The sequence below is a fragment of the Triticum urartu genome, chromosome 6A (genome assembly GCF_056163025.1).
Source record: "Triticum urartu cultivar PI428250 chromosome 6A, HENAU_Tu73, whole genome shotgun sequence".
Taxonomy (NCBI): Eukaryota; Viridiplantae; Streptophyta; class Magnoliopsida; order Poales; family Poaceae; genus Triticum; species Triticum urartu.
In genome coordinates, this window is record NC_141878.1 from 48,773,726 (window position 1) to 48,836,641 (window position 62,916).

Sequence of the window (62,916 nt, forward strand, 5' to 3'; positions counted from 1 at the left end):
AGGCAAATTAGGAAGACTAGCACCAGGAATTAGATCAATTCGGTGCTGAATATCCCTCATGGGTGGCAATTGTTGAGGCTCTCAGGTAGCCTAATTCTCCTTTCGAACTACGGAATTCGGGTTGGATATGGTGATAAGCCAAGCCTAAAACTACCATCGCTTAACCCGGTGAAGAAGAGCTTCCAATCGAATATGCTTAACAAACCCAGCCGTCGGGCTACGAGTGGGGATTTCTAGGGAGATTCAAGCTGTGGCTCCGCTAGCTTTAGTCGGCATAAGAACAAAGAACTAAATGGGTCTCCTTAGCCTTTTGTTAGCTTCGGTGGCCTGGAGTCTTCTACGGGGCATCTCTTCTTTATAGATGAGAAGTCGATTCAGAACACGCAAGAAAAGGGTTGATGGAACCATGCAAAGAGTGCTCATTAACTCACTAGCATCCCAATAAAATCATTCCAAAGTACTTCTCCATTTCGGAACAAGCTCTTGGTGAAAAAGACTGGCGTGTAGTCCGAAAAGCGCCTATGGAAGATCTACTATTTTCCTTCGCACCAAGTCAATCTCCATGCATATATTCTGCCAGTTCTCATTCAATCTCTTTTCATCCGGGAAGCTTCCCCGCAACTCCAACTACCGGAAACATTAGCTCGAACATTCGAGTTAGAGATGAAAAGGACCGCCCTTCAGCTAGAACCCTCCCTTAAAGAAATGAAATTGAGTCAGTGACCCTATGAGAGAGGAAGAGTTCCGTTGTGTCCAGTCATCGTCTATTCAACTCAAAGAACTTCTAGTTTGATTAGCATAAAGAAAGTGCCAGCTAGGCCAGCCATTAGTACCATAGCTTTCCCAAGAAGGATAGGAGATGGATCAGACTCTTCAGCGGGAAAGAATGCGATCAAAGGACCCTATGAATACTACTAGCCGTAGCTGTGGTTGTGGCCAAGAAGCAGGCAGGGAAGGAGATGTCCTTCTTTAAAGGAATTTCGTCAGGGATCTATTCCTTGAATCAATAAAGCAAAAGAAAAGTCTGGCAGTGCGAGAGGCCAATATGACTATCTATATCAGTTCTTCGCCTTGGTCTACTCCATCATGTAGTGAGTCGAGGTCTGTCCCTAAGGAGAAAGACGAAGCAAAACCCCAACGATTAGATTATAGGGTTGGACCCTATTTTTTCAAGAAGGAGCATGAAGGTGCCGAAAATAGGGCTTTTATCACGTTTGAGAGTTGTTCCCTCTTAGGGCTGAAAGTGGAAAGTCTTCGAGTATCGTCGTCCTTCTATTGATAGATTCAGGATTCGGATAGATTCAGAGAAGGCCAACTTATCTCGATCTGGTCATTCACCCGATATGGGAATACCTTTTAGGAAGGCAAGACTAGAAAAAAGTCCGATTGACTGAAGATGTGAAGAAATCGACTGCATTAGCCCTTCATAAGGGAATACCTGACTCAGTCAATTCTTTAGTTGACATCGAGACCAAGTCCCATTGACTCTCTTGGAGGAAGATCCGCCAAGGGGCGAAGCAGTCCAATTCAATGTTTTACTGTTACGCTAAGTCACTCTCCTGTTAGGAAATCGATCTAGCTGCTTATCCTATAGATAGAGAGTGTCGGCAATCACCTCCGCTATTTCAGCTGTTGTCGGCATAACAGCTTCGGTAGTATACCTACCTAAACAGATAATTCGTACCATGATTAGCAGACCCTTCTCAACTCTAGCGATTTCAAGCGGACCAGTCTCCAATTACCTTGCAAAGCGTTAGCGCTAGCCAGGTCAATAGTTCAAGTATCAATGAAAGTCTCTATTTCAGTAAAGTAGAAATGACAGCTGTTTAGGTAACAGAAGACAATGCCTGCTAGAGGTATGATTCCGATCTTTGCGCAAGCAATAATATATGCTATGGCACTTTTTTTTGCACAGCTCCTCTTTAATGCCAGTTGGTGTGAGGGAGTTCGCTGGGGATGTGAACTATTGAATCATGAGTAAAGATATCCATGCACAGTAAAGATCAATAGGTTGAAATCAGATAAAGGCAAATATGGCTTTGAGGAAGAATACGAACGGGATTCCACATTCATAGGCTATTAGGCAGGTTTGGATTCTCCTGGCAAAGGCAGATATTTCTATGCATTCCTCTGCCAAGTCCAGTTCCTCTCAGTCTCTCGATTGCATCGGCCAGGTCCTTCCGATAAAAGCTCATCCCTTCCTCCAAGAGCTATCCGTCTATTCGAAGGAATGAAAGCTCAACCGGAACAAACGCTAGATTCAAGTCCTTTGGTTGCCACCCACCACCAGTGGGAGAGGCAGAACAATGAATCAATTTCCTAGATCCAATGGTTTCTCGGGCGATCCCATTCCCATTTCCACCTATCGAAGCCCAACCAAGTGAGGCACTTCCACCGGATTCGTTCAAAGCTTTCCATCGGGTCAAACAAGTGACTCTCGTTCCTATGATTCACCCGGTACTCTCCACCTGTTGTGGATCCGAAGCTAGCCCACCTCATGTTCCCATCCATGGATCCAAGCTTTAAACTACTCATTCATCTTAGGCAAAGCACTAGTTGGAAGTGAAGAGGGACTATTAGCTAGCTTCTCTTGTTTCTTTACTTGTGGAATTCATCAGATGTAGCAGGAAATAATTACCAAGTGTGTACGCTCAATCCGTAGCTTGTTTTGGTTAGCTTTATCCTTGAAAGAATAAGCAGCTTCTTGTTTAGGGCGGGCTATCTTGACTCTTGAGCCTGAGAGGGAGAAGGCTTCCCGCGTGGACGGATTAGCAATCCCTAGTCTTCCATAACGCGTATTGGACTTATGTTTCCTCCTCCTCGAAGATGATGGATCTATGGTTACGACCATTCTTTATGGCTCTGTACCAATAGTACAGATTCGATTTAGGCTCTTTAAAGAATCACCCAACTGGTTTGATTTCTTTTTTGCAGTAATCAGAAAGTTCGCTCTTTTTCCAGACCTGTGGCCTTGGAGTTCATCCCCGTCCTCTGCCAGGTGAGAAGGAAGATGAGAGATACGTTCCTCGTCTTCCACTTTCTTCCAGGAAAGCCTTTCACCGAGCGAGCAGCTAAGCGAGTTCATCCGCATCTGTTGTCGTTCAAGTAGGTCTTTGGTTGTAGTAGTGTAGGCATAGGAGAAGACTGATTCCTAGCCTTTCTATTTACTAAGGTCAGGAAGGGGGTAAAGGGGGATCGGGGGAAGGTGAAAAGTTGAAGTTCATTCCTCCCTCTAATTCCATCTCAGCCTATCCGCCACAGAACAGGGGCGGGCTCTTTCTTCTTGTTCTTGCGTGACATCTCGGTAAGGCTTTAGATATATAGGAACTAGGGAAAAGAACCTCTTGCCGTCCTTGTCGATCGAAAAAAAGTAGTAAAATAGAAAAAAGGATTCAAATCTGCGTACTACTCCCTAGCTTCTTGAAACCACCAATCCATTACGATGCCAGCAAAGAAAACCAACGCTTAAGACGCTATTGGAGACTCGCGTAGCTATTATTCGAAGCTTATTAATTTATTTACTGCGTTCAAGGCATGACCGCGTGATAGGTGTCCTTTTCCCCCTACTCAAGAAGAAGAGTTACATGTGAGTTCCGATCGTGATATGACAAACAAATCTTACTTTTGCTTTCCCAAGCTGGCGCATAACCTCTGGACCGATAGGAAGATCGATGACCCGCATCCTACAACTTCAAAGAAGTATTTGTATCACACCCGAGCAATGGACCGGGGAAGGAGTTTCATTCATTTACGGAGTTTGGAAGCGAGGACGATCCAGGATCGACTGCTATCTGAAGAAGTGGAGTGGAATGGATCTGATTACCCATTGGCGTCTGCATTGACGCTTCTGACTAGCCCTACTCTGTGTCTTTTGCGTTTCCTTATTCATGTACTCATGTCTATTTCTATTTGTATGATACTTATATTGCAATCGATCTATCCCTTGGTCCTGCCAATCGAATTGTTAAGTATGTTTTTTCCCTTTCGAGAAATGGTGACAGTACCAAATGCCGAATTAGCGGCTGTACCGGGTCAGGACCATAAACACCACGAGCCGGTTAAGCAACAGAAGCTGTGGGCGAAAGCACACTCGTCATTCTCAGACCTGCGGTCAAGGTACGTGCGAACAAGTTCCCATTCTCTATGTTTCATGGCCTATCAATGAAAGTCGGTATCAGGCTGGCTCGCTTGGCGGGTCGTCTCCTTATATACCTAAATCCTCGTTTCACTCATCTGTAAAGGTCTACCCTTCGAAAGGTAGGTTGAGTTCCCCCGTATGTAGCCAGCCACACTCTACTCGCAGGTCAAATATTGGCGTAGACAACAGAGAATGTGCTAGGTAGGAAACCGAAGGAACTCTTACTATACGAGAATTTGCAATTCAATATGACAACCGATCAGAAGGGATTGGACGATCCCAATGCGTTGCCCTCCTTCGCAATACCGGAACTATCTGACCGAGCTCCATCAACACAGAAAGCGGAAGGGACAGCAGATACGGATAGACTGGATCCGGAAAGGGATTTCAGCCAGTCCTTGCCTATTGCTGGGCTGGTTGTTTTGTCACGGTCCGATTAGTAGAAGGTGAGTGAGTAAGACGAGGCCCCCGAAGCGTAATGTAGAGCTATACTGCTCTTGTTTTTCCTTCCTCCCTGCTTAGGAGAACTTTGTCTAGAACCCACTTTAGCTAGCTTTCAAGGATACCATTACAGATGAGTGAAGCGAGTATACCGTTTCCGGAGCTCCCGAGGTAGCGCGGTAGCGGAAGCCCTTTCTAGTTCAAGCAGTTCCAATTCCTATTCTGCTTCACCGCTTACACCACACTCTATTGGTTCGCCTTGTGGTGCCTTTCGATCAAGGTCTACTTTGGTTGATCCACTTTCTTCTACAGCGCGTTATCCGCATTGAAGTTAGCCAGGTTCCTACCGCTTCTTGATATTATGGATTTTGCAATCCCTGAACGCCAGTGCTTCTACAACCAACGGATACTATTTCACATAAATAATAAGTAGAAATGGACAAACGAGTGTGGCTACACAGAGTGAGGAAAAAAACATGGTGGTACCAGCATTGCGTATCACTCACTATGCTTTATGTAATATGGCTTAAGCAATGGTAAAATGGGAGTCCTGAGCAAAGCACATCTGATCGATATGAATGAAAGATACATCCGTCTTTTCTTCTCCTTCGAAGGTTAGGTATCCGCTCGTTAGTTCAGCGCCGCATAAATACTTACTTTAAAAGGGGCGACTCCCGCCTGTGCTTAAGTTGTTTCAAGCTTGTAAAGACTCGCGATCGGAAGATTGACCTGGTTTTCTTTCAGCTGAAACTCTACCTAATGGTTCAGATTCCCCGGGTCCATGGGTCCATGGCCGCTTAGCTTAGACAGCCTTGTTAGAGACATGAATGCGGGGTGAGGTTTCCAATTGATTTGTATTCACCGGGACCTCCCCTTATTGGATTTTCTCCACTTTTCTAGTTGCTGTGGAAAGAATGTTGAGCAAATGAGTTTAAGGGGTGGTTTTCTGTTTACTTTTTTTCAGCCTACGTCGTCTCTCTTCCAGAACCTCACAATCATCAGTGTCTGAAGTTTCATGATGAATATTGGTTTCACATTTTATTGCTTACGTGAGGAAATATCAATTTGGAACTCGAATTTGTATTTGAGTTATGATGAGGAGTGAGGTAGATTCGCATTGTTGAAGAAAGCGAAGAAAAAGGATGCTGCTATGGCTTGCTTGTGGCTCTTTCTTCTATTGGCTAGTCTCAGGCATGATAGTTTCAATTTCTTTTGGAAAGCAAGTGCGGCTCAGTCATAAGTGTTAGTAATAGCATGAAGTAAGTTGTCGGTAGCCGGCATTAGGTAAAAGGAAAAGCTTCTCAAAAGCATCCAGAAATATCATAGAATGGTGATCGAGATCACCTTCACGGGAATCATCCTTTGCAAATTGGGGGAAGGGAACCAATCAAGTCACCAAGAAGTTCCCGAAACTTGGTTTAGTATTAAGGTTCTTCTCTTCCAGCGTTTAGTATTCAAGTTCTTCTCTTCCAGCCCCCTGGCCCCTCTTTGATAAGGAAAGTTTTCATTTCTCAAATCAAAAATGACAAATATGGTTCGATGGCTCTTCTCTACTAACCACAAGGATATTGGGACTCTCTATTTCATCTTCGGTGCCATTGCAGGAGTGATGGGCACATGCTTCTCCGTACTGATTCGTATGGAATTAGCCCGACCCGGCGATCAAATTCTTGGTGGGAATCATCAACTTTATAATGTTTTAATAACGGCTCATGCTTTTTTAATGATCTTTTTTATGGTTATGCCGGCGATGATAGGTGGATTTGGTAATTGGTTTGTTCCGATTCTGATAGGTGCACCTGACATGGCATTTCCACGATTAAATAATATATCATTCTGGTTGTTGCCACCAAGTCTCTTGCTCCTATTAAGCTCAGCCTTAGTAGAAGTGGGCAGCGGCACTGGGTGGACAGTCTATCCGCCCTTAAGTGGTATTACCAGCCATTCTGGAGGAGCAGTTGATTTAGCAATTTTTAGTCTTCATCTATCAGGTATTTCATCAATTTTAGGTTCTATCTATTTTATAACAACTATCTTCAACATGCGTGGACCTGGAATGACTATGCATAGATTACCACTTTTTGTGTGGTCCGTTCTAGTGACAGCATTCCTACTTTTATTATCACTTCCGGTACTGGCGGGGGCAATTACAATGTTATTAACCGATCGAAACTTTAATACAACCTTTTTTGATCCTGCAGGAGGGGGAGACCCAATATTATACCAGCATCTCTTTTGGTTCTTCGGTCATCCAGAGGTGTATATTCTCATTCTGCCTGGATTTGGTATTATTAGTCATATCGTATCGACCTTTTCAAGAAAACCGGTCTTCGGGTATCTAGGCATGGTTTATGCCATGATAAGTATAGGTGTTCTTGGATTTCTAGTTTGGGCTCATCATATGTTTACTGTGGGCTTAGACGTTGATACGCGTGCCTACTTCACTGCAGCTACCATGATCATAGCTGTGCCCACAGGAATCAAAATCTTTAGTTGGATCGCTACCATGTGGGGAGGTTCGATACAATACAAAACACCCATGTTATTTGCTGTAGGGTTCATCTTTTTGTTCACCATAGGAGGGCTCACTGGAATAGTTCTAGCAAACTCTGGGCTAGACATTGCTCTACATGATACTTATTATGTGGTTGCACATTTCCATTATGTACTTTCTATGGGAGCCGTTTTTGCTTTATTTGCTGGATTTTACTATTGGGTGGGTAAAATCTTTGGTCGGACATATCCTGAAACTTTAGGCCAAATCCATTTTTGGATCACTTTTTTCGGGGTTAATCTGACCTTCTTTCCCATGCATTTCTTAGGGCTTTCGGGTATGCCACGTCGCATTCCAGATTATCCAGATGCTTACGCCGGATGGAATGCTCTGAGCAGTTTCGGTTCTTATATATCCGTAGTTGGGATTCGTCGTTTCTTCGTAGTTGTCGCAATCACTTCAAGCAGTGGAAAGAACCAAAAATGTGCGGAAAGTCCTTGGGCTGTTGAACAGAATCCAACCACACTAGAATGGTTGGTACAAAGCCCTCCGGCCTTTCATACTTTTGGAGAACTTCCTGCGGTAAAAGAGACAAAAAGCTAAAAAAAAACCTCTCCTAACTATGAAGGAAGTTTCATAGAGATAGGTGTGTGGAAATAAGTTCTTCATTTGAAGAGTTAGTTGGCTGGCCTACCGGCCCGCAGATTAGGTTGGCTTTTATCGCCAACTGAACTGCGTAACCAAAGAGATTCCTTCTTGGTGGAGATAGGTGGGTCCTGGTCCAACCTAAGTCAGTTCGAACCTGACGGGTCGTTCGTTCGTGTGGAGAATCTCTCTCCTTACTCAGGATTTCTTTATCTTCGAGGCGAGGCATATTCATATGTCGAATAAGGGGGAAGTGTCTCCATTTACGCTCATAGAACCCGGAAAAAAGAATATACCGTCGTTTAAGGACCAAGGATGCGATGTGAGAAGCGTAGGTCGGAGTAGCAGGAGTATGCGACAAGCAGTTGCATGTTTGATGTGGGTCTGTAACGAGATGAATTAGAACACTTGGAATCCTCACGGATATAGCTGCCACGAGGGCTCTTTCCCACTTAATAGATTCATTCCTTCGTTACGGCGGTTGAGGGTACCTGCCGTTCAGAGATGCTATCAGAGTAGGAAAGTTAGCCAAGTTATCCTGCCTAGTTTAGATAAAGCACCCCGATCATACCAGACGCAACCCGATCATTGTATACATAACATAGTGGAATTTGAGTAAATTCTCTCTGCCTTTCCCATTTCCAATTCAAAAACCACTAGGCATAGAAGGAAATCTTTCCCGGTAGAAGGTTCTCAGTAATCAGCAGTGGGAATAAGCCCTTCCAGTCTTTTTCGCCTAAGAAGGTTTTGGAGGAGGAACCTATGGGAACGGCAGTCCTGCATCGAGATTATTAGTTGCTTACCGCTGCACATTTTATCAAGATCAACCTGTGGGAATAGCCGTCCCTTCCTTACCAAAGAAAGAAAAAAGGAATGACGCGGTCTGGTTTACAAGTAAGAAAGAAATAGGATAAGGGTAAAGGTGACGTTTTAGCTCTTCGTTCCGCTCTTGGTTTACAGGCTTTGTTAACCGGACCGGAAAAGGGGGCATTTTCTGGGTAGGTTTCCCTATTAAGTCAGCACCGGATCAAGATTGGAGACCCACCACAAGCAGAGAACAAAAAGCCTAAGAGTGGTGACCAACCATCTGCAAAAGGAGTAACAGAGCAAAGCGGAGAAGAGAAGGAAGCTCTCAGGTTTAGTGATTCATACCTGTCCTGTCTTTTGTTTCCAGGGTTTCGATTTCCGGTCCAGAGCTAGTCTACTTATTTATTTTATACGGAAACGTAATTTTGCATATTATACGGAATTTGTCATACCAGGTTTTCCTAGAGTTGAGGAATTCTATCCATTCCAGGAAAAGCACTGGTTTGAGAAACTACACTACAGGAAAGTACTAAGGAATAGGAAGCTGCTACTTATACTTATTATTCTTGTCCAAAGATGCCAGGCCGAGACAGAAACCCAACTAGTGAAATAGAACGGATCTCTCTAATAAACTGGGGTTCTTCTCTTCGGGTTGCTGGTATCCTTATATGGATCCGTCTTGTCTCCTCGGCTCGATAAGCTAGCAAAGTCAGTTCGTTGGATTGGTCTGTCCGGTCTGTCAGTCAGGAAAGCACGTCAAGTCGGTTAATAGCTCTGGTCCGGTTTCTAACTCGGTGAATTGGTATGGTCTGGAGGCCCGGCAATAACAATAGCAGACAGGTCAGTTGTTCAAGTCCGTCTGGTTGATAGGTCAGCTCGGTATAGAATCTTGTCTGGTTTCTGAAGTCGGTAAAGTCCAATCAGTAGAGTGCCAGTTAAGTTCCTCAAGTAAGGATCTTTGATTCCTCCAATTCGGTAGGTAATCATAATAGTCTCGGCTCGGAATGCGAAGATGCTGCTAATCTGTTAAAGGGATCTAGATCGCATTTATTTGATATGCGTCCCTTCTTCAACCCCGGATGTGTACCTGACGCCAGGGAATAACGTAGTTCTAAAGTAGTGACTCGTGTCTTGGAGGTCGTCCATCCAAATGTTCCTCTTTGCCATTGCCCGCGTCTACTCCTATAACCGAATCGATGGCCTATAGCGCCATGCCATAATGAAATTCTTGATCATTTCTTTGTTCGTAACATGGCGTAGTGTATCACTGGGTGCCACAATCCCATTCAATTCTTGTCCATTCAATACCATGGATATATCGATTTCTATTTTCAGAAAGCTCCTATTTCGATTGATATCTCTAGCAAATATATGCGTAGCGTATGTCAAGATAAAGTGAATCAATCCGTATGACGGCAGGGAGCGGAGGCAGCTTCAACTCAAGTGAGGAGCAAGCTTACCTCGGGCGGGTAGATTGATCGGCTCCTTCATATCTCGGGATTTCGCTTAGGCCACCCAGGCCATACCATAGAAAAAAGATCTGGTTTCCTTTCCCTCATCAACCTGCCGCTGCCGTTCTTTTATTTCACGAAAGAATCTTTCCATCCGTATTGAGCAACTCAAATTCCTAGAAAGCCGTTGGTGCACCCACCCAGTGAGTAACTACTAATGCAGTGAGTAACTACTAATGTTACGAACAAAGAAACTTTCAAAAAGTGGACCCAACAAGCAAAGCAACGGATTGGGCTGCACTGCCTTTCGGCGTTTTAGTTAGGCGCATCCTCTTGCGGGATGAAAATCTGCCATAGCACGCTCCGCGCCTTTGAAGGAACATTTGCTCGATGATGGTCCTACCCTACGCGGGCTTACTAACGATGGCCAAGCACGCAGTCATTCCCGTTCTATTTGATAGGGGAAGCAAGCTAGTCAAAGAAGAAGGAAGCATGGGTATAGGTAAGTCTAGACATATTGACACGGGCGTATACTGAAATAGGCATAAGGCCGCTAACGCTAAGGAGACAGCACCGCTTCTTTGTTCGTAACTAGGACATGTATTGATGCTAGAGGCAGACTCCTGGCACTTATCACTCCTTAGATGAAGCAAGACAAGAGTGAGTCCGCTAAGGGACAAGTATGACTCAAAAAATGATGGCAGATTTTTATGGAAACGATTATATTTTAGTATATTGTATCATTGGGTTTGTCATTGTCGATAGCTATTCTTGTCGCCGTTAGGGCTGGCCGGATGATCCATCACATAAATGCTATTAATGTTGAAACACAAGTAACTGATATATCCAAAGATGTTCTTAAAGAACAAATCATTTATCAATTGGAAATACTCTATAAAGTCTATAGAGATACTACTGAGGGTGTGCACTTACCGGCAGGAGTCAATCTCCAAGAAGTAAGCACACATCTATTTTTTGTAGACGAGAGAGTGAGCCTTCTAAACAGTATCTACTGTGATCTTATTGCAAAGGGAACTGGAAGTGAATACTTTGGCCAAGTTATACAATTTCTTCTGGGATAGCTTGTTGTGGGGCTTTCCGAAGGGTCGTTCTGAGAGTGGTCTCTTTTCTTTAAGGTTGCATATATTGTCGGAGAAGGGAGGGATCCAGGCCAGGTCTAAAAGTGCCGAGTTGGGTTTGGGACAAGATCAGGAAATAGTGCATCTTATATAGTGGGTGCCAACTTGATTGCTGCTGGGATTGCTTGATAGGAAACTTTGATTGATATGAGCAGATGTGAATGAATTGAAATAGTCAATAGTGGTGATATGATCCCGGTATCTACACTCGGATCTACTTCTGCTACCGAGACTGCTGCTACTGTAAAAGCATCAGGAACGTGTCAATTCACTGAATAAAGTGCTCTTTCCATTGATTTATGGATGAAATCACGAAAAAGAGAAGGAACCACCGATTCTGCATCAAAAACAGGGGTTCTGGAGCCAGTTTCTCAAATCGTAAGTAGATCCAATCCAGGGCAGTTGATAAGTGAGGTTCTCCGGTCGAATGCAAATAAGCCAGAGCGTATCTCTTGTTTCGAGGAAGAAACAAACATCCTGGTCTCAATAGATCTTGATTCTATGCATGCGTCAGACACATCACGAGCCGGAACAAACGAGTGCTTTCAACTCACGAGCCGGAACAAACGAGTGCTTTCAACAATAAGCAATACCCGAGCTTCCTTCTACCAACCAGGATTCCGATACCAATTCCAATCTGGCACAGCACAAGGAAGTAGCGCACCAGAAGAACCAATACGAGAACCCTTCCTTCCAGCCAGAATCCGTCTTTCTTGTCCTTTGCATTCGAGGAATGGGATCTGCCTTGTGGAAACAAAAGCTATTTGTTCGAGTCAAGCAAGCGGACAGTCAGCTAAGAATACTGGAAGAGAACTCTCTAGCCCTGCACTTAAACTAGACTAGAAATCCGAAAAAACACTAGTTTTGGCCCATAGCGAAATAGAGTTTTTCTTCTCCGCGGACTCCCCATGCTTGGCGCCATAGGCTTTAGGACTTTTGGCACTAGGGAATCATACTTTGATCAGATCCGTGGACAGGCTCCCGAGGTCAAATCGGATTATGGACTTTTCCAGCTAAGTGAAAACGCACTTCACTACTAGCAAAGAAGTCAGCTCAGGGCAGGGCCGGTGGTAATCTCAGATAGGAACTTGCCGGGATCCTTCCATACCTGCCATCCACCACTACTACTGATCGTTTCCCAGAACGAGCCATACCTTTTCCCAGAATGAGAATACGGCTGAGGACGAATAGCGGCGCCTAGCTTTAGTTTCCACACGACACGATGGATCTATCACTCTCTTTAGCCAGGCCATTCTCTAGAGGAGAGTTCCGAGAATGAATTCCAATCTGGTACCAATCGTAGAAATCGTATTGTAGAGTTCTTCTCACGCCTAGCACAGCTACAAGCATTCCTCGAATGCAGAGACAAGACGGAGGATATCTGATCCCGCGGAACATCTGCTACCAACTACGGATTACCTTGTTTCCATGAAATCCATGTTTCTGGCACCTTGGCCCCCTCTACCTACGAAATTCTGATTCCTATTGCTTAAGAAAGTACAGCAGAAATAAAGTCTTTGGGTAGATGAGGTCACTGATTAGCCCGCTGAGCTGCTCTGTCCCCTCTACCGGGATGGGATGGTTTATGCGCTTGTCCCGATGAAGCTTAGGATCCGATAGAAACACGGGGTCAACTAAGGAAAAAAATGGGAACCTTTGCATGACGCGCCTTCCTCAGGATGTGCGCTCTCTTTTCAGGATTGAGAATGACGACACAGCCTGGAGGTCTTTCGTCTACTTCTTCTGTCCAGGCCTGTTTAGCATTCTAAGCAGCCGCCTTCCTATACGCATAAAGTGGAGTTATATTAGTACCTAACACCACAATATAAGTCTTATTCTAAGTAGGATCACCCACATTTATTTACTAAGATTTGCTTTATGAAAGTAAATGACACCAGGATGGTTTCAAAATATCTTTCTGATGATAATAATCAAGAAGGTAGCGTACTCACTCTTATAGTATAAGCTTGTACAAGTAAGCCGGTATTAAACTACTCTTATTAGGCAAGCTGGTAAAGACCTACTCTTAGGCATCGATAGTAGGTATTGTCAATTTCTTCTTTTTTTCAAATATCCTCAACCACATGGCCAGAGAAGGGAAGTAAGGAAGAGTATAAGTCTAAGATATAAGTAAAGGTGGGGCTAAGACCTCTAAGTCAAAGAGTGAGGGCGTTAGCGGGTAGTATTTTGGAATGCTGATGTATTTGATTGATAAACCATTGAGTCGTAAATGACCTATTTAGTTCCGGATGAAATATTGATTGACTTTCCATTATACCCTTCTTCCAGCGAAGTGCTTTAACTCTCTTACATCTACCCTCTCTTCCAATCAAGTATCTAGAGAAGGTAGCGAGCCTTTTGAGGTATGGCCTGATAGCGCCTTATAGTCTTGACCCGAATGCTTGAATTTCTGACCTCACTGGTCTCAAATAAATAGACTTTCCTATCCTCTTAAGGTTCTCTATGCCCTCAGACATTGATTGCTATACAGAATTTAGCATAAAGTATTTGAATATTGATTATTATTATGAGGCTGAGAGAGCAAGTAACTTAATGAAGCAAGACTTAGAAGAAAAGGAGAGAGATTCTCCACACGAACGAACGACTCGTCAGGTTCGAACTGACATAGGTGAATCGGACCAACACCTATCTTACACCAACAAGGAGTCGCTTTCTCTATGCCCGACTTACGAGCTCTTTGCTTATTATTTCTCGGGTGGGATGAAGGTCGAAATGTCTAGTTTGAATTGCTTATGCTTATATAGTTTGAATCGTCTAGCTTCATACCAAGGTTGTTCTACAAAAGAACCAAGTAAGAAAGTAAGCCCGTTCAATTGAAATAGCTTCCTCGCTTCGCAGTTCGATACCCACTGAAACTATGGATACGATAGACTCGGGAGGGGGAAAGGGTTACTTTATTTGGGCTGCTAAGTCTTTCTTGTTGATTCCGGAAATAAAGAGGACCTTCTTAATCCTTCGTGCTCCACACCCGCCTCACTGGACCTATCCATTCGAGCTCTCTCCTCTAATCCCAACTCGACACGGCTGGACGACGACGCCTGTTCACTTATAACGAAATCACACGTTAAGCCCGATGAATTCATCTACAATTTCTGGATTTGTCGGTTTGGCAAGGCAGAACCAGGGCCCTTCCATTAAGGTTATATTATAGTTTCGATAGGAGAGATGCAGACCAGATAGGAATGCAAGAATACTCTGTAAATTGTTTATTAATTGGTTTAGTCTGTGGAAGAGAAGTATCGATCTAGAGGATTGCCCCCCCAGACTGACCTAGTTGTCCTTGACTTGCTTCGGAAAGAAAAGACCTAGTACTTGTTTACCTTGACCATGGCTACTTTCCCGCCGCCTTTCCTTCTATACTTTTCCTATGTGCTATCCCAGGCATCCCTTGTCAAGCTACCTATCCCTACGAAAAAGCAAGCCTACTTACTACGTGTTTTCCTCTATTGGCAAATACGCATATACTGACCTACTCACGTGCATATCTTGCATAAATAAATCCCCTAAAAAAACAAACTAGCCCGTATCTTCCTAGTCCTTGTTGCCAGCCCTACTCGACTATTTAGAAAAAGCTACTACTTGAATGCATACTTTTACTATTCTTTAAAGAAAAAACACACACTATTTATGAGTTTATGCCCCACCAATAGAGCAAAAGAACGCTCAAATGAGGAACTAGAATATGAAAGTGCAAAATCTCCTACCGAACAAAGAAAGCACTATATCTAATTTCAAAAAGAAGGTAAAAATTCTTCAACCTAACTCAACACAACTATATTTCTACTGTATATGTATGTTTGTAACGTGCCACAAAACCATCTTAAGATTAGACAGTTATCAATCAGCAAACGCATTGACCACATGCAAAAAATAAAGACGGATCTCCTTCCTTTTATTCGGTGCTTTCCTTTTATAAGTCACTGCTATTCTTCCTTGACCCTTCTTACCTTTGCTAGATTTTGCATTCCCCTCATTACTATTCGGCTCAGTATTATCTTCACCTTTGGAATTGCTTCCACCAGAAGTAGACGACAAGTACCGTAGATGTCAGAATTTCGTATATAGCAAATTCAGGTAGTAAGTAATGGAACTGTAGCATGCAAAGGGACTGTACCATGGAAATGGAGAAGAAATCTCCATCAAGTTTTTCCATTTTATGCCATATGAATAAGAGATTCCTTTTAGTTAGAAAGCTCGCGTAGAAGTTTGCTATCAAAGACCTCGGTATTCTTTTCATCCGCGGTTTCCCACTTCTCTGTCTCTGGGTGAATGCCTCTACCAGAGGTTATGCGCCAGCTTGGGAAAGCCTTAAGTTATATCTTAATCTGTCTTGCAAGGTAGATTGGATCATGTCCGCGATAGAAGTTGCAGAGGAATGAAACGACGATTTCGGTATAGGAAGAGAAAGGGATTGTGCTTTCGACCGTGGCGAGATAGGATAGACTTGGGATTCTTTCTTGGCCCTTGATTGCCAACACTCTGGGGCTGAATTAATTAATGAAACTAATAGGAAGGATTGGGATGATGAACTGGTGATATTATTTCTTTCGCTGACTGACCAAGGTAATTAATTCCTTCCATTGGCCAGGCGGGTAAGCAAGGAGACGACGTTCTCATTAAAAAAAATGAAATATGCCATGCCGAATTCAAAAACAACTCCTTAAACTCCGTCGTTTACCGACATCCTCTCGGCTATCATACGTCCTCCGCTTATCTCTCTTAGGCATAGGCATCTCAACACATTCCTCCTTCCGAGTTGCTTGTCCGAACTTGGCTCTTTAGTAAAACGAAGGAGCTGCTAAGCTATTATTAGGTATCAATTTAGGAGCCTTTTTTCATTTCCAACTACATTATTGTGAGCATTCGGAACCCGTTCCTACGCGGTCATCAAATTGGCTGGCTTTGGACCCTCGATCGCAGCAATGAACTCAGCGTCCCACTTAACTTACTTTTGGTACTTTTGAATCTTGTCCCATCCCATAGCTTCACAAGTGAATCTACCTATGGATCCATAAAGTTGATCATTACTTTTCAAATTCTTATTTCATGTGTCCGCCATAGCGCTTATCTATCTCCTGGTCTGATTCATCTTTGGAATGTAACCGGACATATTACAAGGCGAAAAAACAGTGATTTCATCGATTCCGGATTGCCCAGTGTCTCCCTTTCCCTCTTTCCTTTCACTTTCCTCGCATAACGAAAGCATGATTTACCCGAGCCGAGTATCTTGTTAGAGTAGTAGATTCCGCGCTCGAGATGATGTGTGTGACCGGGCAGGAGATTCTTTTACTCCAAAGCCGTTGCGCAGGTTTGTGTGTGACAACTATGTCGATCAGTTTTTAAAGACGCCCAGAAACTATGTCTACAGATTCCGACAGAGAGTACAAGTGGTGCCATCGGAGGAAGCTGACAACCTCAGAACAAGAATGGAAAAAGGATTGATTGCTCGACGAAGTAGTACCAACAGGATATATTAATCACTAGGTTACGGTAATATGTGCTTGTCTCCGAAAAGAAGGATAAAAGGATAGATTAGCAAAGCAGTCACTCCCAACGGCAGATGAAAACGATACCGACACATCTACTAAATCATCTTAACAACCTTGAAGATACGGGATTATATAATAAACTCATTTAGTTGATAGATCATTATTGGATTCTTTTTATTGTGACCAAGATCCATGAAATAGCTCTCTTTATACTACGTTATAACTAGCGGATACTTCCCATTCTTATGTCTTCTTTCCTTATTACGACTCCTGTGCTTAGATAAAATACGACGTTTGAGTTTGGACATAGCCAATTGCTACTTACGGTGCTAGGCCTTTTCAAGCAATGGAAGGCAGACTTGAATGCCAATCAGACATGGCCAGAAGCTTAGATAATATCACTAGTTTCTCTTGTTTATCACTTAATAAATAGTCTTATTTGTCCCAGGGAGCGAGGAGAGAAGATGACAGGTTGAGTAGAGAAATGCATCGAGGAGAACTTACCTTGTGAGTCACTACTCCGGCACTGGGCAGGAATACTACTCCGGCACTGGGTAGATAAATAGAATAAAAGGATACTTGAATAAGAGTTTTTCAATGAAAGACCTTAGAGAAGGTGCTTATATATTGGGCATCAAGATCTATAGAGATAGATCAAGACGCTTAATTGGACTTTCACAAAGCACATACCTTGATAAAGTTTTGAAGAAGTTCAAAATGGATCAAGCAAAGAAATGGTTCTTGCATGTGTTACAAGGTGTGAAGTTGAGTAAGACTCAATGCCCGACCACTGCAGAAGATAGAGAGAAAATGAAAAGTGTTCCCTATGCTTCAGCCATAGGCTCTATCATGCATGCAATGCTGTGTACCAGACCTGATGTGTGCCTTGCTATTAGTTTAGCAGGGAGGTACCAAAGTGATCCAGGAGTGGATCACAGGACAGCGGTCAAGAACATCCTGAAATACCTGAAAAGGACTAAGGATATGTTTCTCGTTTATGGAGGTGACAAAGAGCTCGTCGTAAATGGTTACGTCAATGCAAGCTTTGACACTGATCCGAACGATTCTAAATCGCAAATCAGATACGTGTTTATATTGAACGGTGGAGCTGTTAGTTGGAGCAGTTCTAAACAAAGCGTCATGGCAGGATCTACATGTGAAGCGGAGTACATAGCTGCTTCGGAAGCAGCAAATGAAGGAGTCTGGATGAAGGAGTTCATATCTGATCTAGGTGTCATACCTAGTGCATCGGGTCCAATGAAAATCTTTTGTGACAATACTGGTGCAATTGCCTTGGCAAAGGAATCCAGATTTCACAAGAGAACAAAGAACATCAAGAGACGCTTCAATTCCATCCGGGATCAAGTCCAGGTGGGAGACATAGAGATTTGCCAGATACATACGGATCTGAATGTTGCATACCCGTTGACTAAGTCTCTTCCACGAGCAAAACATGATCAGCACCAAGACTCCATGGGTGTTAGAATCATTATTGTGTAATGCAGATTATTGAGACTAGTGCAAGTGGGAGACTGAAGGAAATATGCCCTAGAGGCAATAATAAAGTTATTATTTATTTCCTCATATCATGATAAATGTTTATTATTCATGCTAGAATTGTATTAACCGGAAACATAATACATGTGTGAATACATAGACAAATATAGTGTCACTAGTATGCCTCTACTTGACTAGCTCTTTGATCAAAGATGGTTATGTTTCCTAACCATAGACATGAGTTGTCATTTGATCAACGGGATCACATCATTAGGAGAATGATGTGATTGACTTGACCCATTCCGTTAGCTTAGCACTTAATCGTTTTAGTTTACTGCTATTGCTTTCTTCATGACTTATACATGTTCCTAAGACTATGAGATTGTGCAACTCCCGATTACCGGAGGAACACTTTGTGTGCTACCAAACGTCACAACGTAACTGGGTGATTATAAAGGTGCTCTACAGGTGTCTCCGATGGTACTTGTTGAGTTGGCATAGATCGAGATTAGGATTTGTCACTTCGATTGTCGGAGAGGTATCTCTGGGTCCTCTCGGTAATGCACATCACTACAAGCCTGGCAAGCAATGTGACTAATGAGTTAGTTACGAGATGATGCATTACGGAACGAGTAAAGAGACTTGCCCGTAACGAGATTGAACTAGGTATTGAGATACCGGCGATCGAATCTCGGGCAAGTAACATACCGATGACAAAGGGAACAACGTATATTGTTATGCGGTTCGACCGATATAGATCTTCATAGCATATGTAGGAGCCAATATGGGCATCCAGGTTCCACTATTGGTTATTGACCAGAGAAGTGTCTCGGTCATGTTTACATAGTTCTCAAACCCGTAGGGTCCGCACGCTTAACGTTCGTTGATGATATAGTATTTATGAGTTATGTATGTTGGTAACCGAATGTGTTTTGGAGTTCCGGATAATATCACGAACATGACGAGGAACTCCGGAATGGTCCAGAGATAAAGTTTGATATATGGGATAATAGTGTTTGGTCTCCGGAAGGGTTCCGAAATTCACCGGAAGGAGTTCCGGATGATTCCCGAAATGTTTGGGTACGAGAACACTTTATTTGGGCCAAAGGGGAAAGCCCACAAGGTTTTTGGAAAGCGCAAAAGGAAGTTTTGCGGAGTCCAGGGGCCAGACGCCAGGGTCCTTGGCGTCTGGGTCCAGACGCCGGGTACCCTGGCGTCTGGCCCTGGAGTCCGAGAAGGACTCTTGCCTTTCGGGTGAAACCGACTTTGTGGAGGCTTTTACTCCAAGTTTCGACCCCAAGGCTCAACATATAAATAGAGGGGTAGGGCTAGCACCCAAGAGACATCAAGAAACACCAAGCCGTGTGCCGGCAACCCCGTCCCCTCTAGTTTATCCTCCGTAATAGTTTTCGTAGTGCTTAGGCGAAGCCCTGCGGAGATTGTTCTTCACCAACATCGTCACCACGCCGTCATGCTGCCGGAACTCATATACTACTTCGCCCCTCTTGCTAGATCAAGAAGGCGAGGACGTCATCGAGCTGAACGTGTGCTGAACGCAAAGGTGTCGTACGTTCGGTACTTGATAGGGACGGATCGTGAAGGTGTACGACTACATCAACCGCGTTGATAAACGCTTCTGCTTTCGGTCTACGAGGGTACGTAGACATACTCTCCCCTCTCGTTGTTATGCATCACCATGATCTTGCGTGTGCGTAGGAATTTTTTTGAAATTACTACGTTCCCCAACAACACTACCTTGATACGTCTCCAACGTATCTATAATTTTTTATTGTTCCATGCTATTATATTATCAACCTTGGATGTTTTATATGCATTTATATGCTATTTTATATGATTTTTGGGACTAACCTATTAACCCAGAGCCCAGTGCCAGTTTCTATTTTTCCCTTGTTTCAGTGTTTCACAGAAAAGGAATATCAAACGGAGTCCAAACAGAATGAAACCTTCGGAAAAGTTATTTTTGGAAAGAAAGCAATACCGGAGACTTGGAGTGCACGTCAGGGGATCAACGAGGAGAGCACGAGGCAGGGGGCGCACCCACCCCCTGGGCGCGCCCTCCACCCTCGTGGGCCCCTTGTGGCTCCCCAGATGTATTTCTTCCACCTATATATATCCATATACCCTAAAACTATCGAAGACGATAATAGATCGGGAGTTCCGCCTCCAGAAGCCTCCGTAGCCACCGAAAGCCAATCTAGACCCGTTTTGGCACCTTGCCAGAGGGGGACTCTCTCTCCGGTGGCCATCTTCATCATCCCGGTGCTCTCCATGACGAGGATGGAGTAGTTCTCCCTCGGGGCTGAGGGTATGTACCAGTAGCTATGTGTTTGATCTCTCTCTCGTGTTCTTGAGGTGATACGATCTTGATGTATCGTGAGCTTTGCTATTATATTTGGATCCTATGATGTTTCTCCCCCTCTACTCTCTTGTGATGAATTGAGTTTTCCCTTTGAAGTTATCTTATTGGATTGAGTCTTTAAGGATTTGAGAACACTTGATGTATGTCTTGCATGGGATACCCGTGGTGACAATGGGGTATTCTATTGATCCACTTGATGTATGTTTTGGTGATCAACTTGCGGATTCCGTGACCTTGGGAATCTATGCATAGGGGTTGGCACACGTTTTCGTCTTGACTCTCCGGTAGAAACTTTGGGGCACTCTTTGAAGTACTTTGTGTTGGTTTGAATAGATGAATCTGAGATTGTGTGATGCATATCGTATAATCATACACACGGATACTTGAGGTGACATTGGAGTATCTAGGTGACATTAGGGTTTTGGTTGATTTGTGTCTTAAGGTGTTATTTTAGTACGAACTCTATGATAGATTGAACGGAGAGAATAGCTTCATGTTATTTTACTACGGACTCTTGAATAGATCGATCAGAAAGGATAACTTTGAGGTGGTTTCGTACCCTACCATAATCTCTTCGTTTGTTCTCCGCTATTAGTGACTTTGGAGTGACTCTTTGTTGCATGTTGAGGGATAGTTATGTGATCCAATTATGTTATTATTGTTGAGAGGACTTGCACTAGTGAAAGTATGAAGCCTAGGCCTTGTTTCAAAGCATTGCAATACCGTTTGTGCTCACTTTTATCATTAGTTACCTTGCTGTTTTTATATTTTCAGATTACAAAAACCTATATCTACTATCCATATTGCACTTGTATCACCATCTCTTCGCCGAACTAGTGCACCTATACAATTTACCATTGTATTGGGTGTGTTGGGGACACAAGAGACTCTTTGCTATTTGGTTGCAGGGTTGCTTGAGAGAGACCATCGTCATCCTATGCCTCCCATGGATTGATAAACTTTAGGCCATCCACTTGAGGGAAATTTGCTACTGTACTACAAACCTCTGCACTTGGAGGCCCAACAATATCTACAAGAAGAAGGTTGTGTAGTAGACATCATACCTCGAGCTAAACTGGTAACACTGTTGTGATCTCTTCCAGTCAATTCCCAACCTTATTTCCATAATGTCCTCTAGAAAGCACAATCCAAGTTGACCATGATCCACTCCTAAGGTGGTGGTCGCCACTTTACTACTCAGACTTGTTGTTAAATCGATAGCTTCTAAAGGAATTCCTTCCCAATGCTTTGATAAATCCTTCCCGTGTGTTATAAAGCATGAAGCTGTGGTAGAGCCACATTAGGGACAAACTGGGCCATGGCCCACCCAAACCATCACGAAAGTATTGAAGACTGGTGGTAAATTTGTCCCTAAATGTAGAATTTGCGAGGTATATTTTAGCCCGACCCGCTCAGCAAATTGCTTATAGCTCCATCACTAACTTGAAAAGGGCATGTTAGGCATGGATTAGCGGTAAACATATCTTAAATGATGCATTCATGCATAAGTTCTCGGACGATCCAAGACAAAGGAGCCACGATACTAACTGAAAGATCGTGGATGTCGCCTAGATGGGGTGAAGAGGTGCTTTAAAATAATTATGGTTTAGGTTTGAACAAATAATGCGGAATAGAACTAGCGTTTAATTTGACAAGCACAGATCATAAATTGACTAGGCTCACCTATGTGCACCAACAACTTATGCTAAGCAAGATAAACAACTAAGTGATAGCAGGATATATAACATGTCATACTATGGCTATCACAAAGTAAAGTCATAAGTAAAGGGCCTGTGTCGTGGATTTTTCACGGCAGATGTCCTTAGTGTGAGGACTTAGTTGTGAGGCCAACGCATCTATGTGGTAGCTTGAGAGGGGTTGAGCGGTACGAGAGACGCGAGGTTTTACCCAGGTTCGGCTCCTCGCGGTGGAAATAAAAGCCTACATCTTGCTTCATCGATATTGATCATGGTGCTCACGATCACAAGGGTGCTCCTTGGCTACCTCTATCCCGAGAGCTATTGATTTGTCTGTCTATCTAGACTTGTCAAACCTCTCCCTCTTGGAGATAACCGAGGCACGCAGAGACGATGATGTATCTCGAAGTTCACACCCTTGCAGATGCTAATCTCCGTTTGGAGCGGTGTGGGGGCACAATACTCCCCAAAAAGCCACTAGGGGCCACCGTAATCTCCTCACGCCTTTGCATAACGCAAGAAGTCATAATTCCACTAAGGGACCCTTGAGGGCGGTCACCGAACCCATACAAATGGCAACCCTTGGGGGCGGTCACCGGAACCGATACATATTGCTCGAGGAAATCTCCACATCTTAATTGGAGACCCCGACGCTTGCCCAGAGCTTTACACCACAACGATTGAGCTTCGAGAGACCACCAACCATCTAGGACGCCCAAGCACCCAAGAGGAACAAGCTCTAGGGTACCAAGCACCCAAGAGTGATAAGCTTCTCAACTTTTCACTTCCACGTATCACCGTGGAGAACCCAAATTGATGCAACTAATGCAATGGCAAGAACACACGAAGTGGTCAAGTCCCTCACTCCCAAATCCCACCAAAGCAAAAAAAGCAATGGAGGAATATGAGAGGAAGAACTAGGAGATCACTAAGAACTCCAAGAACTAGCAAGAATCATTGGAGGGATTCCCCTCACATAGAGGAGAAAGTGATTGGTGGAAACGTAGATCTAGATCTCCTCTCTCTTTTCCCTCAAGAACTAGCAATAATAATTGGAGGGATGGAGAGTTAGCAAGCTCGAAGAAGGTCAACAATGGGGAAAGAACACGAGCTGAAGAAATAAGGTCCATTGGGGAAGAAGACCCCCTTCTATACCCCCCCCCAAAAAAAATCCAACTGTTATGTGTACTGGACGCAAGCAAGTGGTACTAGTGCTCCATGGAGTGATACTATTGCTCAGGCGGAAGATCTTGGAGTATAGTGCAAAGGCGAAGCACCCCGAGGAGGTATGGTGCCCCTGGAGCGGTACTGCCGCTCCCCCTAGCGGTACTATAGCTGGGGTTGCAGTACACAGGGAAGAAATAGAGGTAGGGGAGAGTACCGCGGCAGTACCACTTATAAGTGGTACTACCACACCTTACTACCGCCCTACAACCGCAAAGAGGCAAACGAGTGCAGAGGCTGAAAAAAGCAGAAGTGGAGTGGTAGTGGGGGGCGGTACTACCGCCAGCACTATCGTTCTACTGTCATGCAACCCGACATGAAAAGTCGAGTCCCCAGAAGCAGCAGTAGTAGCCGCGGTACTGGTGAAGGAAATATGCCCTAGAGGCAATAATAAATTTATTATTTATTTCCTTGTATCATGATAAATGTTTATTAATCATGCTAGAATTGTATTAACCGGAAACATAATACATGTGTGAATACATAGACAAACAGAGTGTCACTAGTATGCCTCTACTTGACTAGCTCGTTGATCAAAGATGGTTATGTTTCCTAACCATAGACATGATTTGTTATTTGGTTAACGGGATCACATCATTAGGAGAATGATGTGATTGACTTGACCCATTCCATTAGCTTAGCACTTGATCGTTTAGTTTGTTGCTATTGCTTTCTTCATAACTTATATATGTTCCTATGACTATGAGATTATGCAACTCCCGTTTACCGGAGGAACACTTTGTGTGCTACCAAACGTCACAACATAACTGGGTGATTATAAAGGTGCTCTACAGGTGTCTCCGAAGGTATTTGTTGGGTTGGCGTATTTCGAGATTAGGATTTGTCACTCCGATTGTCGGAGAGGTATCTCTGGGCCCTCTCGGTAATGCACATCACTCAAGCCTTGCAAGCATTGCAACTAATAAGTTAGTTGCGGGATGATGTATTACGGAACGAGTAAAGAGACTTGCCGGTAACGAGATTAAACTAGGTATTGAGATACCGACGATCGAATCTCGGGCAAGTAACATACCGATGACAAAGGGAACAACGTATATTGTTATGCGGTCTGACCGATAAAGATCTTCGTAGAATATGTAGGAGCCAATATGAGCATCCAGGTTCCGCTATTGGTTATTGACCGGAGACGTGTCTCGGTCATGTCTACATAGTTCTCGAACCCGTAGGGTCCGCACACTTAAAGTTCGGTGACGATCGTAATTAGGGTTTTTGTGTTTTGATGTACCGAAGGTTGTTCGGTGTCCCGGATGTGATCACGGACATGACGAGGAGTCTCGAAATGGTCGAGACATAAAGATTGATATATTGGAAGCCTATATTTGGATAGCGGAAACATTTCGGGTGAAATCGGGATTTTACCGGAGTACCGGGGGGTTACCGGACCCCCCCCCGGGGGTTATTGGGCCTACATGGGCCCTAAGGGAGAAGAGGAGGGCCGTCCAGGGCAGGCCGCGCGCCCCCTCCCCCCCTAGTCCGAATAGGACAAGGAAGGGGGGGCGCCCCCCTTTCCTCTTTCTCCCTTCCCCCTTCCTTTTCCAACAAGGCAAGAGGGGGGAGTCCTACTCCCGGTGGGAGTAGGACTCCTCCAGGCGCACCCCTTGGGCCGGCCGCACCTCCCCCTCTCCCTCCTTTATATACGGGGGCAAGGGGGCACCCCATGACACACAAGTTGATCTTCGTGATCGTTCCTTAGTCGTGTGCGGTGCCCCCTTCCACCATATTCCACCTCGGTCATATCATAGCGGTGCTTAGGCGAAGCCCTGCGTCGGTAGAACATCAGCACCGTCATCACGCCGTCGTGCTGACGAAACTCTCCCTCAACACTTTGCTGGATCGGAGCTCGAGGGACGTCACCGAGTTGAACGTGTGCAGAACTCGGAGGTGCCGTACGTTCGGTACTTGGATCGGTCGGATCGGGAAGACGTACGACTACTTCCTCTACGTTGTGTCAACACTTCCGTTGCCGGTCTACGAGGGTACATAGACAACACTCTCCTCTCTCGTTGCTATGCATCACCATGATCTTGCGTGTGCGTAGGAATTTTTTTGAAATTACTACGTTACCCAACAGTGGCATCCGAGCCTAGGTTTTATGCGTTGATGTTATGCACGAATAGAACACAAGTGAGTTGTGGGCGATTTAAGTCATACTGCTTACCAGCATGTCATACTTTGGTTCGGCGGTATTGTTGGATGAAGCGGCCCGGACCGACATTACGCGTACGCTTACGCGAGACTGGTTCTACCGACGTGCTTTGCACACAGGTGGCTGGCGGGTGTCAGTTTCTCCAACTTTAGTTGAACCGAGTGTGGCTACGCCCGGTCCTTGCGAAGGTTAAAACAACACCAACTTGACAAACTATCGTTGTGGTTTTGATGCGTAGGTAAGAACGGTTCTTGCTAAGCCCGTAGCAGCCACGTAAAACTTGCAACAACAAAGTAGAGGACGACTAACTTGTTTTTGCAGGGCATGTTGTGATGTGATATGGTCAAGACATGATGCTAAATTTTATTGTATGAGATGATCATGTTTTGTAACCGAGTTATCGGCAACTGGCAGGAGCCATATGGTTGTCGCTTTATTGTATGCAATGCAATCGCCCTGTAATGCTTTACTTTATCACTAAGCGGTAGCGATAGTCGTAGAAGCATAAGATTGGCGAGACGACAACGATGCTACGATGGAGATCAAGGTGTCGCGCCGGTGACGATGGTGATCATGGAGGTGCTTCGGAGATGGAGATCACAAGCACAAGATGATGATGGCCATATCATATCACTTATATTCATTGCATGTGATGTTTATCTTTTATGCATCTTATCTTGCTTTGATTGACGGTAGCATTATAAGATGATCCCTCACTAAATTATCAAAGTATAAGTGTTCTCCCTGAGTATGCACCGTTGCGAAAGTTCTTCGTGCTGAGGCACCACGTGATGATCGGGTGTGATAGGCTCTACGTTCAAATACAACGGGTGCAAAATAGTTGCACACGCGGAATACTCAGGTTAAACTTGACGAGCCTAGCATATAACAGATATGGCCTCGGAACACGGAGACCGAAAGGTCGAGCGTGAATCATATAGTAGATATGATCAACATAGTGATGTTCACCATTGAAACTACTCCATCTCACGTGTTGATCGGACATGGTTCAGTTGATTTGGATGACGTGATCACTTAGAGGATTAGAGGGATGTCTATCTAAGTGGGAGTTCTTAAGTAATATGATTAATTGAACTTTAATTTATCATGAACTTAGTCCTGGTAGTATTAGCATATCTATGTTGTAGATCAATTGCTCGCGATATTGCTCCCCATTTAATTTTTTATATATTCCTAGAGAAAACTATGTTGAAAAATGTTAGTAGCAATGATGCGGATTGGATCTGTGATCTGAGGATTAACTTCATTGCTGCACAGAAGAATTATGTCCTTGAAGCACCGCTAGGTGACAGGCCTATTGCAGGAGCAGATGCAGACGTTATGAACGTTTGGCTATCTCAATATGATGACTACTTGATAGTTTAGTGCACCATGCTTAACGGCTTAGAATCGGGACTTCAAAGACGTTTTGAATGTCATGGACCATATGAGATGTTCTAGGAGTTGAAGTTAAATATTTCGAGCAAATACCTGAGTTGAGAGATATGAAGTCTCCAACGAGTTCTATAGCTAAAAGATGGAGAAGAATAGCTCAAGCAGTGAGCATATGCTCAGATTGTCTGGGTGCTACAATCGCTTGAATCAAGTGGGAGTTAATCTTATAGATAAGATAGTGATTGACAGAGTTCTCTAGTCACCATCACCAAGTTAATAGAACTTCGTGATGAACTATAGTATGCAAGGGATGACGAAAACGATTCCCGAGCTCTTCGTGATGTTGAAATCGACGAAGGTAGAAATCAAGAAAGAGCATCAAGTATTGATGATTGACAAGAACACTAGTTTCAAGAAAAGGGCAAAGGGAAAGAAAGGGAACTTCAAGTAGAATGACAAGCAAGTTGTCACTCCCGTGAAGAAGCCCAAAGCTGGACCAAAGCCTGAAACTGAGTGCTTCTACTGCAAAGGAAATGATCAGTGGAAGCGGAAATTCCGTGAATATTTGCTGGATAAGAAAGATGGCAAAGTGAACAAAGGGTATATTTGATATACAGATAATTGATGTGTGCCTTACTAGTGTTTATAGTAGCCCCTGAGTATTTGATACTTGTTCGGTTGCTAAAATTAGCAACTCGAAACAAGAGTTACAGAATGAACAGAGACTAGTTAAGGGTGAAGTGACGATGTGTGTTGGAATTGGTTCCAAGATTTATATGATCATCATCGCACACTCCCTATACTTTCGGGATTAGTGTTGAACCTAAATAAGTGTTATTTGGTGTTTACGTTGAGCATAAATATGATTTGATCATGTTTATTGCAATACGGTTATTCATTTAAGTTAGAGAACAATTGTTGTTCTGTTTACATGAATAGAACCTTCGATGTTCATACACACCAACAAAAATGGTTTGTTGGATCTCGATCGTAGTGATACACATATTCATAATATTCAAGCCAAAAAGATGCAAAGTTAATGATGATAGTGCAACTTATTTGTGGCACTGCCGTTTAGGTCATATTGGTGTAAAGCGCATGAAGAAAATCCATGCTGATGGGCTTTTGGAATCACTTGATTATGAATCAGTTGATGCTTGCGAACCATACCTCATGGGCAAGATGACTAAGACTCCGTTCTCTGGAACAATGGAGCGAGCAACAGATTTGTTGGAAATCATACATATTGATGTATGTGGTCCGATGAATATTGAAGCTCACGACAGGTATCATTATTTTTTGATCTTCACAGATGATTTGAGCATATATGAGTATATCTAATTGATGAAACAAAAGTCCGAAATATTTGAAAAGTTCATATAATTTCAAAGTGAAGTGGAAAATCATCGTAACAAGAAAATAAAGTTTCTACGATCTGATCGTGGAGGAGAATATTTGAGTTACGAGTTTGGCCTTCAGTTAAAACAATGTGAAATAGTTTCACTACTCACGCCACCTGGAACACCACAGTGTAATGGTGTATCCGAATGTCGTAACCGTACTTTATTAGATATGGTGCGATCTATGATGTCTCTTACCGATTTACCACTATCGTTTTGGGGTTATGCATTAGAGACAACTCCATTCACGTTAAATAGGACACCATCGAAATCCGTTGAGACGACGCCTTATGAACTGTGGTTTGGCAAGAAACCAAAGTTGTCGTTTCTGAAAGTTTGGGGCTGCGATGCTTATGTGAAAAAGCTTCAACCTGATAAGCTCGAACCCAAATCGAAGAAATGTGTCTTCATAGGATACCCAAAGGAGATTGTTGGGTACACCTTCTATCACAGATCCAAAGGCAAGACTTTTGTTGCTAAATTCAGAGTTTTTCTAGAGAAGGAGTTTCTCTCGAAAGAAGTGAGTGGGAGAAAAGTAGAACTTGATGAGGTAACTGTACCTGCTCCCTTATTGGAAAGTAGTACATCATAGAAACCGGTTTCTGTGACACCTACACCAATTAGTGAGGAAGCTAATGATAATGATCATGAAACTTCAGATCAAGTTACTACCGAACCTCGTAGATCAACCAGAGTAAGTCCACACCAGAGTGGTACGGTAATCTTGTTCTGGAATTCGTGCTACTAGATCATGATGAACCTACGAACTATGAAGAAGCGATGGTGAGCCCAGATTCCGCAAAATGGCTAGAAGCCATGAAATCTGAGATGGGATCCATGTATGAGAACAAAGTGTGGACTTTGGTTGACTTGCCCGTTGATCGACAAGCAATTGAGAATAAATGGGTCTTCAAGAGGAAGACGGACGCTGATAGTAGTGTCACTATCTACAAAGCTAGAATTGTCGCAAAAAGGTTTTCGACAAGTTCAAGGTGTTGACTACGATGAGAGTTTCTCACTCGTATCTATGCTTAAGTCTGTCCGAATCATGTTAGCAATAGCCGCATTTTATGAAATCTGGCAAGTGGATAAACAAAAATGCATTCCTTAATGGATTTATTAAAGAATAGTTGTATATGATGCAACCAGAAGGTTTTCTCAATCCTAAAGATACTAACAAAAAATGCAAGCTCCAGCGATCCATCTATGGACTGGTGCAAGCATCTCGGAGTTGGAATATACGCTTTGATAAGTTGATCAAAGCATATAGTTTTATACAGACTTGCGGTGAAGCCTGTATTTACAAGAAAGTGAGTGGGAGCATTACAACATTTCTGATAAGTATATGTGAATGACATATTATTGATCGGAGATAATGTAGAATTATTCTGCAAAGCATAAAGGAATGTTTGAAAGGAGTTTTTCAAAGAAAGACCTTGGTGAAGCTGCTTACATATTGAGCATCAAGATCTATAGAGATAGATCAAGACGCTTGATAAGTTTTTCAATGAGTACATACCTTGACAAGATTTTGAAGTAGTTCAAAATGGAACAGTCAAAAAGGAGTTCTTCCCTGTGTTACAAGGTGTGAAGTTGAGTAAGACTCAAAACCCGACCACGGCAGAAGATAGAGAGAGAATGAAAGTCATTCCCTATGCCTCAGCCATAGGTTCTATAAAGTATGCCATGCTGTGTACCAGACCTATTGTATACCCTGCCCTGAGTTTGGCAAGGGAGTACAATAGTGATCTAGGAGTAGATCACTGGACATTGGTCAAAATTATCCTTAGTGGAATAAGGATATGTTTCTCGATTATGGAGGTGACAAAAGGTTTGTCATAAAGGGTTACGTCGATGCAAGTTTTGACACTGATCCAGATGAATCTAAATCTCAATCTGGATACATATTGGAAGTGGGAGCAATTAGCTAGAGTAGCTCCGTGCAGAGCATTGTTGACATAGAAATTTGCAAAATACGTACGGATCTGAATGTGGCAGACCCATTGACTAAACTTCTCTCACAAGCAAAACATGATCACACCTTAGTACTCTTTGGGTGTTAATCACATACCGATGTGAACTAGATTATTGACTCTAGTAAACCCTTTGGGTGTTGGTCACATGTCGATGTGAACTATGGGTGTTAATCACATGGTGATGTGAACTATTGGTATTAAATCACATGGCGATGTGAACTAGATTATTGACTCTAGTGCAAGTGGGAGACTGAAGGAAATATGCCCTAGAGGCAATAATAAAGTTATTATTTATTTCCTTGTATCATGATAAATGTTTATTATTCATGCTAGAATTGTATTAACCGGAAACATAATACATGTGTGAATACATAGACAAACAGAGTGTCACTAGTATGCCTCTACTTGACTAGCTCGTTGATCAAAGATGGTTATGTTTCCTACCCATAGACATGAGTTGTTATTTGGTTAACGGGATCACATCATTAGGAGAATGATGTGATTGACTTGACCCATTCCATTAGCTTAGCACTTGATCGTTTAGTTTGTTGCTATTGCTTTCTTCATAACTTATATATGTTCCTATGACTATGAGATTATGCAACTCCCATTTACCGAAGGAACACTTTGTGTGCTACCAAACGTCACAACGTAACTGGGTGATTATAAAGGTGATCTAAAGGTGTCTCTGAAGGTATTTGTTGGGTTGGCGTATTTCGAGATTAGGATTTGTCAATCCGATTGTCGGAGAGGTATCTCTGGGCCCTCTCGGTAATGCACATCACTCAAGCCTTGCAAGCATTGCAACTAATAAGTTAGTTGCGGGATGATGTATTACGTAACAAGTAAAGAGACTTGCCAGTAACGAGATTAAACTAGGTATTGAGATACCGACGATCGAATCTCGGGCAAGTAACATACCGATGACAAAGGGAACAACGTATATTGTTATGTGGTCTGACTGATAAAGATCTTCGTAGAATATGTAGGAGCCAATATGAGCATCCAGGTTCCGCTATTGGTTATTGACCGGAGACGTGTCTCGGTCATGTCTACATAGTTCTCGAACCCGTAGGGTCCGCACGCTTAAAGTTCGGTGACGATCGTAATTAGGGTTTTTGTGTTTTGATGTACCGAAGGTTGTTCAGTGTCCCGGATGTGATCACGGACATGACGAGGAGTCTCGAAATGGTCGAGACATAAAGATTGATATATTGGAAGCCTATATTTGGATATCGGAAACGTTCCGGGTGAAATCGGGATTTTACCGGAGTACCGGGGGGTTACCGGAACCCCCCCCCCCCGGGGGGGAGGGGGTTATTGGGCCTACATGGGCCCTAAGGGAGAAGAGGAGGGTCGGCCAGGGCAGGCCGCGTGCCCCCTCCCCCCTAGTCCGAATAGGACAAGGAAGGGGGGCCCCTTTCCTCTTTCTCCCTTCCCCCTTCCTTTTCCAACAAGGCAAGAGGGGCGAGTCCTACTCCCGGTGGGAGTAGGACTCCTCCAGGCGCACCCCTTGGGCCGGCCACACCTCCCCCTCTCCCTCCTTTATATACGGGGGCAAGGGGGCACCCCATGACACACAAGTTGATCTTCGTGATCGTTCCTTAGTCGTGTGCGGTGCCCCCTTCCACCATATTCCACCTCGGTCATATCATAGCGGTGCTTAGGCGAAGCCCTGCGTCGGTAGAACATCATCACCGTCATCACGCCGTCGTGCTGACGAAAATCTCCCTCGACACTTTGCTGGATCGGAGCTCGAGGGACGTCACCGAGTTGAACGTGTGCGGAACTCGGAGGTGTCGTACGTTCGGTACTTGGATCGGTCGGATCGGGAAGACGTACGACTACTTCCTCTACGTTGTGTCAACACTTCCGTTGCCGGTCTATGAGGGTACGTAGACAAAACTCTCCTCTCTGATTGCTATGCATCACCATGATCTTGCGTGTGCGTAGGAATTTTTTGAAATTACTACGTTACCCAACAACTGGACATAGGAAGTGCCGCTTTTAAGCTGTACTACCGCTTCGCAGAGAGCTACTACCGCGGGAGTGTTACAAAGAAGCCCAAGCAAAATAGATGGATACAATAAAACCCAAACTGCCATGACTTCTATAAATGAGCTCTGAATAGTGCAAACTCAAGCTTGTTATAGTAAGAAGAGGCAGTAGAAAAATGCCAATGATATAGATATGTGAAACCTCTATAAATGAAGAACTAGCAAAAACCCCCAACATCGGAAACATCATGGAAGATGCATGTGAACTCTGGGTTCGATGAACTCGAGCTTGTCATGAAGATGACCATAAGCTCCGAATCTCACATAGGGAAACACCAAACAATAACCAACAAAGATGATGCAAAGATGCAATGTTTTGAGATCTCTACGAACGATACGATCAAGCTACTCACTCGAGAGCCCCCCTAGATAGTACGACAATCGATCCTACAACCCAGTCACCCAACTACCACCATGAGACCGGTAAAATAGGAAACCTATCAAGGGCAAACCTTTGCCTTGCACATAGTCCACTTGAGCTAGATGACGACGATCTTGACTTTCTCAAGTTGGACCACCTTTATTGATTGCGTTGGCTCGATGAAGACTAGTTGATTGCTCCCCCATACTCCACTATGCGTGAGCCACTCTTCGTCACATCTTCACAAGTACATTGTCACTAAATGGATGGCAAGCTTCAAGGATGTGATCTCTTCGTGATGCTCCACTTGAACGTGCACACCACAACCTAACCCCGCATAGAACTCTCGCATAGACTATGAATAGTACACAAAGCGTAATGGACAATACTTGCCATACCATGGGATCACTTGATCCCTTTTGGTGCATCTTCTACGCTTTGCGTGTTGATCAACTTGATTCACACTTTGACTTAGTCTTGATCAACCTTGTATCATGTCTTCTACATGACCGGTCTTTGGATAATTCCTTGAATGGCACCTTGATCATCTCATAAACTCCTTGAAACCAACACATGGCTTCAAGAAATGCCTATGGACAAATCCTTCAAATATAACTCAAGGCAACTATTAGTCCATAGAGAATGTCATCAATTACCAAAACCACACATTGGGGCACCATACTCTTTCACCAACGAAGCAGTATAGCTTGTACATGGCTGACACGTCCAACTAGTTTGTTTGTGACCAACTGTCAATAAAAATCCAAGTACATATTTCTCACAAAGTACTTGATTAGTACGGAAGGCTAGGGATTTTCCATCTACATACTCCCTTCGACTCCAAAAGGTGTACATATGTTAGTCATCTAAAATTGTGCTTTGACTATCAATTAATCAAACAATATGTTGTTTATGTCACAAAAATTGCTATCGTTAGATTTTTTACTAAATACGCTTTGAAATTATGATTTTGTAATCATTAACTAAATATTATATGAGATGTTTTTTATCAAAGCATGAATTTCTATAATTGTGGGGTAAAGTAGGGATCAACAACTGGTATGCATTGCAAATAGACTGGATCAAAGATTTGATTCTACATGAAGGTCCTCGCGTGCACCCGTAAGCGCACTAGATCCAACAAAAATGGCACCACCTTCGTGATCTCTCCCAACCTTCTTTCCATAATGTCCTATGGAAAGAACCACCCATGTGGACCATGATCCAATACTGAGGTGGTAGCCGCCACTTGACTACTCAGACTTCTTGTTGAATCGGTATCCTCCAAAGGAATTCCTTCCCAGCAACCACCATTGTTGATCCTAAAACAAAAAGCAGCCGTAGCCATAGACAATTGGTGGGCAAAAGAGCACTAAAAACCAGAGGTAACCAATAATTTCTATAATGGCGGGGTAAAGAAGGGAGTCATGCTCCGGTAAATCCATCAAATGTGTTCTTACGCGTGAAGCAGTGGCGGAGTCGGATGGAGGACAAACTGGGCCATGACTCACCCAACCCATCAAGGAAACACGATGGTGGTAGATCTGGGCTATGAAGGTAGAATTTGTGAGGCAACTTTAGGCCGGCCCATCCGCTTAGCGAATTTCTTATAGCTCCACCATCGACGTCAAAAGGGCATGTCACATGTGGATTAGCTGCCAAATGAGGAGCGCCATCCAAAAAACACACCTTAAACGATGCATGCATGCATAATTTTTCGGATGACCCAAGCTGGCAACCACGACACCACCAAAGTAGCAGAGGTTGTACACGCCGGACACAACCCAAGTGGTTTGTTTGAGGCCAAACGACAAAAAAAGGAAGTCGTTATTACATACTTCTCGCAAGGTGCTTGGTTAGTATGGAAGGCTAGGGATTTTCCGGCTACATACCCCCCCCCCCCCCGATTTCAAAAAGAGGATATATGTCAACCATCTATCAATTAATCAAATATTTTGTTATTTATGTTACACAAAATTGCTAGCATTAGTTTCTTACTAAAAACGCCTTTGGATTATGATTTTATAATCGTCGACTAAATATTATACAAGATATTTTTTATGAACGGTTCTAAAAATATATTTTTTATGAAAGCATGCATTTGGTGAGTCAAGCTGCCCCTTTTCTTAGAATCGGAGGCCCATCATACATACAAGAATGAAAATAAATAAAACGAGAGAAAAAACCCCAACATCGGAAACATCATGGAAGATGCATGTGAACTCCGGTTTCGATGAACTCGAGCTTGTCATGAAGATGACCATAAGCTCCGAAACTCACATAGAGAAACACCAAACAAGAACCAAGAAATATGATGCAAAGATGCAATGTTTTGAGCTCTCTACGAACGATATGATCAAGCTACTCACTCGAGAGCCCCCTGGATAATACGACAATCGATCCTACAACCCAGTCACCCAACTACCATCATGAGACTGATAAAATAGAAAACTCATCAAGGGTAAAACTTTGCCTTGCACATAGTCCACTTGAGCTTGATGATGACGATCTTGACTTTCTCAAGTTGGACCACCTTTATTGATTGCGTTGGCTCGATGAAGACTAGTTGATTGCTCCTCGATGCTTCACTATGGGTGAGCCACTCTTCAACACATCTTCACAAGTACATTGTCACTACAATGGAAGGCAAGCTTCAAGAATGTCATCTCTCCGCATAGAATTCTCACGTAGACCATGGAATAGTACACAAAGCGTAATGAACAATGCTTACCATACCATGTGATCACTTGATCCCTTTCGGTGCATCTTCTACGCTTTGCGTGTTGATCAACTTGATTCACACTTTGACTTAGTCTTGATCAACCTTGTATCATGTCTACTACATGACCGATCTTTGGATAATTCCTTGAATAGCACCTTGGTCATCTCATAAACTCCTTGAAACCAACACATGGACTTCAAGAAATGCCTATGGACAAATGCTTCAAATATAACTCAAGGCAGCCATTAGTCCATAGAGAATGTCATCAATTACCAAAACCACACATTGAGGCACCATACTCTTTCACCAACGAAGCAGTATAGCTTGTACATGGCCGACACGTCCAACTAGTTTGTTTGTGACCAAACGACAATAAAAAGCAAAGTACATATTTCTCACAAACTACTTGATTAGTACGAAAGGCTAGGGATTTTCCATCTACATACTCCCTTCGACTCCAAAAGGTGTACATATGTTAATCATCTAAAATTGTGCTTTGACTATCAATTAATCAAATAATATGTTGTTTATGTCACACAAGTTGCTACTGTTAGATTTTTTACTAAATACACTTTGAAATTATGATTTTGTAATAGTTAACTAAATATTATACGAGATGTTTTCGACCAAAGCATGAATTTCTATAAGTCCGGGGTTAAATAGGGATCAACAACTGGTATGCATTGCAAATAGACTGGATCAAAGATTTGATTCTACATGAAGGTCCTCGCGTGCACCCGTAAGCGCACTAGATCCAACAAAAATGGCACCACCTTCGTGATCTCTCCCAACCTTCTTTCCATAATGTCCTATGGAAAGAACCACCCATTTGGACCATGATCCAATACTGAGGTGGTAGCCGCCACTTGACTACTCAGACTTCTTGTTGAATCGGTATCCTCCAAAGGAATTCCTTCCCAGCAACCACCATTGTTGATCCTAAAACAAAAGGCAGCCGCGGCCATAGACAATTGGTGGGCAAAAGAGCACTAAAAACCAGAGGTAACCAATAATTTCTATAATGGCGGGGTAAAGAAGGGAGTCATGCTCCAGTAAATCCATCAAATGTGTTCTTACGCGTGAAGCAGTGGCGGAGTCGGATGGAGGACAAATTGGGCCATGACTCACCCAACCCATCAAGGAAACACGATGGTGGTAGATCTGGGCTATGAAGGTAGAATTTGTGAGGCAACTTTTAGGCCGCCCCGTCCGCTTAGCGAATTTCTTATAGCTCCACCATCAACGTCAAAAGGGCATGTCACATGTGGATTAACTGTCAGATGAGGAGCGCCATCCAAAAAACACACCTTAAACGATGCATGCATGCATAATTTTTCGGATGACCCAAGCTGGCAACCACAACACCACCGAAGCAGCAGAGGTTGTACACGCGGGACACAACCCAAGTGGTTTGTTTGAGGTCAAACGACAAAAAAAGGAAGTCGTTATTACATACTTCTCGCAAGGTGCTTGGTTAGTATGGAAGGCTAGGGATTTTCCGGCTACATACCCCCCCCCCCGATTTCAAAAAGAGGATATATGTCAACCATCTATCAATTAATCAAATATTTTGTTATTTATGTTACACAAAATTGCTAGCATTAGTTTCTTACTAAAAACGCCTTTGGATTATGATTTTATAATCGTCGACTAAATATTATACAAGATATTTTTTATGAACGGTTCTAAAAATATATTTTTTATGAAAGCATGCATTTGGTGAGTCAAGCTGCCCCTTTTCTTAGAATCGGAGGCCCATCATACATACAAGAATGAAAATAAATAAAACAAGAGAAAAAACCCAACATCGGAAACATCATGGAAGATGCATGTGAACTCCGGTTTCGATGAACTCGAGCTTGTCATGAAGATGACCATAAGCTCCGAAACTCACATAGAGAAACACCAAACAAGAACCAAAAAATATGATGCAAAGATGCAATGTTTTGAGCTCTCTACGAACGATATGATCAAGCTACTCACTCGAGAGCCCCCTGGATAATACGACAATCGATCCTACAACCCAGTCACCCAACTACCATCATGAGACTGATAAAATAGAAAACTCATCAAGGGTAAAACTTTGCCTTGCACATAGTCCACTTGAGCTTGATGATGACGATCTTGACTTGCTCAAGTTGGACCACCTTTATTGATTGCGTTGGCTCGATGAAGACTAGTTGATTGCTCCTCGATGCTTCACTATGGGTGAGCCACTCTTCGACACATCTTCACAAGTACATTGTCACTACAATGGAAGGCAAGCTTCAAGAATGTCATCTCTCCGCATAGAATTCTCACGTAGACCATGGAATAGTACACAAAGCGTAATGAACAATGCTTACCATACCATGTGATCACTTGATCCCTTTCGGTGCATCTTCTACGCTTTGCGTGTTGATCAACTTGATTCACACTTTGACTTAGTCTTGATCAACCTTGTATCATGTCTACTACATGACCGATCTTTGGATAATTCCTTGAATAGCACCTTGGTCATCTCATAAACTCCTTGAAACCAACACATGGACTTCAAGAAATGCCTATGGACAAATGCTTCAAATATAACTCAAGGCAGCCATTAGTCCATAGAGAACGTCATCAATTACCAAAACCACACATTGAGGCACCATACTCTTTCACCAACGAAGCAGTATAGCTTGTACATGGCCGACACGTCCAACTAGTTTGTTTGTGACCAAACGACAATAAAAAGCAAAGTACATATTTCTCACAAACTACTTGATTAGTACGAAAGGCTAGGGATTTTCCATCTACATACTCCCTTCGACTCCAAAAGGTGTACATATGTTAATCATCTAAAATTGTGCTTTGACTATCAATTAATCAAATAATATGTTGTTTATGTCACACAAGTTGCTACTGTTAGATTTTTTTACTAAATACACTTTGAAATTATGATTTTGTAATAGTTAACTAAATATTATACGAGATGTTTTCGACCAAAGCATGAATTTCTATAAGTCCGGGGTTAAATAGGGATCAACAACTGGTATGCATTGCAAATAGACTGGATCAAAGATTTGATTCTACATGAAGGTCCTCGCGTGCACCCGTAAGCGCACTAGATCCAACAAAAATGGCACCACCTTCGTGATCTCTCCCAACCTTCTTTCCATAATGTCCTATGGAAAGAACCACCCATGTGGACCATGATCCAATACTGAGGTGGTAACCGCCACTTGACTACTCACACTTCTTGTTGAATCGGTATCCTCCAAAGGAATTCCTTCCCAGCAACCACCATTGTTGATCCTAAAACAAAAGGCAGCCGCGGCCATAGATAATTGGTGGGCAAAAGAGCACTAAAAACCAGAGGTAACCAATAATTTCTATAATGGCGGGGTAAAGAAGGGAGTCATGCTCCAGTAAATCCATCAAATGTGTTCTTACGCGTGAAGCAGTGGCGGAGTCGGATGGAGGACAAATTGGGCCATGACTCACCCAACCCATCAAGGAAACACGATGGTGGTAGATCTGGGCTATGAAGGTAGAATTTGTGAGGCAACTTTTAGGCCGCCCCGTCCGTTTAGCAAATTTCTTATAGCTCCACCATCAACGTCAAAAGGGCATGTCACATGTGGATTAACTGTCAGATGAGGAGCGCCATCCAAAAAACACACCTTAAACGATGCATGCATGCATAATTTTTCGGATGACCCAAGCTGGCAACCACGACACCACCGAAGCAGCAGAGGTTGTACACGCGGGACACAACCCAAGTGGTTTGTTTGAGGCCAAACGACAAAAAAGGAAGTCGTTATTGCATACTTCTCGCAAGGTGCTTGGTTAGTATGGAAGGCTAGGGATTTTCCGGCTACATACCCCCTCCCCCCGGATTTCAAAAAGAGGATATATGTCAACCATCTATCAATTAATCAAATATTCTGTTATTTATGTTACACAAAATTGCTAGCATTAGTTTCGTACTAAAAACGCCTTTGGATTATGATTTTGTAAACGTCGACTAAATATTATACAAGATATTTTTTATGAACGGTTCTAAAAATATATTTTTATGAAAGCATGCATTTGGTGAGTCAAGCTGCCCCTTTTCTTAGAATCGGAGGCCCATCATACATACAAGAATGAAAATAAATAAAACGAGAGAAAAAACCCCAACATCGGAAACATCATGGAAGATGCATGTGAACTCCGGTTTCGATGAACTCGAGCTTGTCATGAAGATGACCATAAGCTCCGAATCTCACATAGAGAAACACCAAACAAGAACCAAGAAATATGATGCAAAGATGCAATGTTTTGAGCTCTCTACGAACGATACGATCAAGCTACTCACTCGAGAGCCCCCCTGGAGAATACGACAATCGATCCTACAACCCGGTCACCCAACTACCATCATGAGACCGATAAAATAGAAAATCCATCAAGGGCAAAACTTTGCCTTGCACATAGTCCACTTGAGCTTGATGATGACGGTCTTGACTTTCTCAAGTTGGACCACCTTTCTTGATTGTGTTGGCTCGATGAAGACTAGTTGATTGCTCCTCGATACTCCACTATGGGTGAGCCACTCTTCGACACATCTTCACAAGTACATTGTCACTACAATGGACGGCAAGCTTCAAGGACGTCATCTCTCCACATAGAATTCTCACGTAGACCATGGAATAGTACACAAAGCGTAATGGACAATACTTACCATACCATGGGATCACTTGATCCCTTTCGATGCATCTTCTACGCTTTGCATGTTGATCAACTTGATTCACACTTTGACTTAGTCTTGATCAACCTTGTATCATGTCTACTACATGACCGATCTTTGGATAATTCCTTGAATAGCACCTTGGTCATCTCATAAACTCCTTGAAACCAACACATGGACTTCAAGAAATGCCTATGGACAAATGCTTCAAATATAACTCAAGGCAGCCATTAGTCCATAGAGAATGTCATCAATTACCAAAACCACACACTGAGGCACCATACTCTTTCACCAACGAAGCAGTATAGCTTGTACATGGCTGACACGTCCAACTAGTTTGTTTGTGACCAACTGTCAATAAAAATCCAAGTACATATTTCTCACAAAGTACTTGATTAGTACGGAAGGCTAGGGATTTTCCATCTACATACTCCCTTCGACTCCAAAAGGTGTACATATGTTAATCATCTAAAATTGTGCTTTGACTATCAATTAATCAAATAATATGTTGTTTATGTCACACAAGTTGCTACTGTTAGATTTTTTACTAAATACACTTTGAAATTATGATTTTTTAATGGTTAACTAAATATTATACGAGATGTTTTCGATCAAAGCATGAATTTCTATAAGTCCGGGGTTAAATAGGGATCAACAACTGGTATGCATTGCAAATAGACTGGATCAAAGATTTGATTCTACATGAAGGCCGTCGCGTGCACCCGTAATTGCACTAGATCCAACAAAAATGGCACCACCTTCTTGATCTCTCCCAACCGATTCCCAACCTTCTTTCCATAATATCCTGTGAAAAGAACCACTCATGTTGACCATGATCCAATCCTGAGGTGGTAGCCGCCACTTGACTACTCAGACTTCTTGTTGAATCGGTATCCTCCAAAGGAATTCCTTCCCAGCAACCACCATTGTTGATCCTAAAACAAAAGGCAGCCACGGCCATAGACAATTGGTGGGCAAAAGAGCACTAAAAACCAGAGGTAACCAATAATTTCTATAATGGCGGGGTAAAGAAGGGAGTCATGCTCCGGTAAATCCATCAAATGTGTTCTTACGCGTGAAGCAGTGGCGGAGTCGGATGGAGGACAAATTGGGCCATGACTCACCCAACCCATCAAGGAAACACGATGGTGGTAGATCTGGGCTATGAAGGTAGAATTTGTGAGGCAACTTTTAGGCCGGCCCGTCCGCTCAGCGAATTTCTTATAGCTCCACCGTCGACGTCAAAAGGTGTGTCACGTGTGCAGTAGCTGTCAGATGAGGAGCGTCGTCCAAAAAACACACCTTAAAAGATGCGTTCATGCATAATTTCTCGGGTGACCCAAGCTGGCAACCACGACACCACCGAAGCAGCAGAGGTTGTACACGCCGGACACAACCCAAGTGGTTTGTTTGAGGCCAAACGACAAAAAAGGAAGTCGTCGTCACATACTTCTCGCAAGGTGCTTGGTTACTATGGAAGGATAGGGATTTTCCGGCTACATACCCCCCCCCCCCCCCCCGAACTTCAGAAAGAGGATATACGTCAACAATTTGTCAATTAATCAAATATTTTGTTATTTATGTTACAAAAATTGCTAGCATTAGTTTCGTACCAAAAAACGCCTTCGGATTACGATCTTGTAATCGTCGACTAAATATTATACAAGACATTTTTTATCAAAGGTTCTAAAAAATGTTTTTTTATGAAATCATGCATTTGGTGAGTCAAGCTGCCCCTTTTCTTAGAATCGGTGGCCCATCATACACACAAGAATGAAATGAAAATAAATAAAACGAGAGAGAACCTTGAAATGTGCACAGGAGTGAGGAAGAAAAAAAGAGAGAGAAGAACGTGAGACACGTCGAAGGAGAAGAGGAGGAGAAGGAGGAAAGACAGGCGGAGAGGCAAGAGTGCCTAAAAATCTGGCGGCGTGGAGGAGGCAACAAACCCACCAAACCACCACAAACCCCCCCACCCCGCACGCCAGGGCCCGCCCGTCATACGCACCGCGCGCCGGGCCGGGCCCCACCTGTCATCCGCCCCACGCGGCGCCCCCTCATCCCCGCGCGCGCCGCGCCACGTGGCGGCACGGGGCGCCCCCGCCCCGCCCCGCTGCGCTTCCTCGCTATTAAACCAAAACAGCCGGGCCAATCCTCCGCCTCCTCCCCTGCTCTCGCCATCGCCCGCCCGCCCGCACGCCCGCGCAGAACCCACCCAAGACCCGGCCCCTCGCTCGCTCGCTCGCCGAGATCCATGGCGGCCGCGGCGCGGGAGGGGGAGTTCAGCGAGCGCGAGCTCGAGGTGGCCGCCATTCTCGCGGACCTGCCGTCCATCGTGCGGGCCTGCAACCGCCGCCGCCGCCAGCAGGAGAAGCAGCAGCAGCAGGCGCGGCCGGAGATCCCCTCGTGGGGCCGGCGCCGGCCGCGGAGGGCCGTTGCGGCGGCGCCGGCCGAGAAGCCCGCGGCGGCCGGTGATGACGGCAGGAGCGAGGGCGTCGCCAGCCCGGACACCCCGCTCGCCTTCCCCGAGGACGACGAGCACGCCGAGGCCGCCGCCGCGGCGGCCACGGAGGACGCGGCCAAGGCCTGCGCGCAGGACAAGGTGAGCCGCCGGGCCGCGAGATCTGCGCCCGCCCGCCTCCCTCCGCCAATCCAGCCCGCCTCGATTCCGATTTCGTGCTCCTCGTTGACGTGTTCATCCTCCTCTGCCTCTGTTCAGTGGGAGCAGGAGCAGCGCGGCGTGGTCGCGAGCTTGTCCCACGAGAACGCCCGTCTCCTGAAGGTCCGTGACGGCCTCCGCCTTTTCTTTTCCTCCTCCTTCGAGCTGTCTCTTTTTTGTCGAATTACGTGGGGAATCATTGCCGATCTCGTCACGCGCCCTCCTCCGCGCCCATGGATTGGATTGGCCGATGAGCTCCGGCGATTTGTTTTGAAATAATCTCGATTTATTCAGCCGTCTTGATCGGGAATCGGCGGCACTGTTCCTCTAACACTGTTCCCCGCTCACTGTGGTGAATCCAACAGCAAATCGAGGACTTCAGGGCCCGGCTGCACACCTCGCGGAGCACCAACGACAGCCTCAAGCAGATTCACCAGAGCAAGGTGATGAGCTCTCCCCCTGTTTCCTCCTATGAATCTCTGCTCGGACCAGTCGTTCGTTCGTTCGATCCGGTTCGTTGTTAGTGTACAGTGATTTCTGTTTTGCTCGCGGTGCAATCTCTCGTCGGTTTGGAGAGAGGTGGACTCCCCGATTCAATCCGCCATTGACCACGCCAAGTTCTTTCCTGTTTTCCGCGGCTTCCTTTCCTGGATGGGACGGATTGGGGGCCTCGTGTCGCCCGCTAACCGTATCGCGCGAACTTGGCAAGCGAGGCTAACGCGGGCGCCACGTGTCTCTCTTCTGCAGCACAAGAAGCGGCACCGGCCGGAGGAGGAGGAGGAGGGGCAGCGGAGATGGAAGCTTCAGCCGCGCGCCGCCGACCGGCCGGCGCTGGACCTCAACGAGCCGGCGGAGGCCGACGCCGAGGAGGGCAGGCCGCCGCAGACCGCCGCTCTGGCGGCGGCGCCGTGGGTCCACCGAGGGCACCACCACCAGAACCAGCAGCAGCAGCTGATGCAGATGCAGCACAAGGCGGCGCGGCGGCGGCGGCAGGAGATCCGGCGGGCCAAGGCCGCGGCGGGCAGGGCGCGGCGGCAAGGATAAGGATAGGGCGCGGCGGGGCCACAACAACGGCCAGCGCGCAAAGTCGAGATTTTTTTCCAGTTGAGGCGTGCTGGTGGCGGCACCCCCGTGCTGGATCAAGAGTGCGACGCCATTTTGGTTGGGCTTGGAATTTTGCGAGGTGGATTTTCCATGGACGAGCTGCGCGAGGTCGTGCCGGTGGTAGTATACTAGTAGTATAGTGGTGGTAGAACTCCAGCTAAGTTGTATCGTCTGTTGGCAATTAGCCAACATTATTAATTTTAAATTACAATAAAAAAATAGTACATTACATTCATGAATACTGGTATTATGTTGAGTATTCGTTATGGCGTGTATGAGTGTGTTAGTGTGTTCATCCCTTTTTTACCTTTTGATTTTGATTTGATGAAATCGTATTGGAAGATTGTTTTTCTGGACTGATGGAATGTTGGCACTCCATCAGCTTTGCGTCGTTAGATTTGCTTCCCACGTTTGATCCAAGGGTGGTGGCTGAGCGTTGTACCAGTATCGTGTGGTCCGGGCCGTTTTGTTGCCATGCATGGACGGCTTGATGGGCTTGTTATCCAAAATCGTGTGCGCAGCGGCATTTTTTTACGGAGACCATAAGCCGGACCCGTTACACGGGGCTTGTGGTGCACATAAGACCCGTAGATAGTTTTATTAAAAGTTGCAAAGAAATATATCAAAAATATGACAGGGATACACAATAACGTTTCCTTTTTTGCGGGGAGATACACAAGAACCGAACAGATCATAAAATTTCAAATCAAAATTTGAAACATAGCTAAAGAAACAGAAATGATAAATTTGTTAACAATATCGATAATGACCCAATATGAAGTGCGGCTTACATTGCGTACTGTTTACTGTTGATTTTGTCTCTTTTTTCTTGACCTGTGTTACAATTTGGATTTAGAGTATTGTGACATGATACATGCTTGTATTATCAATGTCATATTTGTTCAACAATTCTTTGAACCTTTTAAAAGCATTTATGGGAGTTGGGTGCCGCGCACACCATAAGCCCCGGTACACGCAAGAGGTGGGTGCTCCACACCCCTATATGAACATTAAGTTCAAAAAAAACATTGGAAAATTTCAAAAAAAATCTAGGGTTTTGGGACATGAAACCTCTGCGCCCAATCTATTTTCATGTCTAATTTCGTGAAAAAATACCAAAAACGTATTCGTGGCAAAAAAAAGTCAAAATTCTTATGCATACAAAAGAAACTTCTTGGATGAATTTTAGTTCAGACTTGGATGCATTTCCTGGTATTTTTCTATGAAACTTCTATTCCCTCGGCACCTAAGTTTGAGATCCAAGATTCTAATTTTTTTGAATTTTCCTGGTATTTTTTAATTTAATTTCTGTATAGGGGGTGGAGCAACTATGTGCTCCTGTGTATCCCCCACCCCCTCGGTAGGAAGAGGATTTGTAGCACCTGGGTGCTTCACACCCCTATATGAACATTAAGTTCAAAAAACTATTGGGAAATATCATACATATTCTGGGGTTTGGGGGTATGAAAACCTGGGCGCCGAATCCACTTTGATGTGAAAATTCGTGAAAAATTACAAGAAAACGTATCCATGGCAAAAAAGACAAAAACTTCTTATGTACAGAAAGAAAACTGTTTGGATGTACACCAAATACTTTCATGTGGGCCGGTAGGCTGGGTGTTCTTTTGCCACACACCCTTAAGGTTGCGCCACACCTAGTGCCATCAAACGATTTTTTAAAGAAAAGGCATAAAGCCCGACTTCAAATGAATGAAGCCATCAACCGGCTAGGGTACGACCATGCTAATTACAAAGGCAAAAGCTTGAAGAAAGAACTGAAAGATAACTGGCAGAGCTCGCTCACGATCAAGAACTATAGAGCAGAGCAATAGCGAGCAAGGCACCACCACAGCGAAACCAGGAACAAGCAGCCGGAGAGCTCGCGATAAACTAGCATAGTTGTGCAACCACAACGAGTAGACAACAAATGGGATGTCCGAGAAGAACAGGGATGCGTGGAGAAGAATGTCGGCTTAGATGCCCACTGACCCGAGCCAATGGCGGAGGGGAGACCCAACCTCCCCTACGTCCGACCCGTGCCACAACACATGGACACTGTCCACTTGCCGGCTTCCCAGAGCCAAACAAGACAAGGAGCCCCTAAAGGATTGCAGGAGAACCACCTCGCCACCAACATAGTCGTCATCTCGGAGAGCAATACAGCGCCGCCGCCACCAAACGCCATGCCATGACACCACAACTCCACCTTACCTTGAGCGATGCCTCCAAGGAGGATCGGCACACCACAACGCCACCGTTGTTCGTCCAGCAAGGTCAAGGCTTTCACCTAGGGTCGTGGGAGAGGGGGGCGGACAAGAAAGCCTGACACGCCCTCAGGAGGAAGATCGGCACTGGGCGCCACCGTCATCGAGGTCGATGCAAGGTTGGCCAGGGGTTTCCCCTATTCCAGGACGTCCACCACTCTACCTTGATGTGTAAGATCTGGCGGCCCAGGAAGAGCATTGACCAGATCAGCAAGGGAGGACATGACGAGGAAGAGGAGACCAGGAAGCGGAGCAGCCGAGGCCGATGGCGCATCCCGCAGCCGCGATGATCCTCGACCGCCCCGCGACCGCTCACATGGCCGGTAGGGACGGCGACACCAGTGGCACCATCCGCCAGACAAGATTGACGCCACCCTCTTCAATCAGGGCCGCTACTCTAGGATCCTAAGCCGTCTACAAAGGCGCGGAGCACCGGAGCCTCGTCGCTACCTTCACCGGCAAATGCGCGGTAGTGCCAGCAAGCGCCTCGGGTGGCCGCGGGAATGGGGCTTGGGTTCGGTCACCCTCGTGTCGCTCGTGAGGTGCGACACGAGATCCCGGGGGTTTCGTTTTCACCATTGGACTATAAGCCGACTTATTACAAACATGAGGCATATACACCATATGGTAATATATGATTATAGCGTTAGTAACTATTTAGCATCCCCGAAGCCGCCCCCAAGCGGCGCTTGGTTCTAGCCATCACCGGGGATTACGCAAAGGAGGACGAGATAGTTAGGGGTAGAAGGGGTCACTCGATTCCCATTTGTTCTACAATGTGAATCGACCGGTTCAAAGAGTTCACTTCAACATGTAGGCCCTCACGTGCACATGTAAGCACAATACCTCAAAAAAGGTGACACCTTCATGAACTCTCCCTGTTGATTTCCAACCTTCTTTCATTGATGTGCTACCAAAAGCACTTGCCAGGTTCATCTAATCCAACGGTAGGGAAGTTGCTGCCACTTGGTTGCGCCTACTGAATCGGTCTACTCCGAAGGAGTTCCTTCCTTTCATTGGTGTAACTCCGGATAAAAAAAATGATCTTATCAACAAACAAATTTTGTTCTCCTCGGTTTGCATTGTTTCCTTTTTTGCAATGGCACCAAAGGGGTGTGATAGTGTTCATCATTTTTTCATACGCCAATGAGAGCACCAAATGGAGCACATCTAACTTCTGATTGTCGGCCCAGGAGCTCACGCCGAACATCATCAGTTAGCAAAAGCGCACCGTAGCTTCTTCACTTTGTTTCCCTTGGGAACAAATAGTCACAATCTTCAAACAATGTGTTGCAGACCGCACATATTGCATCAAATGTTACATAAATGTTGCAAATTTGTTGGCATTCGATCTTTAGGAGTTCCTTTCACCCCCCCCCCCCCCCCTCTCTCTGTCTCTCAAGTGCGCGTCCGAGCGATCTAGTTTGCCGATCAGAAACTGACAAACAGTTGCACACTACGTATGCCTTGCATCTCGCGAACAGATAACGGGTTGTGCCCAAACTGTAGCTCGTCTGAGCAGGTTTTTCTTCTTCTTCCTTTTTATTCCTTTTGCTGTTTGTAAAGGTTTTCTTCGTTTTTTTTCATTTGTATTCGCATTGTCAATTGCTCTCTTTTGTTTTCCTGTGTTTCTTCACCGATTTTACTTTTTCATTTCCCCCTTTTGCTTTTTTATAAACACTTTTCTATTTTTTCAATAGGCATTGTATATTATTAGTCTACATGTTGATCATTGTTTTGATATACGTTGCACATTTTTTAAGTATACGACACACATTACATTCAAATACATTTTTACTAACAGTTTTTAAATGCATGTAAGCATTTTTCAAATACATGTTTAACACTTTTTAATGGAACTAAGCATTTTTTAAACTACTTAAAAATTAAAAATATGATGAATTTTTTATTTCTACACTTATTTATTTTCAATGTTTTTCCAATGGAATAAATCATTTTTTGTATACCACAAATAAATTTTTTACATTTTTTTAAAATGTCACATACATATGTTTGGAACACATGAACATTTCTTTGAATGATGCGAAAAATTGGTTTTGAATTATGAAAACATTTTTTCATATTCTATGAACTTCTTGCTGAATGTCATGAATAGTTTTTAAAATGTTGTTGACATTTCTTTAAAGTTGTGCAGAAATATTTTTTACACTGCATGAAACATTTTTAAACGAGCCATTAATGCTCATTAAGATTTTAATAAAAAAATATTTACATTACGAAAATGTAGATATTAAAGTAATGATAAAAATAATACAGTAATAGAAATACGTGCACTTGACTCAACGCTCCATCCCTTGAGGCTAGTTATAGTGGGAGTAACTTAGGTAGTAACATAACGCACTCCATTTTTTTTTGCTTATGTGGCATATAGTCAATGAGGAGAGAGGTGTTTAGGGCATCTCCAATTGTTTGTATATTAGCTTGTTGATAAAATATGTCATGTCATCGACCAACACCTTAACATACAACAACTACAATGGGTTGTATCTAGTTTGCCGAATAGGATGTGAGATAATAAATAAGGTGCTCTCTCATTCTATTGGAGCTTGTGTAAGGGGTGTTGGTTCATGTACATACAACCTTCCTCTCTTCCCTTATTTATTGTATGACACATCATCAAAAATCCTATGTGGCAAAGTTTACCAACAACTATCTTACAACCATTGAAGATGCCCTTAGAGTAACATAATATGTTACTGTAACATAGCGTTTTCCGAAAAAGTATGAGTCTACAAGCTAATAAATGAAGCCATCTATGACACTACTATTATATTACTTTGCATTATGGAGGTAGTAACTTAGACTAGTGTCATATACATGACACTAGAATAAGTTACTCCCCACTATGACCAGCCTGATAGGCACGTCAAGTGGGGCGCCAGAGTCGAGGGGCTGTTTTGTCTCATTACTAGCCAAAACAAACGCAAATGATATGATTGCAATTTTCATTGGTAGTTTACTAAGTGGACCACTTGGTAAACGTACATGATATGGAACATTCATATACAAGGGAGTGGGAGGGGGGGGGGGGGGGGGCGTGCGACGCAAACGCAAATGCAAACACTATGTTGGTATTTGAAATTTTGCTGAAATCAAAAATATTTTGGGCTTGAAAAATAGGTCATGAATTAGAAAAAAAGTGCATGAATTTTAAAAAAGGTTTTAAAATACGAAAATATTTCATGAATTTGAAAAAAATTTATAACAGAAAAAAGATTACAGACCTGAATCAAAGTTCGTGCATTTGAAGAACGTTCATGAATTGGGAAAAAGTTGCTGAATTTGAAAAGTTTCGCAATTTTTTAGAAAAGTTCACGAACTTGAATAAAATGTTCGTGTATATGAAAACTGTTCAAGAATTTGAAAAAAGTTCACAGTTTTTATTAATTTTTCATCATTTGAAAATTTTCCACTATTCTAGAAAGTTCGCGGAGTTGAACTAAAAGTTCACGCAATTTAAAAACATTGGTTTATTATGGAAAAACTCCACGCACTTAAAAAGGTTCTTGAAGTTATACAGAATGTTCATAAATTTGAAAAAGGTTCACGAATCTTGAAAGACATTTGTGATTTTTAAAAATTTCAAGATTTTCTTAAGGAATTTTAAAAATGTATTAAAATATGAATAGGAATAATAAAGAAAAAAATTACAAAAGAGAAACAATAAAGGAAATAAAAAATTCCCACAAAGAAACGACCGAAAGCTTCAAAAATCTTTCCGAAACCGGAAAGTACCCGAAGCTATGTAATTTACATGGGCCGGCATGATAGTTCGAGCGTGTGCGCCGTGTATGCACAGGCCTTTAAACGGTGCTATTTGCGCCCAATAGGAGTTCGCGATCTTCTATTCGGTGCATCAAGCGTCAGGAGGGAAGCTGCCTGCTGCTCACGTGCTGGCCTGGTGGGCCACCCCATGTAAACGTTCACCTTTGAGAACAAAAACCAGAAAATGCAGGATAACATTGCAAAAAGGAAAAAAAACGTTAATTCAAAAAAGTTGATCGATTTTGAAAAAAACTTCATGAACTTGAAAAAAAAGTTCATCAGTTTCTTAAAAATATCAATGTTTCTGAAAACAGTTCATAAATTTGAAAAAAAATCATCAAATGTTGTAAAAAAATATCGAATTTGAAAATTTTCATCAAACTTAAAAAAAGTTCAACGTTTTTTGAAAGAAGGTTCATTTATTTTGAAAAAAGTTCATCCATTTTGTAGTACTTTCTCTAAAATTCATAAATTTTGAACAAAAGTCCATCAAATTGTGTAAAAGGGTCATATATTTGAAAAGTTCGTCGTTTTATAAAAACCTTCACTGATTGTGGAAAAGTTCATGAAATTTAAGTAGAAAAAACAAAGAGAAAAATAAGAAGAAGAAGAAAAGGGAGAAGTGATTATAACAAAGCGTTCTGGTTGGGTGGTTAGTACAGTTTACTGCGGACAAAAGATCCCTGTTTCAACTCTCCACGCACGCGTTTGTATTTCCTTTTTAAACAGAAAAAATAGCTAAGTAGGCTGGGCCAGGTTGGAGGTCTTCAGCCGCCCGTTTGCGAAATGCGCATTAACAGGCACCTAGCGAAAAAGTAGCTAAATGGGCCGGCCCAGGTTTGAGGTCTTCAGGCGCCTAGCGCTCGCTCACTCCTTGACTGACGTGGGCTAATACTCAGGTAAGCAGCGAGAACTTTTTTTTTCTTTTTTCTTTTCATGTTTCTTTTGTTTCCTGTTTCATTTTAATATTTATATTTTTTGAAGACCACATGTTTCAAAATATTTAAATACCTTTTGAAGTGTTGGAAATTGTTTGCTTTTTGAAAAACTGTTCAGGTTTGAAAAAGGTTCATAGTTTCAAAATATGCCCGCTTTTTGTAGAATATGGTCGGAATTTCAACAATTGTTGACAAAACATAAAAATTCACATTTTACAAATTCGTGTGTGTTTTTCATAAAATGTTTGGAATTTACAATCAAAATTTTCATTAACATTTTTTTTTCAGTTGCATACCTTTTTAAAACCCATGAATTATTTTAAATTTCAAGAATAGTTTTCTAAATTATGGAGTTTTTTGAATTCGTGATTGTTTTGGAATTTGCGAATGTTGTGTGCATTCATGATTATTTTTTGAATTTAGTGATCATTTTTTAATTCATGAACGTTTTTGAATTTGCAGACATTTTGGTTGAATTTTGCAGCATTTTTTTAGATAAAAATCGACTAGAAAAAAGCCTAGGTAGAAAACCAACCAAGAAAAAAAATAGAAGTAAAAAAAGAGCCCATGCTCCTGGGCTGGCCCATTAGGGGGAGGTTGTGAGCAGCGGTGACCACGCTCTATGGGCAAAGTCATGAGACCTACCCAAAAGTGTTATTCTCGCCTAGCTTTGTCTCTGGGTGATGTATGCTCTTGGGGAGGAGAGAATAACACTTTTAGGAACAGAGGGAGTAGATGCCATTTCAATGTTGGAGGTTTGTAGCGAACCCACGCGTGCTGCCCGGCCGAGTTCGGCCGCATTACGTTTTCTTTTCTTGAAGATGTGCTTCTGCCACTGCTTCCAGATTTATGCATCGCTTAGTTAGGACTGGTAAAAGAATGCTTGCCTGCACTGCATGAGGACATACACTTTATTACTGATAATTATGCAAGATTTGTTGGCTGTGGTGTGTACTGCAGCTCACCTCGACTGAAGCTGCGGATTCAAGAAGTCCTCTGGTCTTGATAATGCCCTGGACAAGTCCAGGGTCCATTTGATTGTTGCAAGTGTCATCTCCTGGCTGGCAGCTGGCTTGGCTTCGTGGGGAACAGACAGAGTTGCCGGATAAGTTGAAAGGCTCGACAACAAGTCCAGAGCTTATTAGTACAACTGAAGTCCAATCAGGTAAGGAAGCATATATGCATGATGCTTGTATGAAAATCCGAGGTGAAAAACACTTGGATATTTATTAGCTATTCCCATAAAGCAGGAAGCATGTAATGTCATCAGTATGTTTACAAAGGAAAACATAAATAGTGCTCATCCAATTCACCCAGATAAATCTGTGAGCAGCAACCAACACCAGGGCCGTGCCACATTATATCTGAAAGTGCTGAACAGAGCAGGCTAATTATTTTTGACACATTAATAAACAAGTGAACCTGTTGAGGTCTTACAGACTGGGTGATGAGAGGAAACTCCTAATAATGGGAGGGAGAACAGTACGCGCAGGGAAAAGACAGCAGCTTGAATCAATCCAATTGACTCTTGATCTTCAGAATGGGTTGGTTTGTCTTCCCAGCAAACTGGGCTCGCAATCCATCCATAAAACGTTTAGTGGCATGGCTGAGTACGACTTCCTTTAGGCTTGGCAAGGATGGTAGCCCAGAAAACATCGAAGCTTCTTCCATAGGGTAAGACGAATTAAAATCCACATGCAGCAGCTCAATCTTATTGGTCGCTGCGGTGCCTTCAAACTTGACCAATTTGATGCCACGCAGGAGACCCAGCTCCAGCACCTTGAGGCTCGGGAATGCATTGTCATGGAAGTTGAAACACAGCTCTTGACCCTCGAACGACCCCCTCAGCAGACGTAAGATTGCTAGGTTTGGTAGCTTGCCAAGGACTTGCAGCGTGGTACCAACCTCCTCCCCAGATAAGCAGCTGCTCCGTAGCTCCATCTTCACGAGATTTGTGAGCTTTTCGACCCATGCCGGCAGTTTGACCAAGTTGCCGTACAACTTGAGGCTTTGAAGGTTATTTGGAGGCTCAGACAGGCCATCCAAGAAGTCAGATAGACCAGGATTCCCTTCTGACCGCACAAACAAGGATTCCAGGAATTTGAGATTGGCAATGGCCGAACAGAAGCTTCTGCGATTTTTCTTATTCAGACCAGTCACTCTTAACTTACGCAACTCGGTAAGATCTTGAAGCTCTTTAAGAATGGCATTTTCCCCATCAATATTGACAACACCCACTGTGTGCAGAGACTTGAGGTTCCTGGTTCCTCTTGGGAATTTGACACCAGATGGATCTATCCCCATAAAGTAAGCAGGCACCCCGGCACAACCATCTCTTGCAAGCACCCATAAGAAACGCCCAGGGAGAAACATCAAGTAGCAGAGGCAAACTGGTAACCAAAATGGTGAAAAAAGTAAAAGCAACAGACAGCAGAAGCAGAGGACGCGGACTCTGATGCAGAGACCGCCGCGACGTATTCGGTAAAGGATGGCGCGATGTACATTCCAGAGGATGGCCCTGATGTGCTCGAAGCTTTCATCCAAGAAGTCATGCGCCCACCGTATGTGTTCCATGCAAACCCATTCTCCTGTTTCCTTGTAATCATTCCGTGGTACAAAGCCCACAAGGAGATAACGTAACTTGTCAAGCTTGATAATTGTTCTTGGCAGATTTATTATGCGTACATCTCTTACATCCAGTGTCTGAAGATGCCTCAGATTACCCAGTGAATCTGGCAGGCGCAAGTTTCCATCACATCCTCGCAGAGAAAGGTAGATTAGGTGAACAAGCTTCCCAATCTGATGGAGGTGTTGATCTGTCAGACCCTTTGTGTCTTCCAAGTCCAGTATTCGGAGTAATTTCATCTTATCAGAAATGAAAAATGCCTCCAATCTTCCAAATACTGTTAATGATCTTAAGTGAGACAAGTCCAGTGTACTCTCAAATGCATCTTTATCTCTTTTCCACCTGCTGCTTACAGCAAGGTGACGGATTTTGCCTTGGGTGTTTAAATCACATCCTTCATCCAGTGTAAAAACAAGACTTTCCTCTGTTGCCTTTGAGATTGCAATGTCACGGATGAGATCATGGACGTCCAAGAAACCTTTCCTCCCACTTGCAATCCCATCTCCTTGTAATGGTCGGACCATACTCCTATTGATAAGCTCGGTGATGTAGCTGTTCCCGGTTTCAACTGCAGTCTTGTCGCGTATTCGCCTCGAATACCCCTCTGCAATCCAGCGCCTCACCAAACGAGACCATCTGATGCGGTGATCTTCAGGAAAAATGGATAAATACAAGAAGCAAACCTTGAGATAATAAGGTAAACCTTCGTAACTTGAAGCAAGGACTGTCTGTATCATCTCAAGCTCTTTATTCATCTCTAGCTCTGCGTTGATGTGTTTGTTCAAATTCCTCCACTCTATAGCAGTTTTAGGTTTGGTTGCCAGGAAGCTACCTATGGTGGATATAGCAAGAGGGAGGCCGTCACACTTCTTCAATATAAGATTTGCTTGCTCAGCCAGGCCCGGAATATGAGCATAACTTTCCCTCTCTTCGATATCCTTGAATACCTGTTATTCATATGATTTAGAAAACCAGGTCAGGCGATATAGCATTTCGAATGCAATTTATTCTTACTTTGGCCTGCTTATATACAATTCATTATGTAATTGTCATCCATCGCCATGTTAAGTTGTAAACACTAATGAAGTACTCACTACATACAAATACAATTCCTTTTTAAGAGAAGAAATGCTATTTCTTTACAAGCATTTGTTGGCATTTATAGTTTCAAGTATACAATTTTCACGTGTAGTGTTCTTCACTATCCAACACGGGAAGATGGTTATGTGGCCTAGTTGTCGGAGGAATGTTCGTTTCTACACAGCAGGTTTGGACTTAGGGTTGACACCGTGTGTGATACTTAATATCTGTGTGAGTCCAATGGGTAAGTATGTGTTTGCTGAGATTCAAATTGACCGGCGTCTTGCCGGATGGCACGGGCTCCTCCTCTCTTTAGCGGGTCAAGCCATCCTCGTCCGTGCGGCTCTTCGGGCTCTCCCGATCTACGCCATGAGTACGCTTCTTCTTCCAGCAGGAACTCTACAGGAGATTGACAAACGATGCCGGGCATTCTTCTGGTCTGGGCAAGACACTACAACCGGCGGGCAATGCAAAGTTGCCTGGGATCTCGTCTGTACCCCCTTCTCAAAAGGTGGAATAGGCTTCTCATCCCTCAAGCACTTGAACCTATGCCTCCTTTTGAAACACCTCTCCAAGCTACATGACTCTGGCCTCCCCACCGCTTCTAGCTACATTGTTAACAAGTATGGTTGGTCCCCACACCATGACTTGGAACCCTACAACCCCTCGGCTACTCCAGTTTGGCGTGATATCCTCAAAGGCTTGGAATTCTTCCGAGAAATAACCTTTGTAACCGTAGGCAATGGAACTATCACCTCCTTCTGGCATGACCTTCGGGTCCCCAACACCCACACCTCTCTAGCTGCTACCTTCCCCGCTCTCTTCTCACACTCAACCAGACAGGCCGCCTCTGCCGCTCGGGTGCTTGCTGCCCCGGAACTAAACCTAGACCTAGCTCCTCGTTTATCCCATGTAGCGGAAAATGGACTGGTTGCTATACGTGATCTTTTAGCCTCAGTGAACTTGGATACGCAGGTTCCAAACACAAGGATATGCAGGGGATCGGGCAAAAGCCTATCCACCAAACTCGTCTACTCGGCGGTCTGGCAAGACACCCCACCTGACACGATGGCTGCGGCAATATGGAGGAACTATGCTCCTAATAAATGCAGAATCTTCCTATGGCTCACCCGCAAGGACCGCGTCTACACCAACGAGAGACGGCTCCGCAGATCAATCGCAACCACTGATGCTTGCCCTTTTTGCGGTGGCTGTGAAAGCATCGCCCACCTTCTCCTTAGCTGCACTCTTCTCTGACCTCTCTGGGAAGAGCTGGACAACCTTTGCGTTGGGCCCCCGAACGACCTGGAGGGCGTGTGGGGAGACACTAGGACTAATAAGGTGCGCTCGACGGTGATAATTGTCATTCTCTGGAACACCTGGAAACGTCGCAATGCAAAAGTCTTCCGCAATGAAACGCTCGGCATCCACCACATTCCCATCGCCGCGGCGGATGACCTTGCTCTCTGGTCTCACCGATGTGGCAATACTCAACGTCAGTCGCTTCTCCGGGACTGGAGTACTATGTTGTCCCACTTGGCTGCGAGAATTTAGACCCTTGTAATATTTTTTAGTTAGTTCTTCTTTATTTCTTCCTCTCTTTGCCTTCCTTTCCCTCCCCTCCTGTAACTCTCTTCTGTAACAACTTTGGTTTGGCAATATAAGTTCAGGCCGGTGCAAGCCCGCCGTTGACGCGTCAAAAAAAAAAGAAGTCCATTTTAAACTGCAAATTATGATGCCAAGTCTGATTTGAATCCTGAACTACGAAACCACACATATTAAAACAGAAATTTGTAAAATCATTTAACTTTAACCCTAGCCCAATTTTAGACAGTGCTTTGTATTTCAACGGTTTCCAAAAAATGTGAAAATTTATAGATAGAAGGAATGCTACATTTTAGTTCAAATTAAAACCGAACTTTATAAAACCATTAACTGTCACAATTTAGTTCCAATTTTCATTGTTCCTCATCAGTAACACGTCCCTCCCCTCCTCCCCCCACTGGCTTAATGTTGGGATGGTTTATAACTTTTTGCGGAGGACTAGATCCAGCACTGCACACCATATTTAGCTATTGTTATTTCCTAATTGCAAGTCTTATGTATAGGACCAACTAAAAGTATTCGACATGGACTTAAAATTTTGTAGGCTTACAAGGGCCCATTTATAGGACAAGGCCATAAGGGTCTTTATGAAATCTTATCTTAACAACATCATGGCATGCACAATTATCTCTTGACCCACCTAGCTAGGCTCTATAACAATTGCGGTTTCTTATTCCGAGGCTCTCAAAAATATATGTAAAAAATAGTGGAGAATACCAGAAAGTAAGAACCAGGATAAAAATCATCACGCAATTTTTCCATACGAAGACACAAAAAATAAATGAATTTCTCTGTCGTTTTTGCACATGACATGACTAATGACAATTTTAGGTATGTTATCATTCCTTCACCAATCCTTATTTTTTTCCCCGGGGGAAATCCTTATATGTTTTGAAAGCCCAAAATGCAAAACTACTTTTCCAAACCGGTATAGGGTTCACTTTGAATTGTTTGCAGAAGTCCAGAGTTTGATTTGGGCGATCTCATATCTTAAGGTTTTAAGTCGGGCCAAGCATAATAGTTTTGGGTTTAAAATGTGATTTCCTTCTTTATCAGGTTACTCTAGTGTGCTTCATAACTCATACATCTCCTTTTTTTAATAACAATTGGAGCTATTTATGACAGTCGAATACTTTCAAGTGCAAATAAGTTAAGAGGCAACACTTTTGCTAGATCTATACAATAATATTACTTTTACAAGTTTGAAAAAGCGTGACTCCAATTATACTAAAAGCAAAAATTTGGAAACATCCAAGTACAGTAATGGTCAGAGTTTGAAAATGTCCACTATATGGAGCCCACAAAGACCAACACTGAATGGGGAGTAAATAATATTGTGTCCATGGGACAATATAAAACTATAAAGCTACATATACATTTGCATGAAATTTTTGGCATAGCCATAAAGAAAAATATAATCTCGTTGTTCTAACTGTAGGGTGTGTTTTGATTCGCTAAGAGAAGAGAAGCTTTTGAACAACAAATATTGCGTTAATATGTGTTTTATGTGATATAAAATAAATCGTAGATAAGTATCTGATCTCACGACATAAGGTTTTTGTTGCATAGTAGTTGGTTAAAGTGTACTCTGAATGAATTCTATTTCTTACATTTTGAACGTGCGAGGTACATTCTAGTTTGCATTGATGAAACATGGCAAACTAGAATGTATATGTAGCCTCAGTGAAGCAAAAACTGAACTTGTTTTGTGTTTACTTTTTATACCAAAAACACGTATAGTTTCATGTAATTTACTCTGTAATGCCATATATGATAACATAGGTGAATATGTACAGAACTGCATTTCTCAATAAAATATGTTTAGAAGGTGTCTATATTGAAGCCATCTTGCAAAAAAAAAAATTCAAAAACTGTTCACGCAAAAAAAACTGCTTTTACGAAATAAGGATGGATTGTCCACCCACCAGTACAATATTTGTACAAATGTTATGACAAGAAAATATGTACCATCTTAAAAAATTAGCTTAATATAATGCTTCTACTATTTCACATGTAAAATAGAGTACCTTCTTTTCAAATAGGCGGAGAGCATCCTGTTTAGTTAGAAGCTCGAGATTGTATATTTTGCGTTCTTTCTCCGAACAACACATTGCAACATTCAGTTCCCGCGTTGTGACAATGATCCGGTTAGCGGTATTGTCCTTCGATGATGGCAAGAGCTTCCTTATCAATTGCCATTCCATGGTCGATGATAGATCATCAAAAACAATCAGGCATTTGTTTTCCAATAAAATCTTTGCCAAAATGTCAACTGGTTTTTGCTCTTTCTTTGGTTGTGTCTCATTTCCATTGTTACCTTGTTGTGTTTCAGTGACGTGCTTTTCTTTGTCTCCATGAAAATCCACACATAATTGCTGTAACAAATCATTGTAAAATTCTTGATGGTTTAGACGCGGCACCGTTAACCAAGCGCGCCTCTGAAACCTTCCACTGAGTTCTTGTTGGTAGAGACTTGTGACAAGAGTGGTTTTCCCAAGACCACCCATTCCACAAATGCTGATCACCTCGCCATCTTGATCGATGAAATCAATAACTTTAACTTTTGCTGCCACCCGGTCGATAAGCCGATCTTCCTCCAAAGCGGCTGCCACTACACTGGCACCAGTGGGCTTCTGATCTGCATGCTGCTGTTTCTCACGAGCGGCTTCTTCAGCGCTAGTGATCTCACCATTTGAGCTGGACTCGGCCTTGCCGTCCTCTTTGATTCGAGCCGCCTCTGCCTGAACATAAGTTAAGCCACGTTAGTTAATTTAGGCGAACTACTCTACCTGCTAGATACCTAAATCAAAACAATGATGCACTGATTCGTATATAATTCATATATGGGGCGACAAAGATTACATTCGATTATCTAAATCAAGACGAAGAGGAGATATGTATACTTGTGGTTACCTTGTGGTAGAAGACATATAAGTCCTTATCGAATGACCATATTTGTTTTATCTCTGATATCGTGCAAGGCTGCTCAGTGCACAGCCTTGCAACTTCAAATTGCTGCGTGGACACAATAATCCGGCCCCCATTCAATCTCGGGAAGTATGTTTTGATCCAGTCCCACTCTTCTATGGTAGACACATCAGCAATAACAACCAAGTACCTCTTCTCAGTCACATACCGATTAAACTCATCGACCAAACTATGATCTGGTGCTGCCATCTTCTTCAGAACTGTCAGCCCAGTGGCTGTTCCTCCTCCTTGCATGCTTGCTTTACCAGATTCTTCACATGAATCTTGGTAGAACTGCCTCACCAAGCTGACAAAGAGGTCATTTGGATTGAAGGGATGCATCAGCCTTACCCAGGCTCGGCACTGAAACTTATCTTTCACTTGTTTATTGTCATAGGCAGCTCTGATGATAGATGTGACCCCAACATCGGTGCTTGCTCCCCACACCGCGATTGCTGGCCCAAGGTCATCTCTGGCGATCAGCTCGGCAAGATCCACCTTTTCCTCTTCCAGGTGAAGTGCAGCTCGTGTCTTTGCTTCGGCGACGTGAAGTATCACCTCACTGCTGATGGTGGCAGTGGTAGACAATGGCTGCCCAGATGATTCCTTTATGAGGTGGTACCGGCCATTCCTCTGGCTGATGTCCTCCACCTTGGATCTGAGCTCCTTCATTTCCTTGGCCACGAAACGCCGGTCAAGCAGCCTTCGAGGGATACGCCACCACGACTGCTGGTGATCTAACCTGATGGCAAAGTCCATGAGGCAGTCCTCGACATCGTATGCCACGTCACGGACTTGCTTCACCCAGATCTTGACCACCATGCTTCTGCCATCTCGCCCCTCCTCGTGTGCACACATCAGGAAGCCCTGCATCATCTCGAGCTCACCCGTGATGAAGGCCTGATCACGGCGTACTCCCAGCTGCAAGGCCACCTCCTCGGCCAGGGCGGATTGGGCGTAGCTAAGCGCTCCACTCAGCACGGACTTGCCGACGCTCAGCACCGTCGCCTCCATTTTCGCTTAGCTTGTGTCTGCTGTTTGGTGGGGGTTTGTTTGTGTCGATCGGTAGTGATGGCGTGCATGCTATAATTAAGGCTATGGATGCATATACAAGCACAAGACACCAAAGGAGAGATTAGAAAAGAGGAGCTCAGCTCGAAGTGCGAGCTAAGCACATGAATCTTGGTTTTGCTCTGCTCTAAGCATCTAGAGAGATGGGGAGAGAACTAGTTTATCCAGCAGATTTCATAAATTTTCTTTTTGACGGGAATTTCATAAATTTTCATTGATAGCGCAGTGCTGCAGAAAAAATTAGTTGGGTCCGGTCTCCAATGGCGCTAAGCACAAGACAGCAAAGGAGAGATTAAGAAAGAGGAGCTTGAAGTGCGAGCTCAGCACGTTCGCAAGTGGACCTTAAATGTTAATTTTCATTGACAGCAGTGCTACTTAGTTTATGGTAAATGTTAGTTTGAATCAAGTATTTGTAGATCGCAAAGTGAGCGGTACAACCACATATTTTGTGACGCTTTGCACTAGATTTTGCGTCAATTTTACGAATTACATGCTTCCAGTGTCAAATTCCAGCTGGTATTGATCCATGCCCGGTTAGAGAGGTAAAAAATGGTGCTTATGACGTCAGTTTGGAAAAAAAAATCTGGTGGTGATAAAGAAGCTATTTAAAAAAAATGTGACAGAGAAACTCATTAATAATGAGGGAGGTTAGCAACATTTCTAAAAAAAGAATGGGGGAGGTTAGCTAACGACAGAGTAATTCCGGTGAATCTTTTTTCAGTCTTGCTAAGTCGACTGGGATTTTGTTAAGTCTCAGATGATGCTATATCCGTGAGATCTTATATTGATATCCATGCATTTTTTTTCTTTTTCTATCTTGCATGTTATGTTACTTGACTGAGACTTGGTTAAATCTCAGTCGTCCCTAGCTACACGCATCTTTTTAATAAGACGGTCTTCCTAACAATTCAAAGTTTTATCAGGAGGCTATGTCCTTCGCCTATTATAGATGTGGAAACACCAGCGATGCCATACGGGGCTGGCAATATTTTTGTTTGCAATGGACTAGAGACAGTTTACATGTTCTCACATGGTCGTTGCTGCGTCATTCGTGAAGCTCAGCAATGGCATTACTTGCTCGAACTAATCACCTCATAGATTACAAACGGTGGCCTGCTAGCTCGGGCAATGATGTTATAACACTCTGCCTACAAAGTTTTTGTTTTCCGTACCAAAGCTTGTGAAGTCGGGTTCCATTATCAAAGGAAATAGGTCCAGCCAGGGAAGCTGACGTTTGAGCCAAGCATGAAGAGATGACTAAACGGTCATGTACAAGACAACTGTTCAGTTACTTGGAACAAACATTAATGTTTCGCAGTGAGCTTCTAAGCTAACTGTTTGGAAGAAACTTTTCAATCCAACAAGGTGTATATCGAAAACAAGAAATGATTTCGCGATGTGCACTAAATTTTTTTTTCAAAAAGGGGGACTCCCCGGCCTCTGCATCAGAATGATGCATACGACCATCTTAACCACCAAAACAGTATCAACATGGTTCCAAGGTCTCCAAACAAAATGAAAACAAAGAAAGCTCACACAGAGCCATAAAGGCTAGAAACATGGACTAGCCAAGATAAGATGCCACAACCGGCTGGCTATAAATAGATAGATAAACTAGATGCCTATCCTATTACATGATCGCCATCCAAACCGGTTGAAGATATCCCGAGCTACCATCTCCCAGCGGAAAGATCCAGTAACCAAATGCTCCCTGGCCTTCGTCTGAGTGAGTAGCGACCACGAACGGATCAGAGCCGTAGTGCGAAATATAACCTGCAAAAAATGAATACATGATATTCTGTTAAAGACCAAATCATTTCTGCAAGTCCAGATAGTCCACAGCAAAGCGCAAACCCCAACCCGAATGTGTTTCGCTAAGTCAGGCGGAATCCCATTCAGCCATGTCCCAAATAACGCGTTAACAGAATTCGGTGGTTTGATATTGAAAGCAATGTGAACCGTCTGCCAAATGACTTTGGCCAACGGGCAATCAAAAAAGAGGTGTTTTATAGTCTCATCCCGATCACAGAAACTACACCTAGTAGACCCTGTCCAATTACGCTTTTTCAAATTGTTCTTGGTTAAAATAACTTATTTATGGACAAACCACATAAACACTTTTATTTTCAAAGGTACTTTGACATCCCAAACATGCTTGGATGTAGGAATGTAGTTCGAATTAATAACATCAATGTACATTGATTTAACCGTGAATACTCCAGACTTAGTCAACTTCCAGCGTAATTCATCGGGTTGTTGGGAAAGTTGGACCTCTGTCAGTCTCCTAACTAGACGGAGCCACTCCTCCCAACGATTGCCCGCTAGCGTCCGTCGGAACTGAATATTAAGGGGGATAGATTGAAATACCGAAGCTACGAACACCTCATGTCGTTGAACAATACGATATAAAGACGGATATTGGACGGCCAAGGGTATCTCGCCGAGCCAAGTATCCTCCCAGAAACGCGTGCTAGTGCCGTTGGCAATAACAAACTTCGTCCTATTGAACATAGATTGTTTGACTTTCATCAGTCCTTTCCAGAAATGTGAATCAGTCGGCCTGACTGTAACCTGGGACAAAGTTTTTGTCTGAAGGTACTTGCTGCGTAGGATTTGAGCCCACAT

At 43.5% G+C, this 62,916-nt stretch overlaps 2 protein-coding genes and 2 long non-coding RNA genes across 5 annotated transcripts; 1 reads left to right on the forward strand and 3 right to left on the reverse strand.

The window, feature by feature from the left end:
• Positions 1-39,681: 39,681 nt before the first annotated feature.
• LOC147963816 (uncharacterized) lies at positions 39,682-40,603 on the reverse strand. The gene is made up of 2 exons (XR_015608211.1): positions 40,186-40,603; positions 39,682-40,088 (listed from the first exon to the last, which is right to left on the reverse strand). It is a non-coding gene; the product is annotated as an uncharacterized LOC147963816 (long non-coding RNA).
• A 386-nt stretch (positions 40,604-40,989) lies between these two features.
• On the reverse strand, positions 40,990-41,378 carry LOC147963817 (uncharacterized). Its single transcript, XR_015608212.1, has 2 exons — positions 41,265-41,378; positions 40,990-41,126 (listed from the first exon to the last, which is right to left on the reverse strand). It is a non-coding gene; the product is annotated as an uncharacterized LOC147963817 (long non-coding RNA).
• A 965-nt stretch (positions 41,379-42,343) lies between these two features.
• On the forward strand, positions 42,344-44,189 carry LOC125515189 (uncharacterized). 2 transcript variants are annotated; one of them, XM_048680627.2, is made up of 4 exons: positions 42,346-42,793; positions 42,911-42,973; positions 43,216-43,293; positions 43,598-44,189. In XM_048680627.2, exons 1-4 carry the CDS (start codon positions 42,446-42,448, stop codon positions 43,892-43,894), a joined length of 786 nt encoding a protein of 261 aa, XP_048536584.2. In that variant the 5' UTR covers positions 42,346-42,445; the 3' UTR covers positions 43,895-44,189. The 2 variants fall into 2 exon arrangements, with proteins under 2 accessions (XP_087387347.1, XP_048536584.2); XM_087531221.1 differs by having other exon boundaries at positions 42,344-42,973.
• Positions 44,190-52,194: 8,005 nt separating this feature from the next.
• On the reverse strand, positions 52,195-60,539 carry LOC125515390 (disease resistance protein Pik-2). Its single transcript, XM_048680856.2, has 3 exons — positions 59,167-60,539; positions 58,281-58,994; positions 52,195-54,515 (listed from the first exon to the last, which is right to left on the reverse strand). The coding sequence occupies exons 1-3, from the start codon at positions 60,232-60,234 to the stop codon at positions 52,455-52,457; spliced, it is 3,843 nt and encodes a 1,280-aa protein (XP_048536813.2). The 5' UTR covers positions 60,235-60,539; the 3' UTR covers positions 52,195-52,454.
• Between the last annotated feature and the right edge of the window lie 2,377 nt (positions 60,540-62,916).

Bases quoted from the DNA above. Each gene is read 5' to 3' on its own strand.
- LOC125515189 (XM_087531221.1), top strand. From the start codon at position 42,446: ATGGCGGCCGCGGCGCGGGAGGGGGAGTTCAGCGAGCGCGAGCTCGAG. The intron at 42,974-43,215 runs GTCCGTGACGGC...TGAATCCAACAG, and splicing joins AGAACGCCCGTCTCCTGAAG to CAAATCGAGGACTTCAGGGC. The intron at 43,294-43,597 runs GTGATGAGCTCT...TCTCTTCTGCAG, and splicing joins AGCAGATTCACCAGAGCAAG to CACAAGAAGCGGCACCGGCC.
- LOC125515390 (XM_048680856.2), bottom strand. From the start codon at position 60,234: ATGGAGGCGACGGTGCTGAGCGTCGGCAAGTCCGTGCTGAGTGGAGCG. The intron at 58,995-59,166 runs GTAACCACAAGT...ACTTATGTTCAG, and splicing joins TATATGTCTTCTACCACAAG to GCAGAGGCGGCTCGAATCAA. The intron at 54,516-58,280 runs GTACTCTATTTT...TATGAATAACAG, and splicing joins TCCGCCTATTTGAAAAGAAG to GTATTCAAGGATATCGAAGA.